The sequence below is a fragment of the Stegodyphus dumicola genome, chromosome X1 (assembly GCF_044657685.1).
Source record: "Stegodyphus dumicola isolate Sdum_Otavi_A_Nest chromosome X1, ASM4465768v1".
Classification (NCBI taxonomy): domain Eukaryota; kingdom Metazoa; phylum Arthropoda; class Arachnida; order Araneae; family Eresidae; genus Stegodyphus; species Stegodyphus dumicola.
In genome coordinates this window covers 132,034,226-132,106,314 of record NC_140780.1, presented here as the reverse complement: position 1 = coordinate 132,106,314, position 72,089 = coordinate 132,034,226, and the positions used below count along the sequence as shown (strand labels likewise).

At 32.9% G+C, this 72,089-nt stretch overlaps 2 protein-coding genes across 3 annotated transcripts; one reads left to right on the top strand and one right to left on the bottom strand.

Annotated features, from left to right (window-relative positions):
- The first annotated feature begins 26 nt into the window (after window positions 1-26).
- Window positions 27-16,522, top strand: LOC118200728 (uncharacterized). The gene is made up of 3 exons (XM_035372684.2): window positions 27-512; window positions 14,658-14,708; window positions 15,211-16,522. The coding sequence occupies exons 1-3, from the start codon at window positions 323-325 to the stop codon at window positions 16,113-16,115; spliced, it is 1,146 nt and encodes a 381-aa protein (XP_035228575.1). The 5' UTR covers window positions 27-322; the 3' UTR covers window positions 16,116-16,522.
- A 7,761-nt stretch (window positions 16,523-24,283) lies between these two features.
- LOC118194952 (uncharacterized) lies at window positions 24,284-68,352 on the bottom strand. Of its 2 annotated transcripts, XM_085807002.1 has the most exons (4): window positions 67,872-68,350; window positions 28,824-29,086; window positions 27,669-27,994; window positions 24,284-25,412 (listed from the first exon to the last, which is right to left on the bottom strand). In XM_085807002.1, exons 1-4 carry the CDS (start codon window positions 68,182-68,184, stop codon window positions 25,382-25,384), a joined length of 933 nt encoding a protein of 310 aa, XP_085663128.1. In that variant the 5' UTR covers window positions 68,185-68,350; the 3' UTR covers window positions 24,284-25,381. The 2 variants fall into 2 exon arrangements, with proteins under 2 accessions (XP_085663128.1, XP_085663129.1); XM_085807003.1 differs by lacking the exons at window positions 24,284-25,412; window positions 27,669-27,994; window positions 28,824-29,086 and adding exons at window positions 30,164-33,969; window positions 52,478-52,913 and having other exon boundaries at window positions 67,872-68,352.
- Window positions 68,353-72,089: the final 3,737 nt, after the last annotated feature.

Sequence of the window (72,089 nt, the reverse complement as noted above, 5' to 3'; positions counted from 1 at the left end):
AAATAAAAGTTCGTTGCGCATGCGTAGGAGCACAAGGAGCAGAACGGCAGCCAGGCTTCACAAAGTAGGAGAAGAGGATGATATAAGTTTGGGTTTTGCCAAGTTGAACTTCGCCATTTTTCCTAGCTGTATTTTAGGTTGCAGATAAATTTATATTGATGTTATAAACATTTAATACTGTGTATGTGCATCTCCTATGTTTTAGTGAACTGAATAACTATTGAATAGTTTTAAAACCGAAATGAAAGTATCTGTCATTATCTTACATTCAAATCGGACCCCCGTTGTTTCAGAAGAATTGTCCTAGTGTTGGTTTTCAAATATGGATAAAAGATTACATAAAATAAAACAGCAAGCGTTCATGTCTGGTGCATGCGATTCTTCAACTCCTATCCAGCCAAGTTTACCTTTGAAGCATCGAAGTCTCTTCGGTGAGGTTGCTGATGCTGCAGTTAATAAAGTAAGCAAAAAGACTACTGTAGTTATGATACTGGAGGCGGTAAGCACATTAGGTAAGCTTTTCTTATTAGAATTCAGAAATGATCTGTTAAGTAGTATAGAGGTGTACTGAGTAAAATCCTGCTTAAGTTATTAAGTTAACATTTAATCCGCAATGTCCTTCAAATATTAATTAACATACTTTCTTGGCATCAAAAAATAATAATGAATTAGAAGAAATATGTCTGTACCTATACATATATATATATATATATATATATATATATATATAAACGGACATTTTTTCCTTTTCTCTTTTTCTTCTGTTCGTACCATATTGCCGTTCTTCTAGTGCGTTCAGCTATAAAAATTCATATTGGATATCGTTCAAGTGAGCTATAGTTTGTTGATATTCCGGAGCTAAGTATAAACTCTTAATAAGTCACAGAAAGAAAACTAATAAATGCGATATAGGAATCTTGTACGATATTTCCTTCATGCTCATATTTTTTATAGTAATGCATACGAGTGATGAATAATGCATGAATAATAGTTACAGATATGTTGATGTAGCGGCACTAGCCGCAAAGTTAGACTGATTTACTTAACTGTTTCTAAGATTGAATTTTCCAAAACCATTTCTTGCATGCATGTTAATGGCATTTTGCAATGCTTCATTAAAATCTACTTTACCTTTCTTATTTTAACTCGTGTTTAAATTCTAACCACGTTCCTAAATAACTACACAGATTTCAATTACTATTAAAATGAATGTTAGAAAAAGCATAGATAATGTTGCTGATGTTTGTCTTAAATACCAATCTAAAGAAAAATTATTTAAAATTTCAGTTAGTTTTAGCACTTTCATCATTTTAAATTTCCTTCAGAATATATTCTCGCTATTATCTGATGATCTGCAGCACCAGAAAAATAGCAATCTCACTAGTAATTTTGTGCAGTAGCAAAAAATGTTTGTTTAGCTATCTGTCGAGCATATAATTATTGTTCTGTTCGTAAATAACAGGAATCGTAAGAAATTTTACGAGAAAAACAAAAATTTATTCGACTGATATTTACATTTTTACAGTTGAATACTGTTCAGCAAAATGAATGAAACATAAAGACATAAAGCATATAAATCCACGTATGCTTAAACACTTAGATGATACGCACACGTGTCGGTCGGTTATTGTCGCATGTATACTTGAAAATACTCTAAGACAAAGGCAATTAATTCTACCTAATCCTGAAATCTAGAATTGGGTTTTAGGACAATCGCAGTGCAGTATTTCAGATATTAAATATGTGACTAAGAAGTGAAAGATCGCTGTTCTTCAAAATCAAGTGCTTAAAAGAACTTTAAATTCTAAACTGAAATCATTTCCACTATTTAAATGCCCGCTATCATTTTCACGCGTTACTTATATTGCGATATTTTTGCTTGGCGTTTCATTCAGCTCTGAAAGCTGGCACTTGGCTAACTCTGATTATGAGTGAATGACAAATAAAATCAACTTGGACGAGTGTTCTTTTAGATGCAGAGGCAGTTAGACAGAAAATTAGCGAGAATACTTGTCATTTAAATGAATCGGATTAACTGCACTGTGATTTTCCCGCTGGAGAATGTTTACTGTTTCTGTACGATAGCTGATAAATGAAACTTTTCTTTCGAACTTCTACAGTATAATTCAGCGGCTAATATTTGAAATATGGTAACAGGTAGTTTGGCGACATTTTGGTAAGGCGATAAAGGTTACTTAGCTAGGAATTTAGCAATAATCTGAGAAGTACACAGTTCGAATCACAGATTATTTTGTCTCAGAGAAATGAGAGATCATGAAACATGTAATGTGATATTTCCCGGAAAATTCCAATCGGGATTTTAACTAATAAGCACTTAGAAACAACTTCGCTGCTAAAATGCAGAATCGTCCACTTATTTGTTTGACGCTTTTTACAAGAGAAGAATTGGATTTTTGTCAATTTTCTTTGACCTTTTTAAGTGAAAATAGGTCGATGTGTATATGGATAAAATCAAGAGTGTGCGCAATGTCATTTTTGTGCAATACTAGGATGTTTTTTTAAGTGAAAATAGGTCGACGTGTACATGGATACCGTGTATATGCAATTAAAAACCAAACTGGCAGTGGTTTTTAATTGGCAAGCAGTGGGCGATTCTACACTTTCTCTCAATTTCACACCTAATCTTGGTCATGATTGAGCATTTTTGTTCCATAAAAGTTCTAGCATAAGCGTAATTCGGCTAGCAGATTGAAAAAATGTTGTAAAAAAAAAAAAAAAAAATGTGAAAACAAAATGGCATCCAACAAAAAACTAGCAGGTTGCTGTAGCAGGGTTGGTCGCGAAAGTTTCGCCAAAAAATCGCCAAGTTACCATAATCCGTAGATTCACCTAATTCAGGCTTTTTTTCTGACGAAACTAAAATTTCTAATACAGGAAGACATGAGATTTTTATCATGCTGTTTACAAGTATTTATACAGGACTGAACATCGGGACTTTATATAGATGTGCAGTCATAATCATTGTTCTAATAACACCTTATAAAATTTGTTTTTAATTGGGATGAAATGAATTAGTGCCTAACATATGCCATGTAAACTTGACAGTTCAAAATCTATAAATCTGTCTGCAAATCCATATCCGATAAATTTGGTCTATTTGATAATGACAAAGTACTCCAGGACTATCTGTCTGAAGAGAGGGATGCCTTCGTAGAAGACTTTCTTGAGGAAACTGGTTCGTATACACATTACATATAGGAAGATCACAAAAACTCCCTGCAGTCAGCTCGTTCGCGGGATTTGAACCCAACTATCAATGTTCAACAACTTTACCGCTTGGCCATTTATACTGTGGACATCTATATGCGATAGGTCTCCAACTTTCATGGATAACTGAACCACGAAAATATATAAAAAGAAGCTAATTTCCAGCTTTTATGATGGTAGTTCTGTATCAGCCCTTCTTGCGCATATATAATAATATACATAATTTTTTCATCAGGATATCGGGTTTTGTCCGCTAGTAATTAAGTGGTTATCATCGCTGAACACACTACGGTTTCGACCCCGAAGTTTAGAAGACCAGTTGGCGGCCTATGCGGCTTCGTGATTTTCCTTATTTATAAACTTAATACAAGTCATTTTCCTTAGAAAACCTTTCGTGAAGATATCGTTCCTTTAAACAGACAGTCCTTGTGTAATATGCTATATATTATTAAATAATCTAGTTTTCGTTACTCAGTAAAAAGCATTCAGTTTCCAAAATCGATTCGCCATTCAAACAGACTTTGCGAAAAGTGTCAGCTATATTAGAAACTAAAATGTTTCATTAATATTATTTCAGTGGAGAGCTTACTGCCTCCTCCATTTTTGCAAAAACAGCACAGGTCGAAACCAGAACTTTTTTTATCTTTTAGACACCTAACTCAGCTGTAGTGAAGCAATTTGTGCGACCGGAGTAAAAATAGAAGTAACTGATGTGATTATGTAGTTTATCGTACTTCGTGGTTGTGAAAGATAAGTGAATTAATTTATCACAATGCATACTTTTTACCTTGCAAAGGTCGTTATTTTGAAAGCTCTTGAATACCTTCTTAATTTAATTTAGATTACATGATTTCGCCAATTTCGCTTCTTAATCATTCGTAGTTCAAAGCTGTGCCCTATGAACGCGTGTGAACATTCGCATGCCACTGCAATCAAATTTTATATTATGCATATCCAAGCCTTTACTAAGAATGATTTGGCTTCACTATTGTTGGAAAAATTGGGGTTAAGGTCTTCAACACTGAATGTAACCTTAGTCACGGAATTAAGATTTTCGAATAGTTTAGTTGTGGCGTTTACTTTTGTATATAAGAGAGCTCTTGTTTAGTTTAGTCATCATATAAAGGAATTATTTATTTAAAAATTACAGCTCTCATTCATTAACTATGAATGAAGAGAATTATTCTTTTATATTGAATGAAGAGAAGTGCCAATATTGTTTTTATATTGGCACTTCTCTTCATTCATTAACTATGAATGAAGAGAAGAGCCAATATAAAAACTAGTCTTGTTGGCGTAGATTTTGTATATAAAACTTGAGATTATGAAAGTGAATGGCGTAGGTTCAGGAGCAAAAGACAATTTTTTTCCTCTAAAAGATCTACATACGTCGACCTTAATCTATACTTTCCGTAAAATTTAAGTTAATTTAAGGCCTCCCTATAATTTTATAGTGGTTAAATTTATTTCAAATCATCGTAAACAGTCTTGATGGGAATGAAATTGCCGAATTGGTACTAAGTTTTTAGTGAAATATTTGCGACATTAAAGTTTCAGCTATAAACCGTAGTTATGAGAATTTAGATTTCAACCATGCGTAGAGTAAATTCATCAGAGCTGTTTATAAACATGTTATCAGCGACTCTCAAAAATGGTCCTAAGGTGTAGATTCTTTATTGAGTGTATCAAGTGAAGCTATTCTCTCAGGTACAAAACAAGACACAGCGCTAAACTGAAAAGTAATAAACTGCAATTACTTAGAGATGAAAACTGAAATGTTGAAAATTTAGGAGCAAAAATTTTCCGATTTTCTTCAGGTATTGAAAGTCTATCAGCATGGCTCTAAAATAGTTAAAAGAAAAACCTATACGCACTCGTATATCCGCGGTCAATAACAATAAATTTTACTTTAGCTACGGACCCGTTTTTGGTTTCCTTATTAGACCAGGTCTCCTGCATCCAGCAGTACACCTGTAGACAAGCCTCTTGTTCACATTAAGACCGCTGAATGTTCGGCCCCATGCTCTGCCTGCATGTTTGGTTTTCGAGGTTTTTCCAGTGTATAAAATGAATAAGCCAGTTTTGCTTAGAACACCTTTTACGAAAGCATCTCTTTTCCTAGGGTGGATAGCCATCGTGCGCTCTGCCACATTCAAATGACTTAAACCGTTGTTTACAAAAGGAATCTGTGTTCATTTGTATCTACATAAGTTACTATGTTTATATGATGTTTCCAACAATTTTTGTTTTTTTAATTTTTAGCTTTATTTCAAACTGTAAAAGCAAGCAAGACGTTTCTCATCAAAGACCAGCAACTATGAATCAGTTTTCATCTCTAACTAACTTTGACGTAAATTTACCTTATAAATTCTTCTTGAAACAAATAAACTTTGAACTTGCATCCGAGTAAAGAAAAATAAAACAAAAACAATTTAGCACGATCAGTTAAACATAATTCGTTCTTTTTTGCTTTGTTAGTTTGTTCCCAAATTTATTGGACCGTGTTAACGTGCATTAAAGGAAGAACCTATAGGTAGCATACAAGCAGGTTCTTTGAGGTAGGCGTCTAGCCTTTGAAAGATCTTGTAAATTAATACGTAGGCAAAAACTGCCCGTTTTGCAAATGCTAACAGTGATCAGTTTGGTTTATTTGACTCAGGCAAAGAACAAGAGGACTATCGGCCGAAGGGAAGGAATCCTTCATGAAAGCCTACTGAAGGAAAACTGGCTCGTAATTTTTACACATGGGTGGGGAGAACCACAAAAACTCGTACGCAGGCAGCTCATTAATTATGATCTGAGTCGAACTACCTTTCCGAACCATTGTCGGATGAGTTAGGTCATACTAGATGACGCGGCAATGCCTGAAATCTTTTAACTAATGAAGTGTGGAACAATACAGTTTATAAAGGCATTGAATTTGTCAATGAGATTAACGACATCGACATCGACAATGAGACTATCGGACATTAATGCACGAATATGATAAAGGCTGTACTGCGGTCGGCAGCTTGCCGCAGTTAGGTGTGGTGTGGTGTATTTAATTATGGCAAAGCACACAAGGGCTATCTGCCTAAGGGGAGGGATGCCCTTCGTGGAGGACTTTCTAAGGGAAACTGGCTCGTATACACGTTACACATGGGGAAAACCACGAAAACGCCCATGCAGCCAGCCCGTTCGCGGGATTCGAACCTCGGACCGAACTACCAGTGTTCAGCGACTTTACCGCTCGGCCGCTGGTGGGCTACTTGCCGCAGTTAGGACAATATGTTATCTTTCGTTTCAGGAAGTGCGGTAAGGAGACGGTGTACAAAACACTCACATTCTGGACGTCTGTTATGTTTCTGAGGAAGTTCTGGACCAATACATAGAAACTGATTCGCATTCAGTCAATCGCAAATTAGCAATACTGTTATCGGTACGCGGTAGTAGTCAGCAGATAGATATAGGCGCTTGAAGTCATTACAAACTTCGATCGAAAGGTGGGAATTGGTACCTATGCGTTTCTGATTTATTAATGAAAATGAATCGTTTTCGGAATGAATTTTGACAGGAAATGAATACTCTAAACTAACCTCAAAACTTTTGCGTCGAATTCTTAAAGGGCTGCACTTCAAAAAGCTTTTAAGTGCACGTTCTATGTTAGATATCTAATGCCTAACATCGTAAATCAGAAAGTCAATTTATATCATAATGGCCTGACCTCATGTTCCTTATAAGCAACAGCAGGAATTCCTGAGCTTTGACGGAGAAGTGTTATCTCATCTAGTGTGTTTCCACACTGTTGCCTCTGCAAAATGAAATTTTATTTAAATCATACAGAACACCTTCGATATCTAAATTTTAAATTATATGAAAGTGAAACCATGATTCTAAAAGAGGAGTTTTATGGTTGAGCTAAATCTACTCCAGACTGACGCAATAGGTCTTGCATAGTAAATGCTATTTAATGGGAAATCTTAGGTATTTTACTTTTAGCGTCTTCCTTTTTTTTTATTTTCGAATGAATAATGGTTGGCATGCACCTAATACGGAAATGTTGTAAATTTTCATCATTTATTAGTTGAATGTATTTGAAATAAATGTAAATTTACAAATTTTCAGTTGAGTATTTTATTAGAAATATTTAAGTTATTGAGAAATGCATTAATCACTTTTAAACTGCTCCATTTAAGCAGTTAGGCCAATTAAATTTGAAAGCGCTTTTTGCTGCTTGCTCGCGGTGGTGAGTTTTTCCTCGCTCTTGATTGCTGTTACTCTGCTAACTGCTCGCATATTTCTGCACTTGTTGGCACATACAGAAGGTTTGTTCCTGTTGAACCTTGTGTTCTGGAGACTGTAAAAGGTCCTTGCGTGCCCTATTTCTTGCCTAGTTCTAATTTTCTTGACTTGGACTTGATCTGGAAAATGTCAATTATTCAGCAAATTGTGGATCGCTTTCATGCACTGACTTCCAGGAATGATAGCCTGACCCCCTATGAGCAAGTTGCATTGGCATTCCTGAACAGATTTATGGATATAATACAAAACACGGAAAGAGATTTGGCCTCTCAATCTGAGTCTAACCATTCTAACGATGTGGATTCAAGCATGGAATGGATTACCCCCAGCCACAGTGTTAAACGGCCGCTCAGCCCTGAAAAGTCAGCCGAATTGGATTCGAAAAACAAATACCATGTGCTAACTCAGCTTCCTCCAGAAAAAGCTCATACCCATGGTACTGAACGGAGTACTCACTCAACTACCCAAGGCGATGTTGCAGTAAAACGCAGGATGAAACCGAGGGCTGCAAAAGCTGATGATTCATCCAAAAAGCCGAATGAAATCTCCTCCACAAACCCATCTAAAGTAGCGGCCAGTAGCCACGCTAAAGTGGAGCCATCTAGTGAATCCTCCGAGAAGCCGGCTGCAAGTACGTCCCTGACGGAAAGCATGGTGCGGCCTATCGGAAATACAGATGAGGTCACGTGCCCGGCTGGGCAAATAAGTGATGCTCATGTATCTGAAGAATTTAAGTTTCCGAAAAGAAGTTCGAAGCTTCCGCCGATTGTCATTAAGGATTCAAACTGGAAATGGAAGGATATTACTGATCTATTGGATAACTCCGGCTACAGTGAATTTAATGCAAAGATGAAAGCCGTAGATGAATTTGAAATCAAAGTCAATTCCAGTGAGACTTATCGTAACATCACGGACCTCCTTGACGACAAAAAGATTAAATTTCATTCATATCAGCTTGCTGAAGACAAAAACATCAAAGTCGTCATTCGTAGCCTTCCGATTGACACCCCAGTTACGGATATCCAAGATGCTCTCATTGCAGAAGGATACGCTGTTAAAAAGGTTGTACAAATGTCTCGCCGAAAAGGTCCTGAAATTGCCCCCATGCCTCTATTCCTGATCTTGCTAGAAAGGAATGAGAAAACCAAAGACATTTTTAATAATCTAAAGTATCTTATGAGGCTAAAGATAACAGTTGAAAGATACAGAGGTAGGCGCGGTATCACGCAGTGCTTCCGATGCCAAAACTTTTACCACGCTCAAAGTCAATGCTGTCACGCACCACGGTGTGTCAAATGTGGTCAGGGGCATGAGTCTCGTGACTGCACCAAGCCCAAGGATGTGCCACCAAAGTGCTGTCATTGCGGACTTCCTCATACTGCCAGTTTTAAAGGTTGTTCGTTCTACCCCAAGCCTCGCTCATCCTTTGTGCAAAAAGGCATATCATATGCAGATAGAGTAGTCAACAATAGTAATGCTACTCCCCCACAGATGGCGCCACAAGCAACCTTCTCACAACTCAGTGAGCTTCAAGCAAAGCTCGACGAAGCTAATGCGGTAATTCAAAAGCTCACAACAGCCATCTCTATGTTTGCTGATGTAGCGAAGGCAATTCCTACCGCCTCTATGATAGAGGACACAGTCAGGCCAGCTTCCCCCAACCATGGATAATCCCACCTCCCGGCAAAGTTCTCCTGTTAAGATCCTGCTCTGGAACGCGCAGAACGTTACCTCCAAGATACCGGAACTTCATGAATTTATCCAGCAAAATGACGTAGACATCTGCTTAATTACAGAAACCCATGCTAACCCTTCGCACTCCTTAAGGATAGCCAATTATTTCAGCTACCGTAGTGACAGACTCCACCACCGTGGTGGCGGAGTGCTCATTTATGTTAAAAAGACATTTAATTCATATCTGAAAAGTGCAGAAAATTGTGATGGAATGGAAAGTGTTAAAGTGATGGTGAATCTACCCAACATTGGGGATGTCACTTTCTGTGCGGTGTATAACCGCCCTGAGAACAAGCTCAGTGCTGAAATTCTGGATAGACTTATTAACTCAGACTCCCCCACCTTTCTAGGTGGCGATTTAAACGCCAAGCATCTCGACTGGGGATGCCGCAACTCGAATTATAATGGACGCATAGTGCATGATTTTGTGTGTAATTACCCTGTCTTTCTGCATGTGCCGGATGAGCCTACCTATAGGCCAAATATACTCAACCATCGGCCTGACATTCTGGATATTTTTATTACGACGTTCAATATTCCTATGGCTATTACGGTAACATGTGACATGTCTTCTGATCATGTACCTGTGCTTGCTTACCTTGGAGTGGAAAATGCTAAGAACCTACCGCCAATTAAGCATACTGATTGGAATCTTTATCATAATACTTTGATGACCACTGATTTTAATTGTGACTCGTTATAAAGCACTTCGGATATTGAACGTGCTATAACAGACTTTACTTCGTACCTGCATTCTGCTAAGTCCCTAGCTACGACTGAGGTTGACCGTGTCAGACATGAGCACACGCTTCCTACCAATATTCGCGAAATAATCTGCTTTCGAAATCATCTCCGAAAGGAATTTAATCTCACCTGGGATCCTGCTATCAAAACTCAAATTAACAGGCTTAATAGGAAAATCAAGCAAAAGATTCAGGACCATCGTTCTAGCTTATGGCAGGATAAGATGGAAAAGATCAACAACGAACCTGGCGCCATCTGGCGTCATACAAGGACACTAAAACGCCCCTGCTCTGCCAGAAAACCGCTTAAATGCGATAACAGATTTGCTTACTCCGATCAAGACAAAGCGGAACTTTTTGCGGAACACCTTTCTAAACAGTTCATTCCAAATTCCTTCCCCTCAGATCATAGTTTGGACATTCAAGTTCATTACCTTAACGATCAATGGCTGCACTCCCCTTCTACGGAACCTTCTATCAAACTAACCATGCCGCACGAAGTGCAGAACATTATTAAGGGACTTAAATTAAAGAAAGCTCCAGGAAAGGACAAGATCACGAACCAGATGCTGAAAAACATGCCTTTTAAGACCGTATGCAAATTAACAGGCATTCTCAATGCATGTTTGTATCAAAATTATTTCCCGCTTTTCTGGAAGCAAGCAAGCATCCTGATGATTCCTAAGCCAGGGAAAACACAGGATTACCCGGCAAACTTTAGACCCATCAGCCTGCTGTCCTCCATAAGCAAGATTCTGGAACGCATTATTTATCTCAGAATGCAAGAAAACTTGGACTTTCTCGTTGATCACCAGCACGGTTTCCGGAAAGGACTTTCGACCACAACGCAGTTAGTCAGGCTCACGGAGTTCATCGGCGCGGCTATGCACAACAGAATGAGTGTTGCTATCCTGATGCTAGACGTGGCAAAGGCTTTTGACCGCGTCTGGCATCCAGGGCTAATCTATAAGCTAATTCATCTCGGTTTCCCCAGAAATCTGATACTCATTATCAAGTCCTTCCTTCAAAATAGAACTTGCACCGTTGGAGTTGGAAATGCAACTTCATGTGTCAAAAATATTTACGCAGGTATTCCTCAAGGGTCAGTTTTAGGCCCGCTTTTTTACATCATCTATACCAACGATTTCCCTTGCTTTTCCGAGGATACAAATGTTCTCACAGCCAGCTACGCTGATGATACAGCGATAGCCACCAAGTCTCTAAACCCAGAGTGTGCCTTGTCAAGAATTCAGGCGAAAATCCCTGTTATTGAGGGGTGGTGCAGTCGCTGGAAAACGTGCATTCAGCCAGAAAAGTCCAAGATTCTACTCATTCGAAATCGCAGACAGAGGAAACGGATCAGAACTGAGGTTAAACTCTTTGGCAAAATCATCCCTACAGTTGATAAAGCTAATTACCTGGGAGTTACCCTTAACAAGAACTACAATTGGAAGGATCATATGCTTAGAGTAAGCGGAAAAGCACACGGGATCATTTTCAGGCTTTTTCCTCTCCAAAAGAATGAAAACCTCACCCTCAGACTGAAAAAGAGGATTTATGAAACTGTCATCCGACCCATTCTCACGTATGCTTCCCCAGCCTGGGCAAACTACAAAGCAAACGAAATTAGCAAACTCCAAGTGCTTCAAAATAAGGTGCTAAGAATCATCACAAAAGCTCCTTACTATGTTCGGAATAGGACTCTCCACTCCGACTTGAAAATAGATACTATTCAGGACTACCTCAGCAGAATAAACAACTTTTTTAATAATATTATCAATGTGAATCCCGCTAATTTCACGGACATTCTTATCTACGAAATCCTGGCTGAAGACAAAAACCTCCGCCCATTTGCCGCCCACCTCTTGAGTTCAGAATTCTAAGTTCCAGTTTTTCTGGTTTTCAAGCAGCATCAATCGGGGTCAGTTTCTGGGAGGGTGACCTCCCACGTGACTGGCTCCGACGAATGAACAGTTAGCATTCGGGCTGTCCTACACAGGTCATCCGAAGTTTCTTTCTCCGGCCCCTGCTTGGCGGATTCCATCCAAGTTGTAGCAGTACAGGAGCAAAGTGCTTCTTTTTCTCTTTCTCTCTCTCCAGCACACTTCTACCTCCACGAGAGAAAATTTCTTTCAGGTTTCTACTCTGTCAGGCCCCACATGGGATCACATCAGGAACTGGCAAGAGCAGGACTTTAATTTCCTGCTGAAAGCCAGTATAACCGCAAAGTTCCAAATTTGAAAGCAGTGTCCTGATCCTATGGTTTGCCTAATGGCAATACTATGAGGACTGGCCATTTGCGAGGTTGTACGAATGCAAGATCTCGGTAAGGTTTGTGCAATACTAACACTTCTCAATTCTTGTGATAAAAATATGGTAACATGAAGTTGCACTCAAATATTTGGAAAGATTTTGCTAAGGACGTTCCTAATGCAAAAAATTCTTTTGGTGCTATTCCGTTTTGAGGACCGTAAAAAAATTGCAGCGAAAATGCATGCGCAGAAGCTCCAAATCTAGCAAACGCGCCCATTTAACAGCGGGCCAAATCTAGCGTACGCGCTGATTTCAGATTGCGTAAGTTTATATAGTCCTATATTTCTTAAGACGCCATTCAAATACCAGTTTAATTTTTAAATCCTTTTTTGATATCCTATGGATTTAACAATTTGGGAATTGCCCACGACAAAAGTCTGCAATAGAATTTTGTGTAAAGTGCAGAATCACCCACTGCTTGACGCGTTTTTAAGAATTGCACATACTCGGTATCCATGTACACATCGACCTATTTTAGCTTCAAAAAAAAAATCCCAGAATTGCACAAAAATGCCACTGCTCACACCCTTTGTCTATGTACACATCGACCTATTTTCACTTAAAATGGCCCACCAGCGGCCGAGCGGTAAAGACGCTGAACACTGGTAGTTCGGTCCGAGGTTCGAATCCCGGGAACGGGCTGGCTGCATGGGCGTTCTCGTGGTTTTCCCCATGTGTAACGTGTATACGAGCCAGTTTCCCTTAGAAAGTCCTCCGCGAAGGCATCCCTCCCTTTAGGCAGATAGCCCTCGTGTGCTTTGCCATAATTGAATAATCCAAATCCCATATGACATGAATTAATCTCGAAATGATGCAGTGCAGAGAGATTACTATTTTTAGAATAGAGGAGGAAAATTACTTTTACGCGGCTAATTTAATTAGTTAGTTAAAGAAAATTGACAAAAATACAATTGATTTTAACCTTTGTAAAAAGCGGCAAACAAATAAGTGAGCGATTCTGCACTCTACCGAGAATTGTTTCAAACAAAAGGCATCATTCATTATAGAAATTATGTTTGAACAACCAACGATATGAAATTATGCTTTAGCGATAACTCGGTAGCGAAATAGTGATGCAAGCATTCATTCAGTTATGTTTAGCAATTTTCATATAAATTATAATAATCATCTGAAATAGTTATTTACTCTTATGCTTCCATTCAAACATGTTTAGACTTTTTTATATAAATTATAATAATAAAATCTATTATATGAAATTAAACTTTCATTCTATATTAAAACATCAATCGTAGATAGTTATTTACTATTATACTTCCTTTCTTGCGTTAGGGTTGCCGCAATTATTTTTGGCAGCACTGGCATCAAGAATACTTTGGTAATTTTCTACGGCCCTCAAAACCGAATAGTACCGTTCTTTTTATAATTATTGAAAATTTAAGAAACATTCAATTTTCTCAAATTAAATTTTAAATTCGGTTGCAGATTATTGTTCTAACTCCTTGATGATCGCGTCTCCAGCTGGATAAAGTTTGCGTAGTATCTGAAGTGTCTCAGTTTTCGTAAACAATATCAAACTTCGTTACGGATGCTATCCATAATGAAATGAATTACTGTGAGAAATTTAACAAAATACTTATTTCAGAACTTGCAAAGCAGAATGGGAGTGGGCAGGGGGAATTAAAGAACGAGTCATTTTCTTGTAAATTGAAGAATGGAATATCAATGAATTAATCCATGTGATACATTTCACGCTACCTCAGAATCTCGGAATGAATTCCTAAATTCTTAATGCACTTTGTGCTTTGAAATACTCTCTCAGTATTCAGTGCTAAATGAATGTAGAGGCTTAAGCTTTTTGCACAAGAGGTCTGTACGAGATCGCTTTTCCGTGTCTAGAATGTAAACTAGTTCTTCGATATCCTTCCTTTTCAAAATTTTTAAAATATCTTTCATTAATATAAAATCTAGAATCTAGAGATAATGAGGGGGATATCCTCTTACTGAATCTCTGGATGATCCTTCTTAAATACTGAGTGGAACATCATGCACTATTACCATTGGCTTCAGCCATCAAAGGCACATCACCGAAGAGTGGAAAATCGCTTAATCTTGGTATTTCGACTTGGATTCATATCCCGACGAACAGGCTTAGGCTGCATAATTTTCGTCATTTCTCCACGTAACATGAAATACCAGTCCTTTTTCCTTCGCCTTCTGCGAATCCATCCAGACAGACATTCTTCCTGTGTTTTATCGTATTCACATCTAATTATTTTAAACCCGAATAACAGTCTTAATCTAATTTTTTAAAAATACTTTGTTTACATTAATATGCTTTTTATATATGTAATTATTAGGGGAAAAGCATGATCGTTCATTATGATATTTTAATTACAGCTGACCCAAAGAAAGGTGTTTCATTCCAAGCCATTAAAAAGTGGATTCTTGGTAAGTTTTTTTCCCCTTGAAATTAGTTTTATACTTTAAGTGTAACGTAGGCACTCGGGCATGATTTCTTAAACTCCTAGTTAATTTAAACACGAAATCTAAATCTCTTGAAATTCCTGTTCACACTACAGATGATTTATATGTAGATTATTGACATTTAAATTTAACATGCTCCGCAAGTGTAACTTTAATGAGTCTTCTGACAAAATATAAAGCATGGAAGCTCAAGAAACTTTTCCTTTCATATCAAAATAAACCAGCAAGTGAATTTCGAATAATTAAAATTCAAGGAAAGTTATCCACAATAGCGGATATTATAATGCGCAAATGAATAAAAAGTGAGAAACGCAGAAAAAAACTTGAGTGCCGAAGCATTCATATGTGTAATGCATAATGATTGTGTGTTAATTTTTTTATTTTGGCGTTGAGAATTTTACCAGTATTTTGAGATGATTAGAAAAAGATAAATTTTAATTGTTATACATCATTTTTTCCTTTTCAGCGAATAATTCTGAGGTGAATGAAGACAGAATTTCGGGCTTAATGAAAATTGCTGTGAAGAAAGCTCTGGAGAATGGTAAGCTAGTAAGATCTAAGGCATCAAAAAACTGTCATGGCGCGGTTGGATCTTTTGCTTTACCTCGCAAACAAGAGATCAAGAATTCAAAAACAAACTTTATAAAAAAACGTCTTCCAGAAATGCATGCTTCTGACCCAGAAATAACCCTTAACAAACCAAGAACTAAAAAAAAGCGTTTAAACGTTTCCGACACTGAAATGGAAATTTCTCGCAGGATGGTTGGCAAAGCAAAGCCAGAAGTTTCTGGAAAAGTAAAACCGAAAAGTACCAAAGCTTCCAAGAAAGATTCTGTTCCCTTAACAGAAAGAATGCCTAAAAATCTCAAAGCAGTAGTGTCTGATAAAGTAAAAGCAAAGAGTACCAAAGCGTCTACGAAAGATTCGGCTAATATGAAAGGCATGACAGTTGAAAAGCTCAAAAAAGACTCGCTTGAAAAGGCAAGAAGTACAAAAATTTCTACAAAAAATCCTGTTACGGTAAAAGGCACAATAAGTGGAAAACTCGAAGCAGAAGAATCTGAAAAGGGGAAGAAACCTATCAAAGTTCCTAAAAAAAATCCTGTTGCTCCAAAAGGCAAAGCTCTTGATGCTAGACTCGACTCTGATGCGAATAAGAACAAGACAGCTTCCAGGGAAGTAAATAATATGAAAAAAGCTTCGAAAAAAGAAGCTATTCCAAAAAGAAAAATTACCAAAATAAAACTCTATTCTGAAACGTTTAGAAAGGCAGAAGTTAAGAATCGAAAAGATATATCAGATTCCGAAGTAGACGTGAAACGGAATCTTGGACAATCTCTAAGGTCTTATCATTCTGATACTGAAGCTTGAAGTAGTTTAAGAACAAGGAGGCTTCTTGCAAAGAAAAATGCACTTGATAGTACTTTTAAACTAAGAATAAAGGGGGGAAAATGAGTACTGTTATAGTTGGTGCCGATTCAAAAGCTTAAAACTCCGATGAAAAAAATCTACAGTTTTACTCTCAAGACGGGTAAAAATAAGTTTCACATCTGATAAGCTACCACAGATCATTTCGGATGGTTTTATTAAAATTATTGCATTTGATCCGAAACCGTTGTTTTTAAAGTGATTTTTTTTAGCATTAGTTGAAATGTAAATTCTGTTTATATTCATGTAAGTATTTTCAGTTGTATGTTCATATAAAAATTCAAGAGTCTATTTTTGTGCAAGAAATATTTTAAATTCGTGTTTTAAAGAATAAAGAATTTTCAAAAGAATTTTCCGGCTAACTGAGCTTTCTTTTGAATTGGAGTAATGCTTTTCTGGAGAGGACAAATTTTAAATTTACATTTTTGAGATTTTCATTTATTTGAGCTTGAGAAAATCAAGAAATTAAAATGAAATATGCCGTCAGAGTTATGAAAGTCTTAATTTTCCCGTTTAAATTCTAAAAAATTAAGAGCTCGCAAAAATTAAATTTGCCGTTTTAACTCTCTGTAATCTTTAGTCATCCCCTCCCCTTAAGTTAACACGGGCTGTGCTATTAATCCAGAAAAATTCAACTCTGTATTTTGTAAAACTAAACTCTTGCTAAATATCTTAACTTACTAATTTAAAATATAAATATATAGAAATAATTGAGTCTTAAATAAGTTATAAGGGGTTATTAACTTTGAGACTCTGTTTTGGGACTAATCTGAATTTGAATGCTTTTGTTTCGATATTTTAATTTTATTGCGTTAAGGCCATCCGTCAATAACCCTTGAGTTTCGAAATATTTTTGGAGAGGATATATATATATATATACTTATTTCGGTACTAGGTCAATGGGATTTTGTTTGAAAATCCCATGGACAATTTTTGTATATTAAAGAAAAGATGCGGGATTTTTCGCCAAAAATGGAAAAGTTCTCTTCATATACGCTGGTTTTGGTGTAACCTTGATTACACGTGTTAGTTATTATTATTGACTACTTTTTTTCCTCTATCACGCGTTTTGAGCATGCTGTTGAATATTTTCAAAGTTATGGGATCTTGCAAGCCTCACAAAAAATGTGTTAATGGCGCTTTATTTAGAAACTGAGAAGCAATGGCATTGCAACGTTAAGGCTTGTTGGAAGCCCGAGTGTCAATTCGAAAGGGAACGTGGTTCGAGGGAAAACATAGCGAAAATAATTACTTTTACAGTATATCTCCTTAATAAAAAATAGCGGAAATTTTTAATGAAAAATTAAATCTAAATAAATGATAATATAATAAATTTGAAACAAAAATAAGAATAGAACGTTTTTTCTTGAATTTATTAACAAGTAAAACATTAGTTTTTGTTTTGGCGCGATTAGCGCCGTCTCTTGCGGTCGACGGGATTTTTCGTAAGTATCTATATGTTGTGTGTGTACGTATACATGCATATGAATTAAATTTCAGAAGTAAGCTTTCAGGAAATATCTTAGCTGAATATTGGTTATACAGGTATATCAATTCTTACCTGATTTAAGGTATTTTAAACAGAGTACTCTAGTTTTTATTATGTGGCTTGTTTTTTCTGCGTCATTAATTAATGACGTGGCTTCAAAAAAAAATAAAGTGTTCAGATAACTTGTAAAACAAGACTGCATGACATATATCTTATGAAATCTTTCCAAACAACATTTTTTCCTCTCCTAAAAGTACTCACATGCATATAAATTCTTTCGAAAGAAAAAGAATAAATTCTTTTGCATTTTCAGGGACGTAGCGAAGAGGGGACAAGGGGGTGTATGATGCCCTCGGCGTCGGTCGCAGAGGGGCGCCAAATGGTCTCCAAACAAGATTTTGCGGAAAATTTGAATTTTTATTTTTATCGATTTCTGGGAAATATATTTAAAATTAATCATTCTTGTAATATAATTAATTATTTATTTTTCATTATTGATTTATTATTTAAAATGTGTAATAAAATCTTTGCAGTACATCAACCAAATATCTCTTCATGCAAACGTTCTTTCTCACCAATTTTAATTTCTCTAAAATAGAGATATATTTTTATTTTCTTGAAACGAAATGCACGTATAGCTCCCGCTTTATATTTTAAAACAATAACACGACCTTGTCCCGAATTTTTCAAACATATCCAGTTTCCAAAAACAGATTTCATAGTCTGGAAATAACATTGTGGGAAACTTCGAACGCTTCCGCTACAATGATGGCCTTCCTCGCTACCGATTCAACTAAGGCATCTTGCTGAGACATCTTATATTCACTGCTACAAAGCCTTCAACGCGTGTCAATTGTTTTTAATCTCCTACTACAAAAGGAATGCTGCAGGTCGCTCCTTATTCCTTATCTAAAACGCAGAGTCACAGACTAAATTTGCATATTCCCAACTGTGTAAACGTTATAATTTTCCTTTATAATCTCTTGTATTTCCTTTTGTTAAAAAAAGGTTGTCAATTATATGGTTATTTCATACCAAACTCATAATATCCCCTAATTGTTTTGAGCAGTGTATGGGACTGTAAGATGTTATTCCGTAGTAGAAAAGAAACTGACTTTAAAAGTCCATTACAGATCGTACCTTTATAATAACGTATGGAGAAAATGTTTTTCCAAACCTATAAATCGCACTTCAATTCATTATCAAATGCTAGGTATGAACGTTCGTTCAGCAAATTAAAATAAACTTTGACGTATTTACAGTCAACGATGGGACAAGATCCCCTAAGTAATCAATTATTTTTAAATGTGGAAAAAGGAAAATTTGAAATAAGACTTTGATGAAGTAATTGATAGATTTACTTTATCCAAGGCAAGAAAAATGCATACGTAGTAATTAATTATGTTAATGTATTATATTATATTATTATTAATAAATATATCTACTAGTTATATATATTAAGCTTTTAATTGTTTAAAAATTGTACTTTTTTAAAAACAATTATATAAATATGTAAAATTAATAAATAAATACCTTTTAAATTAATTCTATATAATCGAATGTCTGATTTTTCCGCCGACACAGATATATTTCCGAATCCAATGTTAGTGTAGTTAGGTAGTGACTGATTTTAATATATTTTAGGCTATTTTATGGCAGATTCAGGATTTTATTAATTGCATTTTTTCTTATGACGAATATATTCTATACGTTATATTACTGTCTCTTTTCGGGGAGGGCGCCAAAAAGTATTTTGCCCCGGGCGCCAGTTATGCTCGCTCTCAAAAATATATTCTGAGAATGATTCTCTCCTTCCCAAAAGATGTAATATCGGCGAAAATATTGGCCAAATCTTGTTTTCTTTAGTGCTGCCATCTACAAGATAATTTTTTAAATAATATGGTAAGCTATTTCGACATTATTTCATAAATATTTCTTGAGAGGGACCTCTGTACATAAATTTTAATTCCTTTTTCAGAGAAATTTCTCTATATAAATTTTAATTCATTTTAATATTTTGTATAAATCAAATCTTATTAAAAAAGCTCTTTAATTTATATTAAATGTAAGTGCTAATGAATTTAATTTTCCTATTCCTTCTATATATTGTTCGCCAATTCCTAAAAACTATAATATTTCAATTAGTGCTGACATCTGTTGGATACTATCGGAACTATACACTATATCTACAAAAGGTTTTTTTCGGCTTGTATTTTTGCAACCATAAACATATACTTTTGGTCATAGACATATACTTCCAGCTATAAAAATGTTTTAAATGACAAAGATTCATATTTTGGCATCTTTAAATTTTAAGAAATCGGTTTTAATTTTACAAAATCTAAACTATTATACCAGGGATGGCCAAACGCGGAGTTTTAACATTAGCACGCGAAAATTTATTCAGTTAAAGATTGGAAAAAATAGTAATATCGCCTGCATCAACTCCTTCCATAGATACACACATAAACACATTACAATAAATATAATAATTCAATTTCTCTGCAAAACGTTGTTACCCAACTGAAATCCAGATCGAAGTTATTGACCTACAGCAGCATGCTACACAGAAAAGAAAACATACGGAACTTATTTCAGCTGCAAATGATCCAAATTTCAAGGGACTGTGCGACTAACTTCAAATTCTCTACTAAGAAACTGAAAGAGATGTATATAAAAGTGCAGCTTGTATCGAGAAAAGTCATGAGATACGTATTTATATTTCCCCAACAAGGTATAACTTGGTTATTTAATCCTCCGACATCCCCTCACATCGGTGGCTTGTAGTAACCTAATGTGAAGTCAATGAAATTTCATCTTAAACGAGTCTTCGGACCCACACTTCTAACTTACGAAGAATTTTTAACAGTGCTTACAGTGTATGAACTCCCATCCTGTATGTGCGATGTCAAGTGATCCAAACAAGCATAGTGCATTGACTGCAGGTCATTTTCTGTTTGAGGCCCCTTTGTTTACTATTCCTGAATCTGACGTGAGGGATGTTAAATCTTTCAGACTTAAACGTTGGTCTCTAATTCAACAAACTGTGCAACATTTTTTAAAACGATGGTGTTCAGAGTATTTGGGTATTTGTCAGCTCTTGAACATCATGGTGCTAAGTGGTTTAAGGCGTCTCCAAATGTGGTGACTTAGTTCTGATCAAAAACGAACAATTGCCTCCAAACCAATGGAAAAACTGGAAGAATTATCCTAATTCATCCAGACAGCGCAAAAGAGTTCGAGTGGTTACGGTCTGTACAGCCGCTGGTGATTTTAAAAGAGCAGTGACTAACTTGTGTCCTATTTCTACTAATGACTAAATATGAACTGTGAACAAATGACTTTCCTCTTATCACCGAACTGTAATTTTATGAATTTTTTAATTAATTTTTATTAGTGTTCATTCTGTGTAGTTCAACTGTTTTGTCTTTTTTGAACCTTTCGAAGGCTTCAAAAGGCCGGGGATTATGTTTTAGTTTTTGGTTTTTTCCAAGCGAATTTCAAGTGTCTTGACGACAATAGATGGCGCTAACTCTTCATTATTCATTTATGGTTGTCATGGTAAAGAGCATGTTGCGTTTCATTCTTTAAAATTATTGCTACTGTGTTCTTTGAGTGAAATGTGTAACAATAAATAAATAAATAAATAAATATAATCGCCATGTAGACGTATTTTCTTCACTATTAAAGTGCTATCGTTTTAACGTTTATTTTACACTCCATTATTTCATCTATTTTGCATCCTGTTTCGCAACTAGTAATTTACTATGCGCAGAATCTTAATCACTATTTATTTATTTATTTATTATTTTTTTTTAACATTTAGGTACGAGTTGTTCGTGGTGATTTATACAATGAAGAGGTATTTATAAGACCATAATTTATAAGATACATGAAACTTTCATTTTTACCTAGCATTGCAGGAATTCCGTCAGTCAGTTGAAATGTTTCTAAATCTCTTAGGTGGCATTTTGTTCATATGAAGAGCATTTTTATATTGATGCAGTAAGTTAGGTCTGGAAGTGCTGCTTTATATGTTCTTTCGGAAATACTTTTACGGCAGCAAAAAGCGAATAAAATGTCCAGCCAAGAATGAATATAATTCATCAAACATTAAGCTGAATCATATAAAATTTTTCAAATAATTTTCAGATACATTTTAGTAATTTTTATTCATATCAGTAGTATTATGTTCTGCTGTGTGAAAAATTAAAATCTGTTTTTTTTTTTTTTTTTTTTTTTTTTTTTTGTGGCTTTGCAATTTGATTTGTTTGTCTCGAAAATTGCAATATTTTTTCCAGTATTTGTTACATGGATTTTTATTCTTTATATGAATTTTTGGTGCAAGGAATTTTGAAAGATGCTAAACACCTGGCTTCGAATACACTCACCTTTCGTTACCGAAAGAAGACACCATCTACTGCTAATGAAAGACAGAATATAAAGAAATAAGTTTTTCTGTGTGAAAATTTTTTAAATGGGCACCGAATCGAAAATTATGTTAGATTTATCTAACAATGACGACATTAGAGTCTAGATTTATAATTCACTGTCGCAGATTTGTTAATAAGATATATTGGTTTTCTTAAAGAATTATTATTAACACTTCTGTTATTCTGAAATCAAGTCGAAAAAATTTAAACATTTTATTTGAAGTTTTTTAAGCATAAAATGAAAATAAATACAAATCAGTTACTTAATATGAAGATTAACTATTATTTCTATTTTATTATTTACCTTATAGTCATCCAGGATATTTGTCATTCTGATAATTTTAAAGCAGTTTTTGAATTGAAAGTTTTCAAATAAATTCATAATGGTTATCAGCTTTTTCAGTGATATATTTTATTCCATATGTTGTTCAGTGATATGTATGAATAAATATTTGTTATTACTTTTGAGTTGTATTCAGAGCACGATGTTCTTCCGATGCATAAACTGTAAACTTTTCACTACACGCTAAACGGGTTTCAGCTTGTTTTGACTCCTAAATAATTTTCTGGTTCGAAACTGAGTTTAAAGGGACTAATCTGGAAAAAGGAAAAGTTTATTAACTATTATAAGCCGTCGATGAAGCATTTATACAATGACGAGGTATTTATAAGACCATAATTTATAAGATACATGAAACTTTCATTTTTACCTAGAATTGCAGGAATTCCGTCAGTCAGTTGAAATGTTTCTAAATCTCTTAGGTGGCATTTTGTTCATATGAAGAGCATTTTTATATTGATGCAATAAGTTTGGTCTGGAATTGTTGCTTTGTATGTTCTTTCGGAATGATGCAGTAAGTTGGGTCTGGAAGTGCTGCTTTATATGTTCTTTCGGAAATACTTTTACGGCAGCAAAAAGCGAACAAAATGTCCAGCCAAGAATGAATATAATTCATCAAACATTAAGCTGAATCATATAAAATTTTTCAAATAATTTTCAGATACATTTTATGCAAATCACTATACATATGCAAATCACTATCCTTATAATTTTTATAATAATATAGCAAACTTTTGTAATGAAGTATCAAGCAACGGTTTGAAAACTAGAAAGTTTCTCTTAGTTTAGACTAGAAAGAATAAAAAAAAAACTAGAAAGAATAAAAACGAGTTGAGCTAGACAGCGTGAAAACATGTAATGTTTGCTTTAAAATGAAATGCCAACTCACTTATAATTTTTGCTTAAAGCCCTATAGTTTAGTTTAACGTGTGCAACTAAAATGAGAGCTAATACGCAGAAATCACACCAAGCCTAGAGCTATTTAATTAACTCATTAGATATGAACTGTACCATCATATGCATGATTTTTGTTGAGCGAGTTATAAATGCATACATTCATAGTGACTCTGTGTGAGATTGAATGTATATCACAAAGGCGCGCTGTAGGTATTTCTGCTATCCTCATAGCCAGTATTTATTTCAAAAATAGCATCACGACTAATAATTACTTGGCAGAAGTGGAATTATTTGTCACTTGCTGATTAGCACATGATGCGTAGTTCCTAAGTATTTTGAAATTATTATGCGTGAAATTAATTTAAGAAATTTACGTCAATCTGCTTCAAACCATGCTACAGTTTTATTTCAGAGCTACTGCTTGCTGTAAGGCTGGTCGCGTTTAATGGGCTCAGAATCTATGCTTAAGTTTAATGAAAACTATGCATTAATGCTTACGAACGTCTGAGCATTTTGACGACTGGAACATTTTATTGATCGTATATTCGGATTCTCAGGCACTATATTTAAAATTTAAAGATAAAGATCAAATGCCAGATGGAATCTGACAGTGAATTCGTTCGCAAGGGAAACGTACTTCTTTATCGAAATGAGAAACCTTTAACGAAGCAAATATCACATATTTAACTAAACAATTATTGTTTATTTTAATTCTTTTTTTGTTTCTCGTTTCCAGTCAATCTTCACCAGAATGCAGATTACAACTAGTGTACAAAACTTAAGCATGAACTTGTTGTTTTCGTAGTAAATCCGAAAAACATACAGCGGAGCACAAACTCAATTCTACACTGCCCATATTATTCCTTCCCAAATTATTCCTTGAATTTTGTTATATTGAGGATGAATGTTATTAACTAACTGCAGATAACAGTTATGCACGTAGACATTTTGATAAATTGAAACATTTTTTATTATATGTAAAAATACAATTACATAAATTTTCATTTTATAAACAAATTTATTATGTAAAAATAAATAAAAATATGTTACATACAACAAGACTAAACTAAGGTATGTAAATATATCTTAATCACTACATAAAAATCACAGTTAACGTTTGAAATTAGTGAAAGTATCACAGTCACCATGTGAGATTCAGTATTAATGCCAACATAGATCTGTTAATAAAAATTCTTAACGTATCAGAGACTCCCTTCTTAGATGCATGAAATTGACTAGCGGGGTTAACATGTTACAAGCAGTGGTTTAGGTACTAGATGGGTAACAAGCTTTAAGAATGTTTATAAATTCGTATTAGCTTCGTATGGATACATTCAAATAAATATACCAACTCTTTCTACCTTAGATTTACATGAATTGTTGATATGTGATTCAAATAGCTACTGTTGAATCTTTAGGTTTTACCATACTTGTTAAAAAGTCTGGTAGTGTCTACAAACATTTAAAAAATATAAAGGATGCATGCTTGTAATGTATAAAGGCAGTGTCTGAATTTACTTGAACGATCATGCAGTATAAATTGAAATTTTGAGGGACTAATCCCTTCGGAAAAGTTCGATTTTTAAATTAAAAGACCTGTAAGAGAATTTTCCGGCTACAGGCATTTCATTATTTTTCACGTAAATGTAAATTTAAGATCTTATTTTTAATATATGATATGTATTTGATACTGAATTACAGAAATATTTGATTTCCAAATATGTTTTTAAATGTTTAAAATGATTTAAATTTTAAAACTTATTCTCTTCATCGCGACTTCTTTTGCGTGTGTGTGTGTATGTGTGTGTGTAACTCAATGCGATTGCGATTTTTAGTTATTGCATACATGTACATTCATTCATTTTCTGTATTATAACTGAAATTCGTCGCATATGCAATTTAAGTATTACAGTTGAGAAGTTTGACTGTACTTGTGGGTATGGCAAATGTTTTGTACTTTGGAGCATCCGCAGCTCCAAGCCTTGAAGAACTCTCTTTACATCTGTTTCCTTTCAGCTACAGTGCAGTCATCTGGTGCGATTTCTCTGCTTTAATGAAGAATTTTCGATAATTGCACAGTCCTGTGAAATATAAAGGTACCATTAAATACAACATTAGACTAAATCGACATAAAAAAAAAAAAAAAGAGACAGACTTCCCACAACTTGTTAAAATTCATTCCACTCAAAGTTACATTTTTTTTTTTTTTAGAAGATTTAAGTACATAATATTTTGCCAAGGAGGAATATAGCTTCAAGAAATGTATTCTGAAATATTTTGTGATAGCTCCTAAATTTTTTGTTAAGACTGATTACAGAATTTAATGACTACTTGATTCAACTTTACTTATGTGAAACAAATGAAGTTCTGCTTCAGATAATTCAAACGTTTATATAATGCAATGGATTTTATAATCCACAAAATGTAAACTACTAAAAATTTGGTCAATGCATATCTAGCTAGTCAAAGATTGAACTAAAATGAGCCCTTTCCTGCTTGACCATTTTTTCAGCAATAACCTGTTTTAACTTGTAATGATGCTCCAATATCTTACCAACGACAGGCGCAATCCCTCACTCATTGCCACGATGAATTTGTTTCGATGTTACTGTCAAACAAGTGAGATAAGTCACAACAGCAACAAGCTTTATAACAAATTAAATTTTCTAAATGTTGTAATACAAAAAAATTTCAAAGACATTACAAAACTGAATACTACGTTCTTGTATGATTGATCATAGATAAGTGGTTACGGTTCAAGAAATATACAGAATAAGTATGGTAATTTTAATCACGTGACAAATTGTAGTAATATCTAGAAAATTTAAGTTTTTATACAAGTAAAATATAAAGAGGAAGTTATATGTTCCTATACGAAGAATCTTTTAGGAAAAAAAAAACTGTGCTCATAATATGCAAAATTGCCCTAATCCATCCCTCATAATATTATTATTAGCCTTCTACCGATGCAAAAAGTGTCAGTAATATAGGAAGCATATAAAAGTTATATGCTTGCATATAACTTTTATATGCTTGCGCGATACAAAATTTAAAGTTTCCAATTTTTATAAATGGGAGCTTGAATGTCATATCTCTAATTGAAGAAGTATCTGATGCAATAAGTATATTTCAGAAACTCGTATTAGAAGACGTTATATGCGTACCAGCATTAAACATTATATGTATTGCAGAGTCATGGTTTTTTTTTTTTTATGCTGGCGACGTGAAAAATGTCCAATGCCCTCGCTGAGACTCCAACCCTGGACCTCTCGAATATGCGTCGAGTATGCTTCCAGTTACACCACAAAGGTATGCGAAAAGGAGGGAGAAAATACCTTATAGTATAAATAAAATTTCATGAGGTTATAATAAGGGGGCCTACTGTCAAAATATAACTTTCGTACATATATTTACTAAAAAGTGATATATTGCTAAAATTGCCGCCATTTGAAAACATGATTCAGCTAACTAGAGCAATGAATCAATAATTCACGGGATGTTTAGCCACGCAAACATTTTGAAACAAACTTTTTGAAATATCCAGTAAAATGCTTAAACTGTATGAATAGGATTTGCATTTTTAAATTTTAGTTATTTTTCAAGGTTTCGTTTTCAATGATATTTTTAAACAGCTGTTGTTGCTGTTTCTGGTTTCTACACCATATTTTCTCACAATAAGTTATATTTTACGTTAAAAGTGAGCCGTTAGTGGCTAATTGGCTAAAGCCATGAAGGCTGGTAATTTTGTCCCGGGCAGAGCCTGACCAGTAGCCGCGTGGTTAAGATCACTGGATATTTGTAGTTTGACCGGGCTTCGAGTCCAGGCAAATGGAATGGCAGGTTTTCCCCTGTGTAACCTGAATGCGAGCCAGTTTCCCTAGATAACTCTTCGTGAAGGAGCTTTCCATTATCTCCCTAAGCAGATAGGCTCTGTGTGCTTTGCTATATTTAAATAAGCTAACCCGCTCTGGCAGACATCAACGAATAATATCCTTTCTATTACTATATCTCGGTACGCTTTTGTGTATTCATCATTCTACCCTTGTTCAGGTAATGGCAAGTTTAAATTGTGAGCGCGTTGAGCTTTGTTTGGATAATTACATGTTTAAATTTTAAGATCAGAAACATTTTGAATATATCATCCTTTACTTTTCCTTTTGCCCTTTTTCCAAGTTTGCATTCCGAGTTCAAAATTTAAAAGACGAATCATCTTAAACTGTTTAAGTTAACGTTATTTTGTGTTATTGATTATGCGTGTTAGCGATATATACTGATATTATTAATTTGGTTAGTCAGTTTACGAAGTTTAACGTCTTTATAATGTAAATTTAACTTACGTTGCGCTCCCAGCTGAGTTAAAAATCTTAGTCTTCTCGCTTCTTCTTGTCTCTGTACTATTTTGTAAGTTCAATCTGAGGGGTCTCCAAAGAACTTTGCCGTTACCTTTGCTCGATTGAGTTATGTTTGATGTGACAGTTGAATTCAAACTGTGCCGAAGGGGAATTACTTTCTTGATACGTTTTCTTTGAGATATATGTGTAGGTGAGTATAATTTCCTCCTTGGATTTTGGCTGCTGGAATCTAGTCTGTGAGCTACAGAGGATGAATGGATCTGTACTTTGTGAGTGAGATTAGAGGAGCCAAAATTTCTTGCTGGATGTATCTGCGCAAAAGTATATTCGTTTAAAACATGCGAGCATTAAAATTTAAAGAGTATTAAACAAAAATCTTCAGGAATATAAAAATTTTTGTAAATAATTTCATTGAGTTTCAGTAGATTTTCGCTCATTTATGAAAACAGTCTAAATGTAGTAAAGCAAAAATCAAATTCTGATTATTTTGCGTTTATAAAGCACTTTATTTTAAAAATCTTGATACTGAACTCTAAAGAAAATGGTGTTGCTGAAAAAATCCTTAATTTAAATTTTTAAAATTCGTTATGTATGCGAAATGAAGATATTTTTTATGATTTTCAAAATGAAATAAATGCCTGGTGTAAAAACGTCCTACTACAGTTGTAGAGATAGTTTCTGCTACGTTATTGCATGCTTTTTTATACTTAACACCCATTCAGAATCTAAAACTCCAGTTCAGTTTAACTGGATAAAACATAGCTGCTTATTTAATAACATACTTTTAAAATTTTAAAAGACATTAAAATTGAATTGATTGGTCATGAAAGCACTTAAATTTATTTTAAAATAAAATTAAATATTCATTTGAAAATAACATTTACGATTTTAGCTGCTCTTTGTTTTGCTGCAAGACTTAAAAATTCAAACGTATAACGTTCATTAATAAAATATTTTAATTAAAAAACTAGTTCCTAAATAAAGTTATTTTTTAAATTAAAAGAAAAATTTAATTTTACTCCTGTTTTCAGTTTTTCTGTTTTTTCTCTGTAACTTTACGATTCTATCATTTTTTAATCATATGATTTGGAATTCGCAATACGACCAGTACTGCTAACCTTGATATTAGAATGTACTTACATCGATTTGTGGTTGACCTTTGCTAAAGTCTTGATAAATATTGTTCTTGATGAATGGTAAATGCATCATTTGTTCTTTCTGAAAGTTAGTCCTCCTTTGTGCACTCCACGGTAGTCCATAATAATGTTGAGCAAGATACTGTTGAGGTACAGCCACTGGCTCAACAACAAATATCATGAGATAAATGCCTGCTAGAAGAGCCAGTAAATGCATTCCGTTTAAGATTCTCTGCATGTAAAATAACCCAAGCTGTCTTGCTGACCCTGTTTGAGGATAGGTTCTTCAATTAAAACCAATAATATTTTGAAATTCACGTAGATTAAAATAACAACGAAAATTTATTAATACAAGGGAACACAAAATGTATTTTTCAAACTAGTCTCGAATTTCATAAATGTTCATTGAGTATTCCATAAAATTGAAAAGAAAAGATATTTAACATAATTTAATAATTAAAAATGATGCTGATGCTATTGCTGAAAAATGATTTTTCATATTTTGAGTCATTTTTAAGCCACAAACATTTTAAAATCAATGTAGTGAATACATACAATGCAAAATGTTTTAAACTAGTGAAAGTACCCGATGCCAGTTAAGGTAGATTGAGAGTAATGTATTATTTTACTCATGATATCATTGGAAAATTCATATAATAACATAATACACGTCATAAAGAATATGATGAGTCATTGTAATGCATAAAAAATGCCAAAGTAAGAAAGAAATATTCAATACATGTACCACAACTGACTACGTAATCATAGAATCATATGGTATATAGTACACCCATATGGCATATGGAACTGCCATTTGGGTCAGCAAAAATAAAAAATATTTTGAGCAATACCCACTTAAAAATTTCGATAAAAAAATTAACTAATTATCTCTCATTATATCAGCAACAATGGCACGCAGCCATTGTTGCTGATCTATCATTGTTGCCATTATTGATAATATCAGCCCTGTTGTCACACGGAAAAATGAGGGCGAAAATTAGCGTTTTATAGAGTTTGTAATTAATATCTCTAATTTTAGCTTTTTTTTTTTTTTTTTTTTTTTTAAGTGAACATCGACCTTTTTCAGGATCCATAAAAGAATTGTAGAAAGTTTGGGGACGATAGCTATAGTAGTGACTGAATTATTAGCGAACAAACACACAGACTTTCTTCTTTATATATATAGATTATATTCTTTACATATATAGAGAGAGATTAGGTAAAAATTCATTCTTAGTTTGATGTAGAAGGTTGCCTTTTTTGCTTAATTTTTAAAGTTTTCACTTATGTGTTTAATTTCCAGTTAGAGGTAATTCATGTTAGAAGCAATAAAATAAGCTGAACTGTTTCATGAAATAATTTTATTATATACTTTTCACAATGATACATAACCTTCACATATTGGGAATATAATTTCATTTTTCCAAATAATGTACATTTGTGGTAAGTTTTATGCCCTATAAGAAATAAACGGAATCTTGTAATAAATAACTATTTCACTTTTCAAAGACATAAAGACCCCGGATCAAATAACCTTAAAATCAGAGAAAAATGAACCCCTTTTTGTCCTGCAGTTAACAAACATAATAAATAATACTGAATAACAAATCGTATAAATCACATAACTACATTTCTCAAAATCAGTTGTACATAATACCTGATTATCATAGTTTTTCTTTATAACGCTACTGATTCTTTACATTCAACAACATTAAAACACAAAATAAATATTTGCGACATTATTATTTTATTACAGTTCTATGGTTAACATTTCTTTTATTTAAAACAGTTTGGCAAACCATAATATGCTTGACATTATGAAATGGCATAAATATTTGGCATTTCCATCCTTAACATATAAATTTATATCACCTCATTAAATTGAAGACCTGTGAACAAAACTCAAAATTCACAAATTGAAGTTGATATAGGAAAGGTATATTAGTATGAGTTGTAGATAACTAATGTACCCGAATTATCCCAAAATTATAAGATAAATTTGCTGACGTTATGAATTTTTTAATATTTCAGCAATCGAGATGTTATGTTATTTTACCAAAACTTAAAAAGGGTAATATTTTAACAATCAATTATATCTCCTGAATGCGAAATACATGAAGCTTACTGGACGGGGGGGGGGGCGATAGAAGATTGACAGGACAAAAGAGTGAGTTCTTCAATAAATCTACGTCAAACCACAAGGTCGTTGCTTTGTTAATATATGAAGTTTATTGTTTGAAACTATCAAAAGTATTAATAAAAGTCTATACTACAAAATTCTAATGAGAATTCCAAATACTTAAACGTAAACTGAATTTGTGCTATTTCGAATGAAGTCTTTTCATTATTTAATAATGATGCTGCTTATTAAGATCTTCAGAAATGAGAGAAATTAAAGCTTATATAACGTAAACAACAGTTTAAGGTTAAAAAGAAAACAGAGAAACTTTACTAATGAGTATAGTCCAAAATTACATGACAGTAAATATCTGTTACATAACAAATGTTTTCTTTAATTCGTATGTCTAAAGCATATAAAATAACAAGTTTTCAATACATTCCACTTCAAAACAATTTTTTCAGTGTCCAAAGTGAACAGTAGATTTAAGGAACATATTTTAAGCACTTTGAGGGAGGGGCAGCTACTTATTCTTCTATTGTTCCGTTAATTGCAAGAGGGTGATAAACCAGTTTGGCTGAGGAAGAGATTGATTTCTTCGGAAATATATAGAATGAAGTTTGTTGAGACTTTCATGGGGGAAAGGTATTAGAATTTGTTATATTATATTATGTTTCATATCTCTGGCAACTATTTTAAAAAAGTTTCATCTGTGATGATATTTGCATTTTAAACCAGCTATTTTTTACAGAGGAGCCATGGTTTCATCAAAGAAGATATATCCATATCCAAAGTTACCACGGCCACAGACATATAAACTTCGATGAAATCATTAACAAACATGGAGCTCTGAAAAACCAACCGAGTGTCTTCTGTGTTTTGCGAAAACGTTTACATGTTGTGCATAACAAGAGGACGAGTTATCGGCCCCGTTCTTTGAAACAGCTTTGGACGTTCAGATCCACTAAGATACTATCTGGCAGTTTATTTTCTTACAACAGGAGATTGATTGCTACTCTTACATGTAGCAAAATGGTGCAAATTGTCATGCAGCGGATACCATTATATAGTAGAGCAAATGTTGTAGAAATTTTTCGCGCACGTAATATTATCTGAAGACTATGATCCTCGATATCTACAGTTTTACCAGGTAACGTTACTTTTCACGATGAATATTAAATCGATCTACTTTCGGTAAACAATGCATGCACATGGAAGAGGTAAAAAATGAATATCACTGCTGCGAGTAGGAAAGGAAGGGAAAGTCTAATAATGTCAATAAGTACATCATGAAACAAGTAGACAATGCATTGAACTACAGGGATTTTATTTCCAATGCAAGCTGTAGAAAATTCTCATAAGTACGTAAATTACTTTTCTATGAAGAATCGCTTTTACATTGAATTTTTTGTATATATGTTGATAGTAATATTTCTAGAATATAAACAGAACATAGTATGTTCTTAAAATCGTCAAAATTAAAAAATAAACTATGTTTTTATAACTGTTGAAATTAGAAAATGAAGTATGTTCGTATTATTCTATTCGCAACTGTTACTCATTTGAGCCAATAGTTGTTCTCAGGTCTTCAGTTTTTTACATTGTTAACATCCAAAGAAAGCATTAATGGCTCCTGGTCTTTATTAAGAACAAATAGCTTATAAACAAACGTATGAGACTATTGGCAGTTTTTGTAATTTTGTTTTACATGATAGTGATCTAAATTTAAAAATTAAATTATTTTTCTGCAACTTTGGACTAAGTTGGATATCAATTAAGAAAACATATGTGAAAAATTAACAGTCATTTAATAACAAACAGTCAATTTAACAGTAACTTTAAATCAGTTTAATAGCAAACAATTTATAAAATTTAAGGCAACTGGAAAATGCTATGTTATCTTATTTATATAGCAAGAATGCTTCCTTCTACTGAGTAAATCTAGAGATATTATATTGCGGATAAGTTGAGATAGGAATATTAAAGTTGACAATTATGTCGAAAATGTTTAATAGTAATTAAAAATCTTCATGTATGATTTATGATCTTGTACACGGTATACGCTTATTGCAAGAAATCATTGAATAAAATACAGATTTTACAAAAGTATATAGCAATATAAGATTTTTTTTTCAATCAACAACAATATTCATCTTAAATATTCAATTAAATGTTCGTTACATTAATATTCAGTTAAATATATTTTCAGGTAAATATTCAATTACAATTTTTTAAAGGAACCAAGCATTTTGAGATCAGGAAATGTTTTATATTAAAAACGTATAGAGATGACCACATTATTAACCTTCTGGCTGACATATCTCAATCTGAAACTTCATTGTCAACTTATAATTATAAAAAATTTAGAAATTTCTAAAGCATAATAATTTATGTCAAAGGAAACTTTAAATTCATTTTATTTTCTTAAATATTTTTAAGTAAGAGCTATCACTCATCTTTTAGCTTGTCAAGCAATCTAAATTCATAGAATTGTGAAAGGCGTTTGCAGTGTTTCCTGTCGAAAAAAAATTTAATTTCATTTTGCAAACTTTCAAATGTATTAATTAGGAACTTAAATCTCACGACATTGGATGCCAGCTATAAATGCATTAAATGTCTGAAAGGTTATTAGTTTACTTAATTTATGAGATCCTCTTAAAATGGCTATATATCTATTTATAAATAAATACAGAACTATGCAAATTATGCTTTTTAAATTCGTTCTTTCAAAATGCAAGAAAGCACACAGTTGTCTTCTGGCACATTTTCATTTTGAACACAATACGTAACACAAAATAGTAATAAATATTGCACTTCTACATTCAGATGCGAAGCAGGGATTGAGTCCTTTCATTGCTTTCGAATTTGCCACGACTGCATGTCCAGACACGTAATTTATTGTATCTCTAGGCACAAAAGAAGTAATTCAGATCATCTGTGCTCAAGGAACTCATTGGTGCCCCCGTGGTTATTTTACTTTGTGTTGAGGGGAGTTTTGGAAGATTCAATGACATCATCTGAAGCAAACCAGCTGCAAAAATTTAAAAAATATATTCATATAATTCAAACTAGAAGTAATCGATAGCATTTTAAGTAACTACATAAAATTCCACTAAAATTGTGAATATTAATTTAAAAACATCATCTACCTAGAAACTGTCTTTCAGACTAAATATGTATTTAAATTTATTTAAATAGTGGCAATTAGATAAATCATTTTCTTTTTAAGACAATAGGCCTTAGTAATAATATGCTGATTGAATAGGAAATTAAAATTTAATAACGAATTTACACCATTTTGTGCCATATCAGAATTTTACTTTGATCGTATACAAAAACTTTATTAAATGTCTTCATAGATATGCATTAAGTGTAAAAAAGGGTTTGAAATAAAATTTTGCTTTAACTAAGAATCACAAGCATAATTTCCTCCTTTTTTACCAATATATTCCCACAAAAGCATTAAATTTGAAGTAAGAAAATTATATTTTAAGCACACAAAAAGCTAGGTAAGAAATTTTAAATTTTCCTATAATTTCTTTTAGATTCTAAGGTCCTTTTAGATGAATAAACGGAATTTGTATTCAGAATAGAAAATTAGGGAAAGTAGTGAGCACAGGAATATGGTGACCTTTCTTGTGGAAAATTTTGTTTGTAAATTTTATATTTATAGGGTCCTATTTAGTTTTACTAATGATTATTTTAATTTATGAGCCTTTCCTGAATTCTCTTACTTCCCCTCGCATTTACTTGCTAGGATGTAAATGAAGTAGGTGAACGAGAGTATTTAAACTATTGGAGTGAATAGGTTAGACAGAGTGTGATTTCGCTGGTGGAAGCGCACGTTTGTTAGTTTCTCCAGCTGTTAATCTTAGTAGCGGCTACGCATTCTTGCCATCGAGTTAGTGTCCTACTGGTGTAGATTTTCTTAATCAGCCTGTTAGATTAAATTTAATTCTGTAGCCTAGAACTACATTTTTACCTTTTAAAATTGCTGTTAAATTAGCTTTTAAGTTCTCACCAGAAGTGGCCGGTGCTGTTTTTGTATGCACGTACCTTCTGTTAAACAGTTTGTGATAAAGAAAAGGGATTTCTACACCCTTTCCCTGGCTGTATTCATCTTCATGCCTATGCGAAAATTCGCAATGTTTAACATTTAAGTAGATCTAGTTAGTATTTTATGATAGCAAAAAGTTCTAGATCTCACAAATTTAGAAAAACTGTTCATATATTCTTCTCATTTCAGCACTTAGATCTTTTAAACAAGTAACATTATAATTGATATTTGCTGCATTTCAGCATAATTAGCTAAATGATATATTTATAACGTATTGTAAAATATTTTAACTTATTAAGCGATGCATGCATTTTATGCAGCATATTTTATGAAAATTTAGCAAAAAAAAATCCTACTAAACTTTTTTTTTTTTTTTTAAATTTCTCAGTTCTATTATTTACAAAGAATTACAAAAAGTTTCATATCTAAGACTATGGTTAAGTGTTAAAAGGTTATTCAAGATCAAAATGAGCTTACCAGAGGCCAAATAAATTAGGAAACAGAACCTTGGCAGTTCATGTGATATTCGAATTTCATGGCTAAACTGATTGATCATATGGGGTTTCTTCCCGAAATTTAGGAAAACAAAATTATGCATTCTAGGAATGCACGCAACTTTAGTTCGTCCGCCGTTATTATCATTCGCTTCAGTATACTTTGACACACTAAAGAGAAACAAGATCTCAAGTAGCAGGTCGATAATTGTATTCGTTAAGTATTTATTGTGAAAAGCTCGCTGTTCTGGTTTCAAGCAAATGTAAAATTAAAAGAGTGGTCTTGCTACTAGGCATTCCTGTTCATTTTTAAGAATTTCACACTGAAGAAGCTTTAATCGCGGATCTCATATAAGGAGGTTAAAGATGATTTTTATGATTTTAGCCTGTTTTTCTCCTTTCTTGTCACACACACACAAAAGTCTCCATTAGCTGTAACAGCTATTTATAATAGCCGCAACTTTCCTAGGCGTCTCAGGTATAAGCGTGAGATAAAATTTACGATATTAAACTCTAAATTTACTTGCCAAATGATATTTTTTATCTCTAAATTTTAAACAAACATGACATTTCTTTTTATCGTTTTTGAAAAACGTGATGCGGTGAAGATCCACATTATAAAATAAATTGTTCAATTGTAAACTCACTATTATGCAAAATAAAAGATTTCTCTGTCTAAATCATGTTAAAAAAGATATTAAATAAACCATACATAATACGCTATTAACTTCCCTAATGCATAATTACAGTAATTATTAATATGACATGTAAAGATGCAGTTTCGAAATGTACTAATGAAATTTCCAAGCTAATCTTTAAGGAGTAACCAGCGTAATTAATAGCGATTTTGTTTAGTTCAGGTACACAATGTTATTATCAAACAATAAAATACTCACAAAATCATCATTTTTCGAGGTGCTTCTAAAATGAAAACTTGATAAAAGAAAAAAAAATATACTTACCTTATCATACAAGCTTATAAAATCTTATATTGTGTACTGTAATTGGAATGAATGCTGTAATGCGATACGATTACATCCCTTCCTCAGTTACTTAATACTATTAACTTTTGCTGTTACCACCTTTCTATAGAACACCGGTATAACTTATAAAATATCATACACAGTACGTTCGGAGACTCACTATACCCAGTGGCGTACCTAAAGCTTTTGCTGCCAGCAGCCATCCCTGAATTTCTCGCCTGGGGAGGTCCCTGAATTTCTCGCCTGGGGAGGTCCCTGAATTTGCCGTCCCTGTTGATATACAAACATGTAGAGACATTAGGTTAATTAGAAAAACCGGAGAGATGAAAAATGAGCAAACGCCTTCGCCGGGAATCGAACCACGGACCTCTGGAATACCGGCCCAGCGTGCAGAACCACTATACTACGAAGGCACGCTAAGTAGGTGGGAGAAATACCTTATATACTCCCCAGTTATAGGGCGACTGGGGTTTTAGGGGACCCAATTGCCAAATACTGGGTGTGGAGAATCCTCATCCAACACCCTTTTACTTTGGGCGCCACTGTAGAGACATTAGGTTAATTAGAAAAGCCGGAGAGATGAAAAATGAGCAAACGCCTTCGCCGGGAATCGAACCATGGATCTCTGGAATACCGGCTCAGCATGCAGAACCACTACACTACGAAGGCACGCTAAGAAAGTGGAAGAAATAACCTTATAAACAAATAACTGAAAAAAGTAGTGAAAAGGGCATATGGGAGGAGGGAATAAAGCTCTAAGTTTATTTTTGAAGGAAAAACTTTAATTTCATCATTTTAAAATGTTGCTTTATTATTTATTAAAAAAATTACTTTGCTTTTTTTTATTCACAAAAGCATCAATTACATTATAGAAGTCTACTTGCTTGCTCCACCTGATTTTTTTCCGACTTTATAGAAAGATTTCTTAAATGCAAAATAAACATTTATAACTCTGAAATAGTTCTTAAGTGTTTTTTATTTAGAAAACCCTTCTCGCAACTCTTCTAGTGATGTTTTCAGCGACTGTGAGGGAAGTTCGCAGTAGTATTACAATATTTGGAACATTATTCTGAATATTGTATTTCAAAATGAACTGCAAAAATTCAAAAGTTTCTGTTTCCTTCTTTCTGTTTCATTTTTACTAGTTATAACAGAAATAAAACTCTGATATACTTCTCTTTTAACAAGAAATTCTTCCTTAGTTCATATTCGTAATTTTCATTCAAAAGTTTAAGGATGGAATAAAATGTTTAGCAAAAGTATGTTACTGTTGAAATATCGGGATGATTTCTTTGAATACTTTACCTGGAGTAAAAACTATTTTTCTTCTCAATTTAAATCCCTAGGGCTATTCAGAGTCACATTATTTGTCTCTTGCCTCAACGATCCACATGACTAACTCTTATAAAATAATGTTTCACGCGAAAAATGCCGCACGAAGAGGACCACCTTCTCTGCCCCCTCTAGCTAAGCCGTAATCCTCGGTGAAGTCCTTTTGTAGACCATCAGCTAAGCTTGGTAAGCTACAAAAACTATATTCGAAGGATATGAATTGCATTATTTAGCTACCCGAGACACAGAGCTGCCTTCTTCGTGGAAGTAAGATGCGAAAAATGCCGCACGGAGCATTTTTCGCATCTTACTTCTACTTAATTTCACGCGAAAAATGCCGCACGGAGAGGACCACCTTCTCTGCCCCCTCTAGCTAAGCCGTAATCCTCGGTGAAGTCCTTTTGTAGACCATCAGCTAAGCTTGGTAAGCTACAAAAACTATATTCGAAGGATATGGATTGCATTATTTAGCTACCCGAGACACAGAGCTGCCTTCTTCGTGGAAGTAAGATGCGAAACGAAACTGATACCTTCCCTCCAGTTCTTAATCAGAAAATAGCTTCACGGGTCGAATGCCATGGCACTTCCTCCCCTTTATAGCTGGTCATCTCCAATCACTCATTAAAATCGGATGCTATGGACGTTGATGATATACAGGGTGTTTCATAGATCATGGGACAAACTTGGAGGGGTGGTGGAACGTACTGAAACATGCATTTTTTGTATAGGAATGTAGAGTTTTTTCACAATAAATGTTCAAAAAAGGGAACAGTAACAGTAATAGGAACTACAGCTGTGATTGGCTGGCAATGCAGCGGTAGAGGGCGGTAGTGAGCCGGACAAACCACGATCCGATGCATCAGAGGATCATCGATGCTGATTTTGAACTGCATACGCTCTCCAAAGTGAAGGACTGGCTTAATTCACATACAGCTAATAATTTGATGAAGCTTGCAACTCCATCCGAAGTTCAGTCTCTCATTAAAAAATTGAAGACCAAAAAAGCCCCGGGACTTGAAGGCATCACAAACACTGCCATGAAAAACCTGCCTATCAACGTTACATGCAAGATTACTTCTATCTTTAACGCTTGCATGACTCACTCTTACTTTCCACAACAATGGAAGACGGCCAAAATTATTATGATCTCCAAACCAGGGAAAGATCATATGCAAACAGATGGTTTCCGACCTATCAGCCTCCTGCCTGGACTCTTTAAGCTTTACGAAAGAATTTTACTTGCCCGTATGAAATTGCACCTCTAAAAGCTACCACCGGAGCAATTTGGATTCCGTGAACATCGATCGACCACCAAACAATTAGTAAGAATTACTGACTTTGTGGGGCAAGCACTTCACAATAATTTGAATACAGCTGTCCTCATGCTAGACGTGGCGAAGACTTTTGACCGCGTTTGGCATGAGAGGCTAGTTTGCAAATTGATCGATCTTGATTTTGAAAGAGAACTCATTCTTGTGCCACTTTCTTTCATATCGAATAGGAATTTTAAAGTCTCCGTTGGAAACTCCCTCTCTACTAAAAGAATTATGCTGAGCGGTATTCCTCAGGGATCAGTTTTAGGTCCGATACTCTACTTGTTCTACGTCGCAGATTTCCCGAAAATCCACTGCAATAATAATGCAATACTTGCATGCTATGCTGACGACACTGCTGTCGCGGTGAGTCAGCGAATCTTAATCATGCAATTAAAAAACTACGGGAAAACGTCCCTTACATTGAAAACTGGTGCAAACGCTGGAAAGTCCGGATTAATGCACAAAAATCCCAACTCCCCATTGTCAGAAAAAGAAAGAGGAATGCCCCCCTTAAAAAAGGACTGTTACTGTTTAACGAACCAGTGCCAATTATCAATAAAGTGAAATATCTTGGCATAACTATCAATAATCGACTTACCTGGACTGCACATATTAAGAATGTTCGTAACCATGCACTAAGAGTCATGAAATGTCTCTACCCAATTATAGGAAAATTTTCAAAATTGGATCTGCATAAGAAAATACTAATTTATCTTATTACCATCAGATCAGTTATGACATATGCGGCGCCAGCCTGGGCTACCGCCACTGAAAAAGATATAGAGAAACTCCAGAAAGTGCAGAACAAGTTCCTTAGGATTAGCACAAATGCCCACTATTATGTCAGAAACGAAGTATTGCATAGAGACATGAAAATTGAACCACTAAATCAATTTATTCGCAAGATTAATGCAAGTTTCTTCAATGGTGCGGCAAATTCTGAACATCTTCTGAATTTTAACTTGTTTCACTACGAGATACTTGCTGAAGATAGGTTTCTCAGGCCTTATGCTGCTTACCTGATTAAGGAAAATCAAGACTTTCCCACTTAATTAGTGTCTATTAAATAATGATCACGATAGTATCTACTTTCAGTGACACCAAACTCAAGCAACAAGCGTCTGAGCCTCAGCTTGGGTGGGTGATCACCCATGTGACTTACGGGCTCTTCTTCCCGTGTCTTGTGTTTGTGTCTTGTGTTTATCTCCTGACGAACTTGGACTAATACGCATATGTAAATAATTTAGAAGACTGATTTTTGAAATTAATTTCACTATGTCTACTTTCATATATGTTTTGTACTGTATTTAATTGCAATTTTAGCAAAGTATTTCTCAGAAGACTCGTAACCAATTATAAGTCAGCTTGCAGCCCACGTGACAACTGGTCACGCCCCTTCGCCATTAGCTCCTGCCCTTCTGGACTCACACTTCGAACTTATTCTCTTTTCAGCGCCCAAAGAGCAAACATCTGATGACAGCCGGAACACTTCAAGCAGAATGCTTGATAATCTCGGCATAAGTGTAACTTGGAACTTAGATCAGAGGATCATTCGCAACTCTGATGTCGAGCGTGATGGGTGAGTTTACGCACAGGGAAAAAGCTGACATGCATCTCATGTATGGTGCTGCTAATGGGAACGGCAGAGCAGCGCTACGGTTGTACCAGGAACGGTTTCCGAACAGACGTATGCCGAAGCACACAATGTTCGAGAGGTTGCATCGGTCTCTGTGTGAAAACGGGTCATTTGAAACCACCTTTGACACTTGGAGTGGAAGAAGTGCACGACAACCTCGCATTGAAGAATCCAGCTTGAACATTGTGCATGAATCCCCTCAGACAAGTACAAGAGATATTGCATGTCGTCTGGAGCTGAGTCATTCCATCGTTTGGAGAGTATTGCATGAAAGCGGTTTGCACCCATACCATTTGTAGAAAGTCCAAGCCTTGCAAGAGACAAACTACCCTCTTCGAGTTCATTTCTGCCGTTGGTTCTTGTAGCAGTGTGCGGCGCAGGCGGATTTCCCATCGGGTGCGCTATTCACGGGCGAGGCAACTTTCTCACAGGACGGCATCTTCAATAGCTACAACATGCACGTGTGGGCAACTCATAATCCACACGGCACACGTCCACATGCATTCCAAACTCGCTTCTCCGTGAATGTATGGACGGGTATTGTTAAAGACTACCTCATAGGCCCATACCTCTTACCTGCACGTACAAATGGCTTATCATATTTTTCTGCAAAAGGTTTTACCGGAATTACTGCAGGATGTTCCGGCTATCGTTCGTGATCGCAGGAGGTTCCAGCATGATGGTGCACCAGCCCATAATCACGTGCGGGTCCGCAATTACTTGGATGGGACATTTCCGGGCCGATGGATCGGCCGTGGTGGACCCGTTCGATGGCCACCACGTTCGCCAGATTTATCCAGCTTGGATTTTTTTATGGGGCCATCTGAAGAGCATCATTTACGAGACTCCCGTTGACTCACTGGAGGACCTCGTTGCACGACTATCCATTGCGGCTGCAAGCGTGCGCGAAATGCCTGTCGTTTTTCAAAATGTTCGTCAATCCCTTCTGCGACGTTACCAAGCATGTATTACTGCTGGTGAGTATTTATTGTGAATACTGTATTGCTACAAAGAAGCACTTTGCGTTGATTTTGTACATAAACACATTTTCCTCTCGTGTCGTTTTTTGCTTTCCTGCCTTAACCCGTCACTTTAGACCCTACATTCCTATAAAAAAATGCATGTTTTAGTATGCTCCACCACCCCTCCAAGTTTATCCCATGATCTATGAAACACCCTGCATAGACTCGACAATAATTTGGATATTTTATTTATTTAGTGAAAGCAAAATTATGGCTTTTTGTCCTGCTACTGGATGTTTAGAGGTAATTGATGCATCAAAAAGTCATGATTTAAATTTCCATTCCTATTTCTTTTTCGACTTTAGAAAATCCCTATTATTTGGGAGTCTTTATTGTATTACAGTTCTATATGCGTCGTTGCTTACGAGTTAAAAATATTTATTTTATAGTTTATGAAAGACGTATTATAGTATTGGATACAAAATGGATGAGATTATATAAACAATGTTTTTAAATTAAATTAATTTTTTAAGGTTTAATAAGTAATTTACATGTACGTTTTGCTCTAAATATTGTATCATATGTATAAAAATGAATAGTTTTAAATAACATACAAAAAAATGAAGAGAATAGGAGTAAAATTTTAATACGTTTCAAATTTCTGAGTTTTTTACCTTACTATTAGACAAAATAAATCTCTTTGAGGAAGAGTATTTATCATGTTTAAAGGAATTTAACCTTCATTACTTGATTTTGTTAATTATTGATAAACTGGTTTAAGAAAATATATAATTTTCGAAAACAAAATCAAATAAACTTCAAATAAAATACCTTAATAAGTGGTTTATAAACGTTTTAAAATACAATGAAATATAAATCAGAGGGCTTACAAGCGGCTAAGCGATAACGCCGCTAACCACTGGTATCAAATCGGCCCGGTATCAAATCCCGGTAAACGGCAGGTAGTGTACTTGTTTCCCCCCCCCAATGTGTAATGTGGATAAGACTCAAGTTTTCTGTAAAATGTCCTCCACGGAAGCATTCTTCCTCATAGGCTGATAGCCCTCTAGTTGCTTTGCCTTAATCGGGTAACCTAACCTATGATTAAAAATTCATTAAATTCTAAAATTATTTTTTCCAAAGTCAGAATGACCTTGTTGAAATTCTATACATTTGTCATAATTATTTTTAGAATTATTAGTTGAATAGTGAATTACTTTTTAATTAATTTTTATATTTCCGAAGCTAAAAAAATTAAATTGTTGCACTAAAAAGATTCGATTTATGTAAAAATGATATTTTATTGCAGTATGAATTGCACTTGTCATATTAATTTTTGACATTTTAATCCAATTTAAGGTTGTTATTTTAAAGTAACATACGTCGCAAGGATTAAATACAGCAGCTGAAAGTAGATTGATTAAAGCATAAAGCAATTTGTTTATTTTGTAAAGTTAATATATTCCTTTCTTTCAAAGGTTATTTAAATGTTTGCCTAATATAACTCCCAAGTAGAAAGCCTCAATTTTAAGTGTTTAATCAAGACACTTTTCTGCTATATTTCTACTTACTGTATTTAAGTATAAATCATCAAACCTGATATATTTTTTAATTTTAAAGGCCTATTTTTAAACTCGGCATTAAAAATTTCATGTACTAAAGTTGTTCAAAGATTTTATGAACAACGGTTGGAGACAAACTTTTACAATTTATTACTTTATTCAGAAATCTTTTCCTATAAAGAAAACGTAATATGAATGTGTGTTAAATGTATAGATGTAAAATATAAAAAAAATACGATGGCTTTGCTCTTTGCGAACCAGCAACCTTTAATTAATTTTCTGCAATTCAGGATCTTCCCCTAAACCAGTACCTTCTAGAACATTCGCACCTATTACATAACCTTCTCATATAAATGCTGCGTCATAAGTTTTTCTACATTGTTCTAGAAGCTACTCTGTTACATAACCTTTCATATAAATGCTGCGTCATAAGTTCTCCTAGACAGATGCCTTCTCGCTTTCGTTCTGCTAACTCCTCCGCTATGCTCCTCTTTCTTTGTTAGAATGTTATAACGTATTAAAGACAGTCGTAGCTAATAATTCAATTACTGAATACTGCTCTAAAATAAAATAAAGATATGCTGTTAAGCGTGAAAGTCCTGAGTCGTCATTTTTCTCCGTATTTCAATCACCCCAGCTTTGTCAACCATCTGCCAGAACGTGTAATGGGATAGCCTCACCATTCGCCCACGATGTGTTGTAATAACTGAAAACATTACAGTTATTAATTAGCTGGTAGGATATATCCTCTACGTGGGAAAAAAGCTCCTGGATTTATTTCTAACGCGCTTCTAAATTCCACAGTGGGTCAAGGACAGTGTGTGATCGTCTGATGCTTTTGCTTCTTTTCCGGCGATTCTTAAGTGCTTTCCCTCGTCTCCAAAGTTATACGTTTTATCAAGTGCTTCTAAAGTGATTGATTTTAGTGTTCAAATTGATGTGTATGCGAACTCTTAAATTCAAGATTTGGTGATTGGAATGCTAACATGCTCAAAAACGGCAAAAATGTCAACTGATAAGCAAGAATCCGTGGCTATTGTAGATACAGTGAAATTTCAGTTCCGTATTTTTGACGGCACAAGTATAAATTTTCCAATAGACAAATATCTTCTATTGTTTGAAGAGAAATGTGCCGCAAAGAACATTCCAGAAAAGGAAAAGAAATTTGTTTTCTCAGAGTGTATTAGAGGAGAGGCTTTATCCCTCTATTTACTTGATTGTTTAGATAAAGACTGGAACAACATAAAGGATATTTTCGAGATATACTTCACAACATCGGAATATGTTACTTTTAGTGATTTTGTGTCTTTAAAATACGAGAAATTTAATAATATTGATGTTTATTTTCGTAATAAGTTGAAATTAGGAGCCAGCTTGGAACTAACAGATTCCACAATGGTGGAAGCACTTACGGAAGGACTTCCTGAGTCTCAAAGAATGCTGGTTTTCCCCATGTGTAACGTGTATACGAGCCAGTTTCCCTTAGAAAGTCCTCCACGAAGGCATCCCTCCTCTTAGGCAGATAGCCCCCGAGGCTTTGCCATAATCACACACACACACACTCAAAGAATGCTGTTAACAGTGCAAAATATAGACACACCGAAAGACTGGATTACTCTTGCTAGGAAACTGTTTCCAGTTCAGATGCCGTTGGATGGTCTAGGAAATAGTAATTACCAATTTGTTTCTCCAAGACAAACTGTTCCGAGGTGTTATTATCACAGACCAGTGCAAGCCACTCCTTATCAAAGTTTTCGTAGTGTGAGACCTTTCAATTATCAACAAGTGCAATACCGACTTCTACAGTATGCGTATCGGCCAATTCGATATCCACAATTACCTGCTATTAATTATAACACGGTTCCTAAAAGAGAAGTTAAAAAATAATATTACTTTAAAGTAAATTTCCAAATTGGACACGAAAAAATTCCCAGTATTATTGATACGGGATCGCAAATTAACGTTTTACCGTTAAAAATTTTTAACAAAATTGGTGATAAATTTAGAAAAATTTCAGTGAAATTCCATGATAAAATATTTTCAATATCTAGTCAAGTTCATATAGAGAAAATAATCAAAGTAAAGTGTAAAGTAGGTAAAATAGAAAATAATGTGATATTTTATGTAGTAGATTCAAATTTGAGTTATTTATTGCTTTCATCACCATGTGTTTCATTATTTAAATTACAATTGAATTTTCATAATTATGAAGTGTATCAGCTTGGAAAACAGGTAAGTAAAAATGTTAAAGTACACAAGGTTTTCCAAAATAATTATGTATGTAAAAATGATATCAGTGCTGAACAATCTAGTAAATATTTTGATAATAGCGAAAATTTTGTATGTAAAAATGATCTTAGTACTAAGAATTGTGGTAATTATTTTTATAATAGTAAAAATTCTGATAGTAAATTACAGAAATTGTTGAATGATTATAATCATATATTTGCAAAAAGTAAATATGATGTTGGTTGTATAAGGGTTGAACCTCCCAGAGTTATATTAACTTCTGAATTGCCAATAGCTTATAGACCATATAGAGCATCTCCTAAAGATAATAGTGAAATTAAAAAAAAACAAATAGATGAATTGTTAAAAGCTGGAATTATTAAACCTTCTTATAGTCCTTATGCTGCTCCTGTAACTTTAGCTTATAAGCGAGATGAGCAGTCTAGAAGCAGATTGTGTATTGATTTCAGGAAGCTTAACCAAATTACTAAAACTGATTCTGAACCTATTCCTAGAATTGATGCTGTATTAGATCAATTAACAAATGCAAAACTCTTTTCTACATTGGATTTGGCATCAGGCTATTGGCATATAAAATTAAATGAAAAGGATACTGAAGATTTGCCATTCACTACAAATTTTGGACTGTACGAGTTTACTAGATTACCTTTTGGTTGGAAAAATTCCCCAGCTGTTTTCCAACGAACTCTTAGACAAATTTTAAACAAATATCAGATTCAATTTGCTTTAAATTATTTTGATGATATTATAGTATTTTCTCCAAATTTTGGTGAACATTTAAATCATCTTAAAATAAAATTTGATATATGTGAGAAAGAGAATATAAAATTAAAACAATCTAAATGTAATTTTGCTAAAGAAAAAATAAATTTTCTAGGATATGAAATTCAAGCAGGTAAATACCAGCCCAGTAATGCAAATATAGAGGTTATTAAGAAATTGCAACCCCCTAAAAATATCAAAGAATTACAAAGATTTTTAGGAAGTATTAATGTTTATCATAAATTTATTCAAAATTATGCTAAAATTAGAGCCCCATTAACTAATTTACTTAAGAAAGATTCTCCTTATAATTGGACTGATGAATGTCAAAAAGCTTTTCAAAAATTAAAAGATGCATTGATTTCTAGACCTATTTTAACTTTGTTTAATCCTAAATATCCCTGTCATGTATTTGTTGATGCGTCCAAAGAAGCTGTTGGTGCTGTTTTAAAACAAGAACATCCTGATGGTAGTTTACATCCAATTGCTTTTCATTCTAGAAAATTAAGATCTTATGAACAAAATTATGCCATTACTGAGCTGGAATGTTTAGCTATTATTGATGCAATTGATAAATTTTATTATTATTTACATGGTAACCATTTTACTGTACATACTGATCATGCTGCTTTAGTTTGGTTTAAAAATATAAAACACCCTACAGGTCGTCTATTTAGGTGGTCTTTAAAATTATCTATGTATGATTTTGATATAAAATATAAAAAAGGATCTACTAATGTTGAAGCAGACATGCTCTCTAGAAATCCTATATGTCAACATTTAAGATTGCAAGTTAATTTATTATCATTAGAAGAAGTAAAAGAATATCAAAATTTAGATAATGTTTGTAATGCTAAGTATAGGAAAATGAATGATGTCTTAACTATCAAAAAACAGGGATTGTACAAAATTGTGATACCCATGTCTCTACGTACGAAATTACTTGAAAAGGCCCATATACAATTTGGTCACATTGGTGTATCATCTATGCTAAATTTGTTATCTCCACAATATTATTGGCCAGAAATTGTTTAAGATGTTAGAAATTATTGTAAACATTGTGAAGTATATCAGTTTAATAAGAAAAGTAAACAAAAGAAATTTGGTTTAATGCAAAATTTACCATCAGTTAGTGAACCGTTTGAAATATTACCTATTGATACTGTAGGTGGTTTAAAATTATTATAATTTTACTAAAAAGTATATTCACATAATTATTGATCATGCAACTAGATATATCTGGACTTTTGCTTCTAAAAGTGTAACTACAGATACTTATATAAATTGCTTAAAACAAATTTTCCAAATTCAGGTCCTTAAAAAGATTTTAAGTGATAGGAACGCTGCTTTTACATCTTCAAAATTTAAGCACTTTTTAAGGAATCATAATGTAAAACAATTGCTAACTACTGCAAATAGACTCCAAACTAATGGTAAAATTGAACGCGTTAATCAAACTATTATAACTAGATTAAAATGTAAACTAAATTCTTATCAAGGTAATACAGCATGGACAAAATTATTACCCCAAGTAACTGAAGAGTATAACAATACCCCTCATTCTGTAACAAAATTCCCTCCATCATATTTAATGTATGGAAAATTACCTTATGTTTCCTTAATTCAAAATCAAGAATTGTATCCGTCAATAGAAGAAGCCAGAAAAATAGCTCAAAAGAGATCTGATGATTATCATAATGTAAATAAAGAAAGATGTGATATTCATTTTAAACCTAGTAATTTTAAAATTGGTGATTTAGTAATGTATGAAGAATTTCAATACCCTAATACACGTAAATTATCTCCTCCATTCTCAGGACCTTATAAAATTTTAAAACAATATTCTGAAGTTACTTATGAAATAGATAAACCTAATCCTTTAACTAAAAAGAAATCAGAAATTGTTCATTCAACTAGATTAAGACCTTTTAATCCAGCAAGTGAGTTTAAGTTAACTGTCAGAAATAGCCTATCTCTGTTCAAAATTAAAATTAATTTTTTCAAAATTCTCTTTTAAACATTTTCCTGATTATGAATTTTAATAACTGATTTAGACTTAAACCCTAACTATGACAAGTTATTTTCCCAACTATGACAAATTATTCTCCCGATCTTGACTTTTTATATTTTTCACATAATTTGAATTATTTTGTAGCAAAAATTTTCTTCTTATCGTAGGATAATATTTGTTTCTAATTTACAAAATTATAAAAAAGTCTTTAACTTGATTATACAAGTTATCTGTCTTATAATTTTGATTTTATATGAGCTTTTATTTTTCTAAAACCACTTTGAGGTAATGTACAATGTCAAAAACCAGTTACCTTGTATTAGGCAACGGAGGTTTTTCGATATTTGTACCTAGCACCCCCCAACCATCAGCAAGTAATCACGCTGATCTGTTGGCGAGGACATGCCGTAGTTTTACAGTCAAAGTGTTCATGTTCTAGTGTATAATTGTATTATTTCTATTGAATTGTTTTTTGAATAATTATAATATATTGTATTGAAGTGTAAAATATGTCAATCTTTAATTGCCTACGATGAGAGGAAAAAATGCACATAATATATTATTCATAAATTGTATAATCTATTTCTTTTCTAAGTTTTATCTGAAAGAAGAAAAATTTTAAATATTTTCTAATCAAAGCTTACTATTATGAAAACATATTCAGTGGAAAAAAATGCATCATATTTGTGAACTATCTACATGCATCATATTTGTGGACTATCTGGCATTTAGAGATTTTACCAGTTATTTTCATTCTATTCGAACTCTTTTTATGAAAAGGACTTTCAAAAAACAAAATGGACATTTTTAACAAAATTGAGGACTTTTGTAATTATAACTTATTTATTTATCAGTATTCCATAATTATTATGTTATAGTTTTAAAATTAGTTAAATATTGTATATTTATTTATAACTCATAGTTTTAATGTTCAAAATTTCATATGCTATAAAGTCAAAATTTTATATGAGAAAATCATGAACCATAGTTAAAGCTTGTCCGCTATGTTCTGGATGTTTTCATGTCTTTTCTCATACTTTTGCTTCACTCCTGTACTAATGCTTTTCTCATCCCGGCCTCTCTTTTTGACGGGGGGTGGGGAAAGATGTAAAATATAAAAAAAATACGATGGCTTTGCTCTTTGCGAACCAGCAACCTTTAATTAATTTTCTGCAATTCAGGATCTTCCCCTAAACCAGTACCTTCTAGAACATTCGCACCTATTACATAACCTTCTCATATAAATGCTGCGTCATAAGTTTTTCTACATTTTTCTAGAAGCTACTCTGTTACATAACCTTTCATATAAATGCTGCGTCATAAGTTCTCCTATACAGATGCCTTCTCGCTTTCGTTCTGCTAACTCCTCCGCTATGCTCCTCTTTCTTTGTTAGAATGTTATAACGTATTAAAGACAGTCGTATCTAATAATTCAATTACTGAATACTGTTCTAAAATAAAATAAAGATATGCTGTTAAAAGTGAAAAGTCCTGAGTCGTCATTTTTCTCCGTATTTCAATCACCCCAGCTTTGTCAACCATCTGCCAGAACGTGTAATGGGATAGCCTCACCATTCGCCCACGATGTGTTGTAATAACTGAAAATATTACATACATATATTTATTTATCCGATATTTATTATTAAAATTACTAAACGTAAAATAATAATAGAACGTTATTTTACTTTAATTTAGTTTACTTCAAGAAATTTCGACAAATTCTGACTAAGGAGGGAGGGGGGAGGATTTCTGAAAAAAAAAAAAAATATTTTAAACGTCGTTTTTACCTTTTCTGTTTTAGGTCATTTGTTGAGTGGAGGATTTCTAAATAAGCTATATTGGATATTATTTCTTCCGGAATTTTTTATTAATATTCACATAATTAAAATCCTTTTTTTATCATTAATCATGTTACAGTTTTGATTTTACTGCTTTCAATTTAACTAGCTGTTTGTATTTATAAGAAACACGGTAAACTTTAATTGTTTGGATATTGCTTCTCTATATCGAACGCTCCTATTTAATGACATTTATTGATAACAGTTTAATGTTATTGGAAGTCCTTTATTCTTCAAAACATTATTTGTGAAAGTTTATCAAGCAAAAACGAACAAGAGATGAAAAATCAAGAAACACATAAAACTTCTTGAAAATAGAAATTTAATGGGCATCAACGAGGCACAACCGGATGTTTCAGCTGGTGAGAGCCAAGGATAGCTCATAGCCGTTCCAATATTCTTTTATTTAATGATCCTAATAATTTCATCTCAGTTTTGACCTAGAGCATCTTGGAGCATAAAACTGGAGATATCGTATAATTTCTCTTCGGCTTTTAACCAATAAAGAGAGAAAGAACATAATGAAGAATTCAATTATGAATTCATATCACCCGAGTTTCCTAGAACATGTTTTCAAATGGAGATATCAGCCAGTTCGCTGAAATATTGTCTCTTTGAGAAGCGTGCTTTTGAAGGAAAAAGAAGTCCTGACTTCTCTGAAAAACATAAAATTTAATACAATCTATTACACTTTGTGATCTGTATATCCTGGACATTGCACCACTTGTTTACATCTTACATTTGTGATGGAAAAGTCTGCGGATACCTTGGATAAATAGCTAGTTGGATTCCTCACATTTTATTAAATTATAAGTGCTTATGATAGATACATTCGGACTTTCCAAATGTACTACAGGTAATAAAATTAACAAATTTCAGCAACTGTATTACATATATTCTCATATTGTAACTTTTCTAACATCCTAAAAGCAACATACTGAAATGATCAGTTGGTAATAGAAATGCCATTGTAATTTAATCATTGTAACATACTCTGTGTCAAAAAACTTCTGCGCACCTAGAAAAACTGTTATATTATGATGAAACTTGATGTGAGCGATACGGTGACCAAAAAGAATTGCTTAAAGTTACATAACAGTGAATCCATTTATTGATCAAAAATAAGTCTGAAACTATTATATATGAGTATGATACCAGCTGTCTTTGGAGACAAAGCATGAGAACACTCGGTCTAGCTTGATTTATAAAAGCATTTAAATGTTGTCTTGTGTTGCCATGTATTCTGCAATTGTTCAGCAAGTTCATGCACTTTACCGAAACCGGCATCCTAGCACGTCTCATACGTGTTCGATTTGAAAGACGTATGGAAGTCTGGTCGAAGGACGTTTTCTGACACTATGTAGGTTTTCATTAAACGTATTTATCGTGTTCGGAAGAATATCTTTTGAAATACGGTCCCTGACAACGCCGGCGATAAAATAATCGCGAGATGTCTTCACGTAAAAGTGCTAGGAATGATTACCGAAAGTAAGCTGGTAATAGCAATGGCTCCGCAGACTGTATCAAAAGAAATAATTCCCCAGATGGTATAAAAAGAAACAGTTCTCAAAGTGGTCAGTCATCCAAGCGAAGTAAAAACCTCGATTCATCTATAAACACAATATGCCTCCAGTCCTCTCCTCAAGCTTCGCGGCAGCAAAACCAGAGTTAAGTGTTGTTGTCGATAGTCAGGAAGAAGTGTAAAATAGTAAAGGATGAATTATACGCATTATTAGTAATTCAACATTATACGTCCAGACCATATAGATAAAGTACTTTCTAACATTGATCTTTTCGAGAGGTTTCGCTTGAGACCTTTATTACTGTCATAACGGTTGTGGATGCCCTAATGGATCCTAAATAATAACATCATTTGAGTGTGTCTTTACTTCAGCCCTCGTGGCAGGCGATTTGTGGTATGACAAGCCTATTGTTGACCCTGAGTTAGTGATCGAATTCGGTCAGTTGGTGTTATGGTCATCGGATGGGTCTTTGCAGAATTCTTATTTGCTAAATGTAGGTAGAAAATATCAAAAACGCAGATCTAATTCAGACTGTGACGTAGAAACATAACTTATATAGGTAAGCAATTCCCGTGCCTTTTAGAACCGCTCTATGAGTTCATTTGCTGTGCATTTTCTGTCAGTTTTATTTTAAGCTAAAAAGTTAACAAACGCTAAGTTTCGATACTGTCAGAAATTTTTTCTAGGTGTGCGGATATTTTTGATACAGAGTATATTTTCGTGTTCAGTGCTATTTGAGCTCAGATTTCTTACTATAAATATTATTTTCATTATTAAGTACAAGTTTGGAAATGATACTAAAAAATAACATACCTTAAGCTTTTCATGAGCATGTTAAAGCCTTTTTCCAGAACTGTTGTTGGTGACATATTTCTCGCTTCGGAAAATATGCCTGTTTGTCTTTGATCAATTTTTTCAAGGAGATTTTGGAAAGCTTTTTCGATATTTTCACCTATAGTCTCATTTGTTAGCCACATCTGCCTTGGAATTCTGTAACTGGCATGGCTTGGCGATCCAACGTAATGTATGCCGTAGTGATGTCTTGGCGGAGGCACTCCAAATGGGTATGCGTTGGTAGGCGGAAAGGGACCCACTGGAGGGTATGGAAGTGGAGGAACTGGAAGTGGTGACAGAGGTGACTCAATGATGACGAAGAGAAGAAATATTCCAATAATAGTGGATAGTATAGTAAGCATAGGAGTTAGATCGCTCCATAGTCCACGTATACTTGTCAGCACAGTTGTGTCTCCTGCAACACCAGAAAACGAAGTACCAATGTGTACCGCGAAGGTTACTCCGAAACATTATTTGTATCACAGTAATTTAACCTATATAATATCTCTCATCTCTTCGTCGAAAAGAGATAATCTTGTTTAATATTCATGCAATACACACATAACTGACTTTTTATTTCGATATAAAGTTAAACCTTTCATTGTTGTGTGTTTTAATTTTTATGAAACATTTTGATAAAAACGCCTTTCTTTTTAAGTTAAAACCATGATAATTTTCCATAGCTATTAATCCGTTTTCTGAAGTACTCATACTTAACAACTATAAATATGAAACAAAATTTTACATTTTAAAATGATTGTGCTTTTAAACAGTACTTATCATTGTTATGCAATAACTTTTATTCTTAATCTTCCTTTATTATCCACGTTTGTATGCAAACAAAAAAATTTAGTAAACTACATCGCTGTACCCTTCTTTGACCATTCAGTTGGCTCTTTTCTTTGACTCTTTTCGATTCGCCTAAGTGTAGAAAAAAAATCTCACTGTTAATTCTGTGCCAGCGGAAAAGCTAAGACAGTGTGAGATTTTGATATCGAAGAATATGAACACGGTAAGTGAAGTATTCATTAAAATGTTGTATAAGTCTCCTAAATTTAATATGCATAGGCAGTGCACAAATTCAGTGCAAAAATTTAAAATACGTGTTACTCTCGTAATATTGTAAAAAAAATATTTTTCATTTTATGGAAATAACCTGAATAAGAAAAATTAAATCATATTTTCATCCATGCAATGGTTTTAAATAATGATCGACAGCATTAATTTAAGAGATTAAGACCTAAGGCATTTTATTCCATCTAGTCCTCATTTATATGGGTTTATTTTCAGCTGTGAATGCTCAGAGCTAGAAGTAGTTTAAGACTATGATCCTAATACACTATTTTCTGCATGTATAGATAGCTGATCATTTCTTTAATCTTCTACTTAAGTTTCTGACAATTACTAATTAAAATTATTTATTTATATAAATAATAGAATTACAGATCGCTAGAAATACAAATTTGAATTCGTATAAACTTTCAAATTTATGACCTAAGCTTTTCAAATCATCTTTAAACGTGTTCTTTTTTTCAATCACACGATTGGAAATTTTTTTTAAATTTCTATAATTACTTTTCAGTTCTAGAAAGGTTTTCCATCATTTTCTTTTTATGTGCAATAATTTGGTTTCGTAAGTATGTTTAATTTATATAATTGTATTTTTGTGATTCTCGCACATGAAAAATAAATTTTAAATCTATTTGCTTGCATTCAAATATATTATATCATCCTTATAAAATTCTTTAGGTTTTATTTTCAGTGCGCGTGTACGTACAATTATTTAATTCTTCTTCAGTTTCTCTTATTTTTTCTTGATCGCTGGCAACAGGTTTAATAAAGGAGAACAATAATATTCTTGCCCTGCATTTCGCTAACTTGTTAACGTAATAAGAAAGATTCCCGAAGAAAGCTATTCTTAAATTGTTTTCATCTCTAACTATTTGCTTTCAAAGACGAGGTAAGATTTTTAAGTATAATGAATGTAGACTTCATACACGTGCCTTAGTCTATAACTAATGAATGCACCTTTGATAGCACAGATTATTATGGTGGATAATATACAACAATTAAGTGCATCATTGTTGAAAAATATCATTAAAAGAGAAATAAATCATAAAAAAGAAAGAAAATAATTCTGAAAGGATTCAGATTTAAAATTACGTCCAAAGGGGCTTTTTTTAACGCTTTGTGTGTTAACTTTATTTATTAAATATTATGTTCTTCACACTTAAACCATAAAATTAAGTTCAATAGCAATATTGCAAAATAATTGTAAAATGAGCATATCTTTAGAATTTCCGATACAGAGTCTCGCGCGCTGAAGATAAAAATGTTTTTTTTTTTTTCGTGCAGTGTTGCCATTGCTCGCTTTGAAATCGTTTGGTTTGTTAATCAAAAATTCGTTAAAGTTTTACAAAATATGAAATCGAAAATAAAACAAATTTCAAATTTGGGTTTCCAGATGCTCGTGTTTGGGTGGAAACGTACGGTACTCAAAATTGGATGGCTCTAGGTACCACTGTTTTATCACAATGAGAGAAACATACATAAATTTATGCAGATTCTTCATTATTTAATTTCTTTAAATATAATACAGGGCGATAATATTTGGTGGCTACAATTTGAAAAGTGAATCCGACGTTTATAGTGAGCCAACGCAAAATGCCAAAACGAAAATAATAGTCCTTCAGGGCAAATTGCCCCTTTGGACTAAAGAGAAAACATTTCGTTTTTTAAAGGAATTCACTAAAGGAAACTATTATTTGTAATTCACTGTGATGCAATTACGGAATTATTTCTGATTTGGAAAAGTTACTTATTCTTAAGTTTATTGTAGGTAACTCTTAGCTTAATATTAAAAATCTTTGTTTCTTCAAAACATACGAAGATAGAAATCTGAATATTTTCCCATATTACGCAAAGATAGAATTTTGAAATTTAAGATATGAAGATCTGAATTCATGATATAGTGACAATGAAGATACATGTGGCATAAATTTCATATTTCTTGTAAGGAAACTAATTTTCTAACCCCATTTTACTGAATCAAGCTGATAACTCACTATAATGTTTTCACTACATAAATCAACAGAATACTTAAAATATTAAAAGAAAGGATTTGTTTGTAATGCTTTTCCTTACAAGCAGAATCCTGTTTTTATTTTCAAGATAAAGCTTTCTTTGAAAAAAGTCTATGGCTTCAAGGACACAATTACAGAAAAAGATTATCCGTTTTCACTCTCCAAATTTCTACTCTTTACAATAAAGTTGGATAGTCTTATTTGACAAATATTATTTCTTGTTTTATTTTTAGCAAATATAATTTTATTTTAAATAATTCAAAGTTAGTTTGTTTTGACGTGCGTTTATGTTCTTGTCTATCAGAATTTCTTAAAGAGTTAAGAGAATATATCGCTTCCGTGTGAATTAAAAATGATGTTGAAAGTTAACTAATCTGTTGACGGTAATGTACATTGGCAAAATAGACACTATTCCAGAATTAAATAAACAGGCTTTTAGGATTAAATTTATGCAGTTCTGAAACTTTCTTATAAATGAGACACAGTATTTGAATTCTGTAGGTCCATGACTTGAAAAGTGCCTTGGTTTCTATATTGACATTAAATTCCTACTACTGTTTGAGTCAAAAATTAATGACTCTTCAACGCGACAGTTTCCTGTAGACCAGAGTTTCTTAAACTGTGGGTGGCAACCCCAGTGGGGGTCGCGGGACTTGCAGCAGGCGGTCGCCAAAAATTTTAGCAGTTCTGATATTTCTTTAACTTATTATAATAATTTTGCAATTACCAAATATTTTTACACAATGTATCTGAAAATAGATAAAGATAAGACAGTGCAGACAAAGAAAAAACGAAAGTGTTTCGAAGCATTCTTTTTATAATATAAACGTTCATTTTTCTTGCTTTGCACGTGACGCTGTCATTTCATCTGTTACTTATTTAAAATTTTCATATAGTTCAATGTCTTAAAATTAGAAATTAAAGTTAATGACCTAAAACTGCAATAGTATATTACAGTACAAGTGAATAAATTGACAGTTTCACTCGCGTGTGTCGAATTTGTGCAATGCTTACTGGGTCGACCAAAATTTTCGTAAATATTATTGGGTCCTAGGGTCGCGAAAAACATCTTAGTGATAAAAAGGGGTCGCGACTCAAAATATTTAAAAAGCCCTTCTGTAGACAACAAACTCATAAAATAATCATCATTTGTGATGACATAAATGAAAACAGATCTTGGTCTCGTAACGTTATTTTTCACAACTACCAATTCCTAACCCGATCAAGACAATGAAATGCATATCGCCAATGAGTCTAATTTCAAACTAAAATATTTTATGTATTAAATAGATCTACATCTTTATATTTCTTACTAAAAGAAAAAAAATCTAAAATACTATTTAAATCGTGTCAGAATCGTTCATCTTATCTTTTTGCAGTGTAGCATAATTTGTCATATCGGTTGATTCTGCATTTAAATAATTCTTCGTACTTCTATACGGTTTACACTAATTTCCATTTCCTATCCACATAAATTGTAACATCTAACAAATGAATGTTCAGGTGGCACGCATGCCAATGGAAGCATCATTAATTTTGCCTTATTATTTTCTCGACCTAAAATATCACAACATTTGTATCTTATTTGTAAATCATTTAAAAATTAATATCAGCCTCGTACTATGACTGTTATGATATCAACGCTTACCTATTCGGAAGAATGTGCAGATGAATTAATCATGAAAATTGCTTTATTGAATGTACTCCACTACGTGAAAGAGGCATAGTACATCGTGGATGAGAATAACATGAAGAAGTGTTTAACAAAAGAAGTATTAATTGTTGCACAAGAATAAATTGTATGCACAAGTAATAAATTTACTTGTGCATACAATTTATTCTTGTGCATACAATTATTCCATGAATGCACAAGTAATAAATTTTAATTCTGACTGAAAATGAAGACGTAAAGCTAGGTGTAGAATTAGGTATTGACATCAGCATGACCTTGAAACATCGAAGAAAAGCTTCAGGTTATGACTAATAGAAAGATACCTTAGTAGAGCATTTCAAAACCTCTCTTTCTGAAGAAACCAAGCAGTTTTTTTAGAAGAGTAGCATAGTCTGAACAAGTTAAAATACTATCTGCCTATCACGGCACTTCTTTCTCTAATATGCGTAACTGAATGAGGTTACTGAAGTAATAGATATAGATCTTATATACATTTCAAGTCAGGGTGAGTTAGGTGAAAGTTTTATTGTTATTCTGTTTTGGGTGAATAATGGCCTCGGAAAAACGGTATAATAAGAATTTTATTTAAAGCCCAACTCAAACAATGTAAATTGCCAATTCGTCGTTAAGTGCTCCTAGATGGCAAACGTAAATGTGTTCTTTTCAAGTCACCCCTTGAAAAATGATTAGGGCTTGTTTAGACAGCTGTAGACGTTCTGTGGGAATTTGTTTTACAGACAGACTGTAACCAGTTCAAAGCCTGATAAATTGTAAGATGTAGTAACTGCATGAAGTTCAAACTGTTTTGTGCATAGAAATGATTAACCAAAAGACGAAATCAACTTGACAATTTCATTAAATTATTATAGCATCATCTTTGTTAAATTATAAATTTAAAATATAATCATATTAAATATATAAAATTAAATTATAAATTTAAATATAAGTTATAATTAAAATTTATAGCACAATTTATTTGTTTTTATAAATTTTTTTTTCCGTTTTGCACAGAAAATATGCTTTCTATATTTGAAAATATAATTCAGTTACAGTATTTCAGAAGTTAAGATAAATTCATTTCTAAATTTTGTTTTTCTTATCACATTGTACTTCATTTAGCTTTGTAATTAATTTTTAATTTTATTATTATAACGCTATTGGTAAGCTAATATATCTAATTTCTATTTAAATATGTTTCTTTAACAAACTCCGTAAGTATTTATCTCAAAGAGAGCTCACTTAACACAGGTATAATAAAACTTAGCACAAGTCGTTAGTGTGATGTAATATAAAATAATATTATTGTTAAATATATATGTGTGTATATAATAATTTATTTCCTAAACAGTATTGATTAATTGATTATATTATCTCCTAAGTTAAATTAAAGTAGAATTATTTTAAAAGAGTGAATCCATACTGGTAAGTTATATTTTGAAAGATGTTTTGAAGTAATTTGAAAGCAAAATGTTAATAATGTTTTAACGGGGACTGGAGTTAAATCATCATGAAGAATAAAATTTCAATTGTAAAAAGAAAAATTAAAAACATGTAATCATTGTCATTGATCGGAAATTAGTTGACTTTTCAAGGGGAACAAACCAATTCCCGTTCAGTGAACAATAATTGATAAAAATACGTAAATACGAAAGTGTTTCGTCTTTACTCGAGTTATAAGTTAAAACCAAACCGGCAATTCTAGTGAGGCCAAAAATTTCCGCGAATAGAAGGGATTATGAACCAATGCTTACTCATCCAATACTTACCAATGCTCTTCATGAGAATAAGTTTACTCAAAGAACTTATTCTTATGAAGCATTTTAGTCAATTCAATAAGGAGTAAAAAGCAATTACTGTAGAGAAATCCTAATTAACTCGAGTAACCGTCCCCGACACTTTCATGTTTATGCATTTGAGTTCTATATTATTTGTAAAAATTAAACATTGGAAATTGTCATTATGAAATCGAATTCAAAGTAAAGTTGAAATAAACATAGACGATTACAAAATAAGATAAATAATGCAAACTTTGTAAAAACAAATCAAAGACAATATAAAAATAATATAAATATAATATATAATAAGAACAGTGAATGTATATGAAGATATAAAGCCAGAAAAGGTATTAAGTAACTTACATTCTTTCTAGTGGGGGAGTTGGCAAAGTGTTCTCTTCGTGTCTGACTCATAAGTGTAAGGGTGTCCGAAAATTCTTAGCGGCAGTGGGGGCTTTGAATAATATCAGTCGGTAAGACTTGGGTGAAGTAATTTATGGTAGTGGGTGGGACTTGGAATTCTTGAGGGATGTATTATGTGGAGTTCTTATTTGAGTGAGACTGTCTGTTAAGATTTTTTTGAAAATACTAGTGAATGGAAATTAATTAATTTCTGGCTAATTGTCATGTTGCAATGATTAAGAATTTAAGAAAGGAAAAAGGAATTTTCACTGTCCAAGAGCTATTAGACAGACTAAAGTCATGAAATAGGCCCATTTTTTTAGTAACAGTATAGTAACAGTATGAGTCTGAAGACAATTAGCTTTTTACAATATATACAATTGAGTAATTACACTATATACAAATCCTTCAACTGACAGTCATCCAACTTATACCGCCTTCTCAGGTTTAGGAATAAATTATCATATCCCTATCAGTTAAATGATTTAGAGTGAGTATTTAACGCCTGCTCTTTTAAGGCAATGGTTGATAAATTGAAAGGGAATTAGATTATTTTTGAGAATTTTGATAAGGATCAAAATTTCGCGTTGTAAATCTATTGTATCCGTGCATATAGTTTTAATTCGTTGTATTTGATTAATTATAGTATTGTTAATTACTTTTTTGGATATGTTGGAGTTCCAATTTATTAATTTGTTAGTATTGAAATTGAAGTTTCTTGTTTTGTCAAAAAGTAAAATTTTTTTGTAGTTAATGATTTGAAGATCTAGAAAGTCTATGCTATTTTGTGAATTATTAGTTTTATTAAGTGTAAGACAATTTGGATAAATCTCGGAGTGTTCAATTTTACCAAAATTATTAATTGTAATAAGGTCATCAATATATCTGTAGGTGTGTTTGTAGTAATTTAACTCTTGTGGTTGTAGATGTTTTTGGAAGTTAAATTCTTTGACAAATAAAAAGATATTACAGATCGAGGTGCTGGAATGTAAGCCCATTGGCAATCCTCTGACTTGTTTAAAAAGTTGATTTTGAAACTTGATGTAGTTATGAAAAAGTGTGCATTTTAGGTAGGTTTTCTATTTGTCAAGAGTCATGATATTGAGCATATCAGGGAAGAGTTTAGGTAGATCAAGTAGACTGGTATAGATTTCTTCTAGAGGAAGTGAGGTATATAAGTTTTCAAAGTCATAGCAGTTAATGTTTTGGATGTTATTGGTTTGAATGGTGTTAATGACAGGAGTGTTATTATGAATGATCCAGCAATAGTTATGATTAGTGTTACAATCATTGAAAATAAATTTACAGATTTTATTAAGTTGAATTGAAAAATAATAGTCTACATTTTTCTTGTAATTATTAGTTCCATTAGCTATAAATCTGAATTTTAATGGTGTTTTATGGAATTTGGGAATCGCATAAAGATTAGTAAATCTGTTGTAGTTTGCATTGAAAGTAATATTGAGTTTCTTATGAAAAGTTTTAATCCTGTTTATTATAGATGTTTCTGTAAGGTTGGCCAATTGATAAGTAGTTGCGTTGAGAAGTTCTTTATGAATAATTTCAGCGTAGAATTGTTTTCATATAATGCTAAAGTTATTAGTTGCTTTATCTATTTTTGTAATAGTAAAAAGCTGTTTTAATTTATTAATATCTGATGTAAGTTGCGACCAATTCAGTGTACTTTTAAACTTGAGGTGACTGATTTCGGTGGATATGCGTTGAAGAATTTTAGCTTTCCATTTTAAGAAGGTATCTATGGGTAAATTCAGTTGATAGCTTGTTTTAACTATAAATTCGTTGATGTTGTTTTCGAGAGTCTTGTAACAGTAATTTGTAGTCATGTTTCTGACTGGTCTAAATTTTGTACCATAACTCATTAGTGTTTTTAGTTGAGGGTTTTGTATGATATTCAGGTTGCCAGCAATTATGTGCTGGTGATGAGAATCTACGTAATTGTTGTAAATTGGTGTCTTACAATGTCATTCTGCTGTTTCATCTATTTCATGGTGGTTAGTGAGCAAGTTGCTTAAGGTCCTTTGATATTTAAATGCAACCATTGGTATTGTGTCAACTGCGGGGAAGTAATCTTTACAATCTCTGATGATTCTTGAGAAATGAATATTGTCAAACTGCGGATGCAGAAAATTGACTTTTATATATATGAACATTTTTGAGAGCCATACGTAACTCTGTCTAGGGTTCCAAAATTATTACAATGTTCTAAAACGTTTAGCGTATATATTGGCATTAAAAATATCTTAGATTAAACCCATCCATAGCTTATTTCTATTTTTAAGAGTAATTGCTATTAAATGAGTTTATTCAGATGCATTTCAGATCTTACTGAAAAGGGAAATTATCTTAATTATATAATTCACTTTAACAACTTACTTGATATACGATAACCTATACCGTTATTTTAAAACATTACTTTATATTTTTAATAATTTATTTAAATTTGGTGGATTAATTAGTCTCATGAAAACAACTGCAGTTTGCCTAAATTATCCTTTAGTTAATACTACGTCACTGGCCAAAAAGGGCAATTTGCCCAGAAGAGCTATTAATTTCGTTTTGGCATTTTGCGTCAATTCACTTTTTGCGTTAATTCGCTTTTCAAACTGTTGCCACCAAATATTACAGCCTTTTATTATATTTAAAGAAATTAAATAATGAAGAATCTGCATAAATGTATGTATGTTTCTCTCACTGTGATAAAACAACTGTACCAAGAGCCATCAAGTTCTGAATAACGTACGTCTCCACCTAAATATGGGCATCTGGAAGCCCAAATCTGGGATTTTTATATTTGTTTTACGCTGAATACTGGTAGTTCGGTCCGAGGCTCGAATCCCGCAAACAGGCTGGCTGCATGGACGTTTTCGTGGTTTTCCCCCATGTGTAACGCGTATACGAGCCAGCTTCCCTTAAAAAGTCCTCCACGAAGGCATCCCTCCCTTTAGGCAGATAACCTTCGTGTGCTTTGCCATAATTGAATAATCCAAATCCATATTTTTTCAGACATTGTCAACGAGTTCAAAGGTAGGAATGACAACACTGTACGAAAAAACTATTTTTTTTTAATCCAGCCCACGAGACTGTGTATGGGAAATTCTAAAGATATGTTCATTTTAAAATTATTTTGCGATATGTTCTTGAATTGAATTTTATGGTTTAAGTGAGGAGGACATGATATTTAATAAGCAATGGTAACAAACAAAACGTTAAAAAAACGCTCCTTTGGGCGTAATGTAAAATCTGAAGGCTTTCAGATTTTTTTTTTATTTATGTATCTACTGAGTGCATCATAAATTTACAATGGTTCGGTTTTTCAAATTAAGGCATCTTTTTAATGTTTCGTAAGGTTCTGTATTCTATAAATATAAGAATTATTTCTCCAGGTTCTTCAAATCTAACCTGTCCATTAGAAATTTAATTCCGCACTATCCGTGTAGTGATTTATTTTCCTGAATTAGAAATTAATTTTCATGCATGTTTTCAAGCATTAAACATTGTTTTGGAGTCTTTTCAATCAAATTTCAACGAAAATTTTTCTGGAAGTTATTGCGAAACCCAGTTAATGTAAAATCTAACTCTGAATGCTGCTTATCAAAAACTTTTCAAAGGTAAGCCAGTTCGCAAAAAAGCTGTGTTCTCTAAGTCCAACTTTTATGATTAAATCTGTTTTAATAAGAACAAATTGATATGCATATGTTTATATTACCATACACAAATCTATTAACATAATTATAAATCAGGATTATTTTAATTATCTGTATTGTCATTTAACAGAAAACCTTCCTGAGAAGTTTATTATTCTATTCAGCGTTTTCTTTAAACACAAAATCTGTTTCGAGTCGAAATTTCCTTATCATGTAGCAATTTCTGTAATTGCATAAATGTACAGTATGCATCAGTAAAAACGTCTGATTCGCAAGTCACGTCAAAGAGAGTATGTCATTAAAAAAGCTGAGTAGGTGGTGACACTAAACTTCACTAGGAAGTTCCATCGTGAACGTAGGATGACATCGCAATGTTTACCTACCTACGATCGAAAATTGAAGGTTGAAGACCTGTTGTCAAAAGGTTCTTCTATTTGACCCGGAAATCGGGTTTCGGATCCTATTAGGTCATCCGAGCAAACTGGGTTTATTGGCGGAATTCTTAAATTTAGAATGTTTCTCTCTTAACACACTCACTAGTCTGCTTGTTTATTAAATCGAATTTTTTTCCGGTTTCTCCTCAAATATTTTGTGCTAGTTGCGCTAAAATAGTAAAGTAACTAAATATTGTTTCAAAAATATGTAGCATTTTAATTGCGTAGGAGGAATCCGGTACTTTTAATTTATGGTTGTAGACATGGTTGAATGGAAAGGTATACAGACGAGAATTACATAACTGGATTTTGATGACTTACCAATCGTTATTTTCACAAATATCAAATCATATTGGTAGACATTTATCCAATCATTGTTAAATACGATAAATTTTATGTACACGAATTTTAAAAGTACGACGTAAGCATTTTAGATAGGCCAGCATAAGCGACGCAGAGTTGTTTGCATGGCGAATCCTGAACTTTTCCTTTAAAATGCATAAAGCCTTTCCTAACATTTTCATTGAAATTAGTAATTTTGATTTTCATATAAAATAATACGTAGGTTATAGTTGAATAATAAAATAGGAGAAGCATCAGATTTAATTAAATAAAACATTTTAAGTTTTTAAGTTATATAGTTTTTAAGGCTGTTATACGATTTCTTTCATTTTAGTGATTTCTTGAAGAAAGCGTTCATTCATTCAGTTCAAAAGTTTTGTTTTCTAATCCAAATATTTCTTACATGAACTATGTCTAGCACGTCTGATTCAATTAAACTCCTTGACCAATGCTTATGAAGTAAAATATGGTATACATCAAATATCATAAATTGCTTTTCTCCTTTAATTGCGAACTTTATATGGAACGATGAATGATTTACATAGTCTTAGTTTAATTTATATGAGAATGTAAGTTTCTTTATTTCCAATTACAGTTTCGTTATGATATTAATTTTAAAGTTATACTTACGCGTTTTATGAAAATTGAAATAACATGAAGGACTATCATGCTGGAAATGCAGCTCGAAAAGCTTTTAAGAATTAAAGAATCTATTTTTCCTCTTCTAAGAATAGTGTGCTAGAATGAATGACATGGGAGATCCTGAACAATACAATTACATTCTAATAGCTAATATTCTAAGAGCTAAAGATAGTAATAACTGCTTCAGTGTGGGATATTATAAATATCGCATAAATTACTCTGAATTAAAGTATTTAGTCGTTTTCTCCTGAGAAAGCAGAAATCAGTTACGAAATATTTATAATCGCTCCAGTGCTATTTTCAGCTAATTTTTCATTTAAAGCTGCCTTTCAGAATTAATTTTTCATAAAACTTCATTATATTTACTTAAAAGTAAGTTAAAGCTTTAAATGAAAGAGTTCTTACCTGACTAATCTGCCTGATAAGGAATAAGTGCATATATCTGCTGACACAGTGCAAACATAGCCTTCGAGTGTTTTGTCATATTCGATTAGACAAAAAAAAAAGAACATACTGGAGAATTGCAGATAATAGGATAAAAAATCCTAATTAAAGCATGTTTATTAGCGTAAAGAAGCAGCAAGTACAGAAATTATCATCTACGTTAACACTCTTCATATTAAATTGCGGTCGGCATTTTCATCTGCTCATTCCGCTTCAAAGCATAAGTAAAGCGAGCTCTAAAATAGATCAGTATTACTAAAAGTGCTTAAATTCTTTTCCTTGTTTTTCGTTTGGTGCCCGCTTTATTTGCTCTAAGAACAGCTATGGGAAATCTTTCCTGAACCTACCTACTGTAGTGCAAAACTTCAGCAATAAATTTTAAAAAGACAAATACCCTCTCAGATGTTAGTGTAAGTGCGATATAAGTGTGATCTGGAGAATGCTGATATATTTCTAGCTTTTCCTTTTATGAAGATTTATCTGTCAAAGGTTTCTAAATAAAGATTACATCAGTATTCTATGTTTCAAAAATTATGCAACGACTCTTTTGGTGAATATTTGTGAAGTATAAGTTCCTCATGCTTCATAACCGTAATAAACTTTTATATCCTGTGAATATGTTCAAAAGAATTTTACTTGTGAATTTTATAAACTATGATAACCTGTTGCAGCATACCATTTTAAGTATTTTTTTAAATTGTGCTGGTTTCTTAACAAAATTATCTTCTGTACTATTAATTTTTGTATTATGAAATCTCCGAGCTTTAACAGATTCTTACTCACAGTGTGTTTTGAAGTTATTCTCAAAAATTTTGACGCCATAGGCACCTCTTCAGTATTATTATTTCAGTTCAATATAACATTGTGCTCCCAGTACTCATTATATTTGTCTCATTATGTTTATCAGTTTATCAGCTATTTTCGTTACATCAAAATAGATGTTCTCAATTTAATTTGTGACTTTCAGATCGTTATGAAATTATATTTTAATCTCTTTAGGTCCTAAATAATTATTTTTAATAAATACTGGATGCGGGGTGTATGGTGGGATTGTATGATGTAACACAATAGGTAACCCTCTAGATCTTTTAGAAAGCTACACTTGCTCATCCTCTTAACCTTTCTTTGTAAACCTTTTACAAAGCATGCAGTTCTTTAAAGTCAGTTAGTATAGGACAGCACTACTAGTTGACCAATGGTACATCGCTGGTGTCCCCCATACATTTACCTGTGCCTGTACCTATGAAGATTTGCATAATTACTGATCAAATATGCTGTTTGCTTCAAATGCTATATATATATTTGAGACTCTGAACGAAATGTTGTCTTCGGTTTATTTATTCTTGTACTTTTCTCCTTTTTGTATGCAATTTAATTCTAAAAAAAACATTAATTGCAATCACACTGTATATAAACAAATTCTCCTTCTTCACATCAATACATTCAACTTTTGCTACACAGAAGAAAATATCAGTTATTATTTTCCCTAAATATTTGAGCAATAATGAATAGAAACCAATTAAACTGCCTGCCAATTTTTGAAAAATAAATTGCAGATATTTTTTTTCTTTTTTTCCAGTTCCTCCAACTTTTTAAATATGATCCTAAACGAATAAAATAAATTTATATTCTGACAAGAATATAGAAATATTAATAAATTCGTTTTAAAACAAAAACTAAAAAACCTCCCCATTTTTGGAATGGTTCAAAACACCGATATACCTCATTTTGCCTTTCCTACGTCTTTACATCAAAAATATTTCAGTGCTAAGGACTCAAAGTGACTTGCACTGTCATCAAGTAAATGACAAGTATGGTCCAGCTAATGAAACACATTTTAAAATAGTTTATATAGGAAATGAAACAACTTTTTCTTTTTCCGTAAACTTAGCATCCAAAATAAATAACTCATTTTTATCACTGGCTATTTTATTATGACAATTATCACACGTTGAAAAACGTAATTGTTCACTAGAAGTCGAGTCAACAAAGCCATTGAACACTGAGGTTCCCGGTGACTGAATGGCGTTGTTATACCGGTTTTTCCACGTATGATATAATTAAGAGAAGCTTCTTTTAGGAAGATCTCCACGAAGGCCTCTTTGTTAAGACCTCTTGAATGCTTAAGCGGAAAAAATACTCAGCTTATTTATTCAATTAAGATTTTTACTGCACGAATCATTTACGCACTTTTACAATTTAAGCACTCAGATTTTGTGAAATATCCATTGAATGATTAAAAGAGCTATTGATAATTATTTGTTAACAATTACATTAGCCTAGAGATTGCTTGAAGATGATTATGTTAATCTATGGACTACCAGTGGATATATTAATTACGTACCAGTGGAAAACTAAAATTGATTGTTAAATACCCCGGATTTAAAATGATTTTCGGCATTACGCTTTCTGCTCCATTCGTTGCAACAAATCTTCATAGTAATGTAAAACTTTACTTTTTAGTGTTTTATTAGGAAGTCATAACATGTAGTATGTATAGAGAGAGAGAGCAAAAGAAAGATTTCAGTGTTGAGGTTTATTTTAATTACATTAAATTAAAATGTGTTAATTTCCGTAAGAAACGTGTTTTTCTTTCCTTTTCACATATGAACTTAATTTCATATTCAGAAATATTAGTATGCTAAATAGGTCTATAATTAAAAACGTAATAAGGAACGCTTTGTAAAATGTAGGGTTTCACCGTTTTATAGTAAAACAGAAATTTTTAATTATAATTTACCTGACCTAAATAAAATGTTATAATAATTTTTTAAATTGTAAATTTTCATAATTTCAATAAAACAAACGATGAAGCATTCACTCGTTTACATTAATATTATATATTTATGAGCATAAATAAATCTGAATATTTTCGGAATATGATACAAGAGATTACTTGAAATAACAAACTTACTTGTTGCCATGGTTCCATTTTGCTGTTCATCACTTTCTTCTTCAGTCACAGATTCTTTTATCTCCTCTTCATCATTTTTCCTGTTTGTACTGGATGTCATACTCATAAAATTGGATCCCGCATGATTGCTGATATTCCTTGGTTCGAAAATGCTGTACCATTTTAGAGCCGGTGAGTTGGTTGTAGATAAATTGCTATTTCGGATTTTGTCGCCTAATATCTCGGTACCGTTCAGATAAACTATTTTTGCTTGGATCACATATACTCCACACATAAGTAATATACAAGATATTATTTGAAATTTGAGCTCCATTCCTTCGTATGTTTTTAAATGCTTCTTAGATAATATCGTCCTTAATCTTTGTTTTGCATGTTCCGGTGAGCTGCAGCTGGAAGGTATGAACTGAAAACCGAATTCCGGTTAGTTTAGAAGAGACAAGGATGGAAAGGCCATGGGTGGTGTTTTGAATGTGACGTAACACGACGTCACGTGCCCACTCTCGCCGCGGAAATGATTGTAATATTGTAGGTTGCTATACTTGCAGTAACCGGAGGTAACATCTTGGTAAGAAGTTTTATTTACCTGGGATAGAAATTTCTTTCATACGCATTTTCAGCACTGTTTCGCATTCGTATGTTTGCAAAACAAATTATATTTCAACAAAAAGAAAAATTCCTCCAGTTTTTAATTATAGCATTTGAAATTATGCCAATAAGTTATGTAATGTAGAGTTCGTTACTTCTATTAACTTACTGTTTCAAATATTTCATTTTGTTGATTTTCATGGAAGGGTGTATTCGATAACTTTAGTGCGAGGTCACATTGAAAGCTTTTTATGTTGTTTGCTTATAATGTAGGTGACATTTAAAATAAATTACCTTAGTTGTACCTAATTTTTTACATATTTAGTTTCTTTATATTTAGTTATTAGTCTCCTTCTCAATATAGAGGATACAAAGGTGGTTTATGATCGAATAAATATTTATTTCTTAGCGAAAATATATAGGCCTTACTTTATAAGAATCTTTATAAAAGCTATGGATTATCTGCTACCTTGTTAAAGTTAATTAATGTGCTACAAATATTAATGAGAGAGGTAAATGAGCTTGCGTATAGTAACAAAAGTTTATCAAAACAAAAGAGCACATGAATTAATCATTTAGCAATAAAATTTTCCTGACACTTAACACATATGTGTCGCATAGTCGTAGTGTTCATTATATATTAACAATTCTTTGCAAATTCTTTACCTTGAAGCATGTGTCATATAAATATTCTATTTGAGTTGTATTAGTTATGCAAATTTTTGGACTAGTTTCTTTTCCTTATACTGAGTTGTCGCAAACACTTGCAATGATTACACGAGATGCGCATATTTAAATAAATGCAGAGCATCGCCCTATTATTCTTAGTATTGCAGTTCTTTACGAGGGAATGGTCTGTACACGGAGTCCGACAAGTTGTATGATATATATGCATGAATCTTGGAGATATTCATCAGTTATGCGTATATAGATTAACAATGTTAAATAACTAAAAATACTTTTTTTTCCTGCACAAATACAGAAAAATTGCATCTGTTCTCCTGTCAACCTACCTTTTTTGATAAATCGACACTTTTTAAAGAAATAGAAAGTTCAAATCTTTACTTCTTTCGAACTTCATGGCGATAGTTCTATAAGTCTACCGGAAAGTTCTGTCCGGTAATTGTTATGTCAAGTTACAACACGCATGCAGGTGTTCATTTCAGACATGTATGGCTGTCTCTTTCTATCACTGCACTTATAAACATCTGCTCTTCTAAATTAACTAAAACAAATGTGTCTCGCATCATTATTAAGTGAGATGTGATCGTGTAAATATGGCTATGCATAAATTTCATTAACGACACTATTTTGTACAAATTCCAACATGGAAGAAATGCTACAGAAACGTGTCGAAGCTTAGTGGCAGTAGTGGAGATGTTGTTTCGGAGAGAATGTGTAGGAGATATTTCGAAAAATTTGAAGCAGGTGATTCGAACTTAGTGATAAGACACGCTCCTGGCGGCCATCTTTGATCGATGATGATAATATAAAGACGGTGTCACAAAATATCTTTTTTTTTTTTTTTTTTTTTTTTTTGACAATATCGGACATTGGCAGAAACCTTAGCTCAGCTCAACACACCCAGGGATAAATAGAAAGGGCTAGCTCATTCCTTTGTTCGACTCCTCGCCGACGCGAGCCTAATGGGGAAAATTAACAGGCAGTAATCTGACGTCACTGTGATGCCACCAGTTCTGATTTCCCGCGTTTAAAACTGTAGTTTCATTCAGCTGCGAGACGATTTTCTAGAGGTTACATATCCCAAATTGATTTTAATCATATATATATCTGTTTTCTAATAATGTATATATTTAAAATAATTTATATATATGTAATTTTAGTCAGTTTTTATTTTAAATTCTATATTGTAAACTACCTTTTACGTAATATGGCTTTTTGCGCTGTAGTAACTTATTGTAGCACTTACAGAAGTAAGAAAGGATGAGATATTTTATTTCATGGGACCAAAGGATCCAAATGAGGTTTTGCTTTTGACGAAAGAATGGATACACAAATGTCAAAGGCAAGATTCTATTAATGCGCAGAGCGGAAAAATCTGCAGCGAACATTTTCTATGCAGTGTTTATGAAGATGATATGAAAAATCTCTTGTTTGGATAGCCACAAAAAGAAACTGTTGAAATGGAATGCTGTGCCGAAAGTAAATTATGATGACAATAATAGATCGAAATTGATGATGACAATAGTAAATCAAATTTTAATGATTTTGAAATAAAACTCACAAATGAAAATATAGATAATCCTGAATGCCCTAAGTTTAAGGATAAACAAGAATGCATTGATAATTTGAAGAACAAAATAATATCCTTAGAAAATTGTATTAAAGTATTGAAAAATAGAGAAAAGAAAAATTTTAGAATGTTTGTTCAGCGGCAAAGAAGGTGGACGACATCTAGACAGAAATTGGTATCAGAAATTAAAATCTCAAATAACGAAATTTGGGGGGGGGGGAAGCTCAAATCGGAGAATTTGAAAAAATGTCTAAAGCCTATTTTTATAAAGACGCAGATTAATGTATTACTGAAAAAGAAGGAAAAAATCAGGTGGACTAGTGAAGATATTTCACGTTGCATTGTCATAAGAGCTCTGTCATCTTAAAGCTATGATTTTTGGAAAGAAAAAAAATTAAGAAAAAAACTGGAATATGTTTACCTAGTATTAGCAAATTAAAGAAATGGTGCGCTAAATTTTAGTGTAGTCCAAGAATTCAAAGTGATGTTCTTACTCTAAAGAAGGAAAGAGGCGAATATTTGTATTCTGTAGAAAAAATATGCGTTCTCAGTTTCGACGAAATGCATATAGATTGAAAACTCTGCTATGACTCTAAACTGGACCAAGTTCTCGATTCTTTTCAAAAAATGTGCAGTTTGTTTTAATCAGAGTTCTCATTTCGCGCTCTGCCTCAAATTACTGAGAAACCACGCTTTACATAAAGGATTTGTTTTAGAAGATGGAACTGTTTTAAATTTTGTTATTATTAAAGAGGTTTTAAATAGAGATTGAGAAGAAATCAAATTATGTCACAAACTAAAACCGAATTATTTAATGGTCAAGGGAAACGAGAGACAAAAAGTCGCTCCAGAGAAAACATTATTTTCAAAAAGTATCGCAAAAGGTATACTCCACCCCACAGGAAATCAAAAAGCATCTGACTTCTATGAGTTAATCGATAATATCTTCGGTATTATGAATAGTACCAACAAGAATAACAAGTATTTAACAAACTAATTTTGTTAAGTACTTGTTAAAGTTATTTTTATTGTATCCTTTGTAACTAATTATTGATTAGATTTTGTGCTAAATTAGCATTCTAGATAAAATATAATAGTATAAAACATTAAAGTAATTGGCGTAAAAAGACTTTCTTCCTTTACTCACACTTTTGAAAAATTAAATAACTGTATTAGGTACTCTGAGTAAAGCTATTTTGTCAAAATTAAGGTAACAATCTTACATACATTTATTTAATTGTAATATAGATATAAGTATAAATTACAAAATTATTTAAAAAATATTATATTGAATCGGAAGAGAATTATAACAATGTAAAATTTACAATTAGGCAAAAAATGAAACGTAGGTTAGCAGAAATGTTGCCATATATGTCATA

Bases quoted from the DNA above. Each gene is read 5' to 3' on its own strand.
- LOC118200728 (XM_035372684.2), top strand. From the start codon at position 323: ATGGATAAAAGATTACATAAAATAAAACAGCAAGCGTTCATGTCTGGT. The intron at 513-14,657 runs GTAAGCTTTTCT...TTTTAATTACAG, and splicing joins GGAGGCGGTAAGCACATTAG to CTGACCCAAAGAAAGGTGTT. The intron at 14,709-15,210 runs GTAAGTTTTTTT...TTTCCTTTTCAG, and splicing joins CATTAAAAAGTGGATTCTTG to CGAATAATTCTGAGGTGAAT.
- LOC118194952 (XM_085807002.1), bottom strand. From the start codon at position 68,184: ATGGAGCTCAAATTTCAAATAATATCTTGTATATTACTTATGTGTGGA. The intron at 29,087-67,871 runs GTAAGTTTGTTA...ATCCTCAAACAG, and splicing joins AAATGGAACCATGGCAACAA to GGTCAGCAAGACAGCTTGGG. The intron at 27,995-28,823 runs GTAAGTACATTC...ACTTTTGCGCAG, and splicing joins AAGGTCAACCACAAATCGAT to ATACATCCAGCAAGAAATTT.